Source organism: Molothrus aeneus, unplaced genomic scaffold (assembly GCF_037042795.1).
Source record: "Molothrus aeneus isolate 106 unplaced genomic scaffold, BPBGC_Maene_1.0 scaffold_40, whole genome shotgun sequence".
Lineage (NCBI taxonomy): Eukaryota > Metazoa > Chordata > Aves > Passeriformes > Icteridae > Molothrus > Molothrus aeneus.
In genome coordinates, this window is record NW_027099068.1 from 1,686,827 (window position 1) to 1,756,691 (window position 69,865).

The window sequence follows — 69,865 nt, forward strand, 5'->3', positions numbered from 1 at the left end:
CAGTCAAGAGATGCTGGACAAAGTGCAGCAACCAACCATACAATGCATGTCTATAGAAACCTATAGGATAGGAACTAATTATAAACTATGCTTAGAAGCACAATAAATGGCTTCTCCTTGATTCACGTTGAATTGTGCAGAGTCTTTTGTCTTTTCTCCACATACTCCTACTCTAAATCCTACTCTACAGTCCTACTCTACAATCCTACTCTAAGATGGCTATGGAGAAAATGGTCCTGATATGATTATAGCACTGTTTGCTTCTCCATCCTCCTCTTCACTGAGATGATGAGTGGTCTCAGGGTGGATGCAGCCTCAGCTGATGTTACAAATGGATGCTGTTCACAAAAAAACCCCAAAAACCAAAAACAAATACAAAAAAAAAAAAAAAAAGAAAACAAACAAATTAAAAAACAAACCAAACCAAAACAAACAAACAAACAAAAAACAAACAACAAAAATACAAAGAACAGTGAAGAGTGAACCATTACTTTCCAAGCTCAGTGCTTCACAGGCTCAATCGGGATTTCTCTGGGTCCTAAAAAGACCCAGAACGAGGAGCAATGGCACCATCTGCTACCCAGCAGTCATGTGCAGGACCCTGCCATCACAGGCAAACCTGGCCCAGAATCCCACTCATCCATTTATTCAGGTTTCTTTATCTTGTTGGGATCTTTGCCCTGCCAGTGCTCTAGAAATGGTGCTTTCTGTCCCTGGGTTATCTTCCTTTCAGGAAACTCCAATGACTCACATAGGTCCCTGTCTTTGAAAGACAGGCACTGTGCTAATTCCCACAGGGACAGAAAGCAGTGTCTGCCTTTCCATGCCCTGCCCCTCGTGTGCTGGATGGCACCTTCCTTCCCAGCAGGGCCAGCCCAGTGGCACTGGGTCCTGCAGTTCCCTCTCTGCCACACAAGCTGGCAGGAACCCTGGCGCAGTTCCTGTCTGCTTGAGCGTGCCAGGCAGCAGATGGGGCTGGGACAAGTCCCTCCCAGCTGTCCCTGTTTGTGTGCCAGAAACCTCCAAGGGTGGGCTGGGGGGCACAAACCAGGGCCCCTCAGAGGCTCACAGTGAGCCCCCACAGCCCCTCCTGCCACAGCCAAATCTCTGACTGCTCAGCTGGGACTGGCTTCCTTGGGTTCCTCCACCACCATTTCATGTCTCTGTACCCTGCATTGCTCTGCTTCAATTCTTTTGCCATTAGATAAAACTGAACACTCCACCAAATTAGAAAAGAGGGCAACAGAAACAGTCAGAGGACAGAGCACCTCTCTGCTCAGGAAATGCGGAGAAGAGGTGGAGTTATTCAGTTTTGTGAAGAACAGGCCCCAGGGAGACTTTATTGCCACTTTCCAAGACTTCAGAGTGGCTTTGAAGAAAGTGGGGGACATCTTTAACAGGGCCGGTTACAATAGGATATGGACAAATATTTTTAAACACAAAGGGCATCTAATCAGAGTAGGTCTAAGGAAGAACTTGTTTACTCGGAGCATGGTGCCACCCTGGCACAGCTTGCCCCAAGAGCTTGTAGGTGCCCCATCCCTACAACCATTCAGGCTCCGGTGGCAAAGGGCTCTGAGCAACCTGATCTCTTTAAAGATGTCCCTGCTCATTGCAGGACACTTGCACCACAGGACCTTTACAGGGCCCTGCCAGCCCAGCCCAGTCTAGGATTCCTCACCGTTTTCATTTGAAGAGCACCAAGAGTGGAGGTGAGGAGGAAAGGGGCTCATCTGATGCCTTGGACTTGAGTGGAGGAGGAGCCCGTCCCTCAGACCCTGTTTCACCTGCAGCCCCTTCACATTTTACCTGCAGGAGCTCCTTGGCAGACCAGCACCGCGCCTCGTCTCTCTGCAGGCAGCAGCTCAGGAAGTCACGCAGGCAAGATGAGAATAGGTTGGGCTGCTGCAGCTTTTGTCTTCCTCCTGTGGCTATCAGGACTTGAGGCTGGGGAAAAAGGAGACACCAGGCTACACCTGCTTCTTTCCTATCTGTAACTGCTCTCCTGGGTCCCATTGATTAAGTGCCACTCTGCAGTGGCAGTTTCTGCCCTGGCAGAGACCCAGAGATGACTTTCCTTTACCAACCAAAAACCCAAACTCCGATGCAGCCACAGCTTTTCCAACATCCCACAGATCTTGCCTTGGCAGCTGATTTCATTGACTGACCTAGTTAGTGGGAACTACATCACCACAAGCACATTTCCTTCCCTGAAGATTCATACCAGCTTGAGAGGCTTTTTGGAAGAAGGACTTTGCTATACTAACTCTACTATATCCAAGGGTTAGTACATGGAAAAGTATCTCTGCAGTGCTTCTTGGTCCCTTAAGAGCAGCTGCCATAAAACAAAACTAATCCAGCTTTTTGCTTTGTTCTTGAAAACAATGGGAATTGGAAGGAAAGAAAGGAAATCCACCAGGTGCTCCTCAGGTAAGGAAACAAACATTTGGAATCTCATCTTCAACACAGACACATTAAGATGCATGCACAAATGTACTGGGATGAAAACGCCTGCTTGGACACACAGGAGCCACCTGCAGCTCTGTCTCTCAGCAGCCTGAAAATTTCTGCTTTCCTTACATGGAAAAGAAAAACTTTTCATGGTCAAATCAGAAGGAGAGGTTCCATCCCTACGGTCACCCTCTACTCATTTGGCTGCTCAAGTCAATGCATTAATGGTAGGCCCATCCCAGAAAGTGCCAGGAAACAAATGGGAGGTTTTGGCAGGCTCTCCACATCACCAGGCTCTGGCTTGGTGACGTGCAGAATGTGGCTTGGGCTAGGAGAGAAACACGATCACTGAGTGTTTCAGCAGCACTGCACAAGAAGCAGAAGAGACTCTGTGGCCTTTACACCCTCATGCCCCAGTTTGAAGCATGTTTCCCAGTGAGAAGAAATTGCACAGTGGGGTAAGTTCCTCTCTAAAAACCAGTGCCCTAGCAACTTTCTTGTGTTTGGGCTTCTTTTCTTCATTTCTGGAAATGTAACACCAGTTCTAGAGGCTTGCCTTGTGGTTTTAGGGGCATCTTCACAGACAGACAAGTGGGAGCAACTTGAAACCCAAAGCAAATGTTCCCTGAGAAGAGCTGGGGAGTGTTTGCCTGTGGTGAGGCTTGAGCTGTCTGGCAATCCCTTTCCATGATGTGCAGAAACATCCAGCTGCTCCCCAGAGCTCAGTCCCTCTGGGCACGCCAGCCTCTGGAAACACCTGACGATTCCAGCCTTTCTCCTGCTCAAGAGCATCTAAACTAAGCTGAGCTCCAGTTTCTTCAGCAAGGCCAAGGATGCTCACTTCCATGCAGCTGACAGTGTCCATGGAGCTCAGCAGGTCTTTCTGATACTCCTCAGGCCAAGGAATTACAGTGTAGATTGGCAAGACATTGGCTGATCGTTATCCAGTGTGGTTCGTGTGGAACCAAGCTCTAACATGCTGACAAGTCAGAGGGAGAGAGCTCATTCTGCTTTTGCAAGATGGTATTTAGAAACATAGGACACCAACTTGGAACTATTCAAACCTCAACTTGCAGAATCCATCTCAAATAGACAAAAATATGAATGGCAAGAGGCTTTGGAGTCTCCATAAAAATGCCCACCACTGTAACGATAACTCTGTGCTTGTGGCACTGAAATAGATGGTGACCAAAGAGACTTTGCTATTATCCTCTTTAACCCAAAGGAGAATTTCAAATCCAGAAATGGCAATGCACTCCCCTTGTGTACAAATAATTCATGCGGCTTTCTTTCCTTTTCCCACATCACCAGAGGTGACAAAGAGGGTTTTATCCTGACTCTCAGCTGAGCTCAGCCACTGGCCATGGTGGGGAGCTGGAGTCCTCCCTGTCATTAGAACTGTGCAGGCCAGGGATGGCCCTGCTCCTGTGGTAAAGAAACACAGCACCGCTGTCAACTGCCCACGTTGGATCCCAGCCCAGGCACCTGCCTGCAAGCTCATCAACTTGTTAAAGTACCAAGAAACAGCCAAGGGTTTGGCAAACAATTCTAACTGCAGTCGGAGAAAAACACATCCTAAACTTATCCAGGCCACCCACACACATGACTGAACCATGTACAGATGACTTGAAAGCCTGAAAGTTTCGAAGACCCACAGCATTTGGAAAAGATGCTACAGAATGGAAGAGAAGAGCTGTGTTTAAAAAATGAGAAAGCAAGCAGAACTGCTTGGGCATTGCTTTGGTAGTAGGTTTTTTCTCTTTTTCTTTTTTGTTTACTTTTCTTTTTCCTTTTTTTCTTATGTTTTCTATAAAATTGAAACTGGGAAGGTCTAACCTCCATTTCTCAGAATATTTATCACATGTCTACCCTCTCCACTGAAAAATTCTTGTCCTTCAGAAACAGAGTTCCAACATTGTTCAAAAAACAAGTGAGAAATGTCAGGCATGGCTGGAGGCCAAAATGGCAGGTTTCTGAACTGGTTAGGTTTCTGAACTGCCACTTCCCTTTCTGATACAACCAAAGCTACAGCAGATGCTGATGTGTTGCAGGGGCATTTTTAGAAGGAGACCTTGGTGGAAGCGGTGCCAGCAGATGGCAATGGGATTTTGTCCAATGGCACACAGAACATGGGACAGGTGAGAAAGACAGTGGGATCAGTGAGTATCTGCACCTTACCAAGACAGGAGTTGCATTCCAGTAAGGAACTTCTCGTTCCACCATTTCGATGCCCACGATTCCCAAAGACCATATGTCCACTTTGGGGCCATATGGTTGACCTGTCACCACTTCAGGCGCCAGGCACCCAGGAGTGCCGGCCACGCAGCTCCACCTGCCCTGCTCAGGGGTGAGCTGAGCAAAGAGGCCAAAGTCAGCTGTGGAGAAAACAACAAACCATGAAAGCCAGCTCCAATTAGGAAACCAAGCAAAAGAATTCCCCACTCTCAGGCTAAGAATGTGCTGTTGAATCTCCTGGAGAAATGTGCACGCTCGATTTCCTTGGGGCTTTAGCCAAGGGAGTATGGAATTGGCCGCTTCCAAAAAAACCCAGGTTTCTTAACGCTGCTCACAGCAGTGGACTTTATGCCCCTGAAGCTTTAGATTGTAGCTCCCTCTGTCTGGAAGGGACACACACAGAGCAACACCACTCTTGACTGCTTGTGGTTCCTTATACCTCTGTGCACGTTGCAACTGTGCCTTCAGCTCGCAGCAGGGGTCCCTGCACTGCCACCAGCACCATTTCTGGGGAGCTGGCAGTCACTCCAAGCAGCCCCACACCCACATCCCTGGAATGCTGCACCTGACCAAGAATATACTCACCCAGCTTGACAGAGCCGTCGGTTTTGAGAAGGATGTTGCAGCTCTTCACATCTTGGTGGATGACACGGTTTGAGTGCAGAAAATGCAGTCCTTGCAGGCACTGAGCGAGAAAACAGAAACAGGAGGGCAAAAATGAGTGATGTGATTTCATCACACCAGAAAGGAAACAAAGAATCTAAAAGATTCCCTCTCCAGGGGAATGGAGAGTAATGGCAGAACAGTAATGGCCACTGAGAGGAAGAGCTTGCTGCTCCAACACTTGCAGAGCAGGACCTTTCTAAGGAAAGGCACATCAGCTTTTGAAAGAGCAACAGCACTTGCTGTTGTAGGCTGTGCCCTGCAAACCAGCCAGGATGACTCCTGCTGCAGTGGACGTGCTTTTTCCATGCAGAGGACAAAGGAGGGGTTTTGAAAGGAAAAGTCCCTCCCTTTGGTGTGAAGCAGATCACTTTTGGGTGGGAGGCTGCACGACAAAGATTTTCTTGCTGGCCTCAGCACAGGCTTGGAAGTATCACACCAGTCACTTTCCGGAAGCAAAGAGCATTTTGGCTGCACTACTATCCTTTTCAGCTGAGGACTGTGAGACATGAGTCTTTTTTCTTTGCTGATCATTTCAAATCCTGCCACCAGCACCTTTGCTTTTACAGGCAAGGAATGCAGTGAAGACAGACTCCAGGCAAACATTTAGAGAGGCAAAGTGGAGAACAGCAAATACAAATACAAGAGACAGAGCGAGAATACAGCAGCAGGAGATAAGAGTACTGGCACTGAGTACAGGGAGTGCAGGGGCACTGGCAGGCCTTTCACTTGAGATGCTTTTACTTGCCCATAGAATAGCAGCAACACAGAAACAAAGCTTGGCACAGGAAATCACTCCAGCTCTGAGCCCCTGTTTCCCAGACAATCCTGCCCAAGCCCTTGGAAACACATGGGATTGCTGACCTCCCGACTGATGGCTGCCATCTCATCTTCAGACAGGTAGGTCTTGCTGATGACATTGCTCAGAGTGCCTCCATCCATGTACTCCATAACCAGCCAGAGCTCCTCACCCACAAGGTAGCTGAAAGAAGGAAACAAGGGCGTGGAGATGAATGTACATGGCTAGGTTGCTGTGTGGAAAAGACAGGTTGATTCTGCTTTTCAGGTCCCTTTGAGACAAAGACAAAATAAAGGAATAGACATTCCCTCTTGTCTGTGCATTGTTTGCCATCTGTGCAGTCTCAAGGAGAAAGGCACGGCTGCGAAAAAGGAGATGTCTTAGATGGGCAGCAAGCAAAATGTGCAGTTTAGTAACAGCCCAGATAAAAAACCTGTCACACATGGTGTTTCTGGAAAAAAGCACCTAGTCTTCCTGGCATGCATAGCAATGGAAAACAGTGGCAACAATCCAAGGGAAATCCTTGTTAGTTTACCTGGACGTAAGAAGACACTTGAAAAAAATCAAGCTCCAAAACAAAGTGGTGGCTGTGAATATAGAGATCATTGATTTAGTAAGACACGACACATCCAGGTTTTTGAACAATTTTCAAATACCATGTGCCAGTGAAGACTCATGCAGACAAAATGCAATCTCTTCCCATCCACTGGAGATGAAAGGAGCAATAATAATTAGCCAATAATTACAGCTCTATTTTCTGCCAGTGACCAAAGTGGGATTTTACCTTGCATGTTTGCAATATGTGAACAAACGTTCATGGGACAAAAGCACAACTCACCTGTCTAAACAATTGACCAGGTTGGGATTCCTATTCACCTTCATGACCATGAGTTCATTGACTTTTAGTTCCTTCTTCCTCAGTCCTTGAAGACGTATTTTCTTTATGGCCACCTAAAATGACATTGAAAATCAGTAACTTGAGAGGTTGGTGGCACGAGACCACAAGGCACATGGAGCGAGTGATTTTGCAATGACACAGCTGAGCTGTGCCAAACTGCCTTGTGATTAGGCACTGCAGTAATTAGGAACTGACGTTCCAACAGCCCATTTCTCTGCTCCCTTGGGAGCCAGTTACAGGACACGTGGGGCCACTGACATTTTGCCTTGACCACTTGGTAACAGCGGTGTCTCGGTTATCACCCACAAAGCTCTGACCACACTCTCTGCTGCTTTGTTTGCGACTCAGAAGAAGCAATCCATGCCTTAAAACTCTGTGGATACATCTTGGGCTATGGGCAGGGCTTAGGGCTTTCAGGGACGCCTTGCAGATCTCTCCCTATGTGCAGTTCCCAAGTGCAGCAGGTGGCTAAGGAACTACCGGTAACTTTCAGATGTATTTATTGGCAGCCAGAAATGAGAATTCAGGACTCTGAAGCTGTGCCCCAAAGAGCAGTGAGGTGCTCGAAGGCACCACCTTTGTTTCAGCAATGGAGAGCGAGTGAGCGCGTCCTTCTCTGAAAGGAACCGCTGCCCTCTGTGCCTTCCTTCCGGCAGCTGAGGAGGACAAAGTCCCAAATGCATTTTGCGGGCTGGCACCAGTCTGTGCTTCTTGTGCCTTTTCAGCATAGCTCTGCCCAAAGCTCCAGCCACAGCTCACACCAGAAGGGAAAGCCCTCGAGTGCAGCAGAATCTGCAGGTGCTGTTGACATTTACCTCTCCTCCTGTGGCAGTGTCGAGTGCTTTACAAACATCTCCAAAAGTCCTAGAAACAAAACAGAAGCAGAGAAAGGAGAAGCCATTTAGATCTTGCAGTGAAAGCCAGCCCACACAGGAGATCTGTGCTGTAAATGCCTAAGACCTGCAGGACACTGGAAGCATGGAGATGTCTTTGACAATGCCTTCTGAGCACACTTAGAAATTCTGATCAGCACTGACAATCTAAGCCCAGTGCCTGAACACATTTGCAGCTTGTCTGACTTCACACTTGATACCTATTCCACCAGCAAAACACCTGATGCATAGTTTTGTAAAATTAACATTGCTTGGACTCACCCACTGCCAATATTTTCCAGTTCAATGTATTTTATAATAGGATTTTCCATCTTCGCCATTCTCCCTGAGGGAAACAAAATGCAAGATGTTCACTTTAAAGCAGAGATCCCAGCTTCTAGGAGATACAAAAGGCAGCCCCACTGTCTGGGGCTCTGAGCCCTCCCTTTGTGGACAGCTGGCTAAGAACAACAGGAACAGGAACTGGAACAACAAGAAAAGAACAGCAGGTCCACAGCACAAGTGGCTGGCACAGAGACTGATTTCTAGCATCCTTTGAAGTGAGAGACCTCTTGACACAGGGAAGCACAGGGAGATACATTCAGAGACTGAGACCAGAAGAGAATACCTACCAAGGCAAGTAAGTTTGTCATCTAGAAACATTAAGGAGAGCTGGAACTAACAGTGCCTTTGTTTTCTTGGGAATAAACACTGTGAGATTTAGAAAAGGTTTCCTACTTGCTAAGATTAAATGCACCTGGACATCTAGAATCAATTCCTCTGAACAGATGTCAAGTTCAGAACAGGAGGAATTATTGCCAAGTGTTCCCATCTTTTCCAGCTTGCAGCAGTTTGCCAGAAGAATGCCTCTGCGTTTGTAAACCAGAGCAGCTCATGCTAGAAGCAATCCCGACGGGGCTTTCAGCGTCAGGACCCTCACCCTTTATGAGCAGGCTGAGCTCAAAGACGCCCTTGCCCGTGCCCCGCGTGAAGAACCACGCCGCTTCTCTTCACCCCAACAGCGCGGATCAGTCGCTCCCATTGCACTCGCCCTCTCGGCACCGCACACGTCCCCATCTTCCCAACTCGGCACGGCGGGCATGGGCACAGAGGACAGCAGTGCTCCTCAGGCGCCCTGTGACACAGAGAGCTGCCCAGAGGAGATGCTGACCCTCTTGTGAGTCCAGGCCGTGCGACGCAGCAGCCGGCCCAGAGAAGGGGCTGCTGCCTCAGGCAGCTCCGCGCTGCAGCAGCCGGGCAGCAGCAGGACCCTCCCAGCCAAGGAAGGCTCAAGCCTCTGCACTCCCACCAGCCCTCAGGGGCAGGGCAGCGACCACAACAAGGCTGGCAAAGCCCAAGCATGAGCACTGACAAGCACTGACTGGAAGAAGCCAGAGTGAGCCTGAGCCCTGTACAAGCTGTTGCCCCCATTCAGGACACAACAGGATGGGCTTTGAGATCAGCCACACCGAGGCGCAGATCAGTGCCCTTTTTGTCCCAACAGGTGATGGTAGACACAGAATCCACTGGGCTCTCTTCTCAACCCTACCAGATCTTATCTGAGAGCACAGCACTGGCAGCTGTTAAGGGCAAGAAGCAGATTCATTGGGTTGTGCTGCAGAATCACAAAGGGCTTGATGTGTTCTCCTAGAGACTGATCTCAGCAGAGCTTCTGCCAGTGGCTAGGACTCAAGCAGTCACAGCCTTCTGCTGATCCAGGAACAATGCCTGCTTCTGCCTTCGGCAGAGAGGGAAGCCCAGGCAAACTCCAGCCAGTCTAAGCTGCCCTCAGAGGCAGCAGGAACACCCAGAGCTCTCTCTTGCTGCCTCGGAGCAACGCCAGCACTTCTGTGACACTAAACTGAGGAGAACCCTTTGGTACAGCTATGCTGACACGTGCACACAATACACTGTCCCTCAGATAAGAAAGATACCAGACGTACTCAGTTGCTCCAGGGAGTCACCCGCCATCTCCTGTTGCTGAGCAGCAGCTGGGTCAGCACGGGAGGTGAACCAAGTGCTCAGGCTCCACTTCTTCAGCTGGAGAGCAAAGACTCCTTGGGACGGCACTGCTGCTTCTGCAGCAGCTTCAGTGTCAGAGTCGGTGTAGATCTGAGACAAGAAATGAGTTTATGTCAGGAAGGTGTGGCAGAGATTGCCCTGAAATGCAAGAGAGATTGCCACTTGAAATTCAAGCCCTTAGGAAGCTGCTGTCAGCCACATGCAGAGCTCTTCAACTGGATTGCTTTGGATGTCCACTTGTGAAACCAAATGGTCAAAACCAAAGGCTGGTTTTACTCGAGGTCATAGCCAGTTTCTTGTTCTAAAGGATGACTGCAGCAACGACCGCTCCACTTCCTCCCAAAGACTCCTTTCCCCCTCCTAGGTCTGCAGATACATTTGCAGCTCCTCATTCTAATGTTCTACCTCCTGCCATGAAATTCTCTTTTTCTGCACCTTCCTCGGGACGTGCTCATCCTGCAGCATCTCTGGATGGTTCAGTTCCTGGGCCTCATGCCAGCCTCGGGGCTCTTGGTTGCCCGTCATTTGCTGGAACTCTCTGCAGGCTGCCAGGTAGGATGGCAACACTTCCACCTCAAGTCAAACAGAACAAAGCAGTCAGAGACTACAGCTTGTCCCCGTCAGCCAGGAGTCATCGACTGGGAAGAAAGTAGAGAAAAGGACAGGAGCAGATTCACAAGGGATACAGACAGCTTGTAGCTCGTATTCCAGATCTATGTGAGTGACCATGTTTACCTGCAAAAACACCTCAAGAAACAAGGTCACCTGGAAGAAGCCAGCAGGAGTTCATTCGGATGACTGCTGGCTAAATGGCCAAGGGAGTAATGCCACTGTCTAGAGCATCAGCTGAGATTCAGCAGACCAGGAAGTGCCCTTCAGAGCAGCTCTGACAGAGGCCTCATCAGGATGGCACTCAGAGGCATCACCCACCCCCTGCTGCTCTGCACTGGAAAGGCAAGGAGGGCAGAAACCACCCCTTGGGTGACTGCAGTGGCTATTGCTGTTTCACTCGCTTTTCTAGAGCCTTTTGTTCCTGAAGGAGGCGATTAATTTTCTCTTTGATGATTTTAATTTTTTCGTCTAGCCTCTGCTTCCTTGCCTTGATCCTAGCCTCAGTTTCCTGCAGCTGTGCCTGCATCTGTTCATCAATTTTCTGTAAACAACAACGGAAAGGACTCTCTTTCATGCGTGGAGTGGCTGCCATTCCTTCATTCACCTGTTTTTGTTGATTGCCCCTCTGCATAGGGAGATTCTTCTCCTCTTGGATGTCTTCATTCCTCCTCTTTGCTGCCATGATGTCACTCTGAGCTTCAGGCAGCTCTGCTTGTGGCTCTGCCTTGATGTTCTGTACACACAAAAGCAGAGCAAGTGACTGAGAGCTGCCATCAAGATCAACTTTTCCCTCTTTTAGCCTCAAAATCACATTTATTCAGCCCCTTCTTTCTGCTTCTCTACCCAGCTCTGCTTCCACTGTAACCATCCTGTCCTGGTGCTGGTCTCTGCAGATTCCAAGGCTCTGTCCTTTCAGTGCCTGTGGGACTTCCTGGCCTCCTCAGTCCCAGGAGCTCTGGTTTATGCCCCTCTTCCTGCCCTTCCCTCTGTCCCCTGGCCAGTCAGGCTTACCTGGCCATTCTCCTCTGGCTCTTCCACCTGCTGCCCGAGCTGCTCTTCCTGCTCTCGGGCAGGGAACAGCTCTCCCTGAATCTGGCACGGCATCTCAGATAAGGCAGTCTGCTCCTGCTCTTTCTCTAGAAGCACCTGCACAGAAAGCAAGAGAAGATGGGTTTCAACTTCCCGTACGACCTTTGTGGGCCAAGACTCAAAGACTGCTGGGCTCACACGCTCCCAAAGCACTGTGCTGCTGCTCTGCTGGGTCCTTCTCTGCTCGTGGGGAGGCACAGATTCCAAAGTGACCCTGGCCCTACAATCAGGGGCCATCTGGGACTGAAGCTCCAGCAGCCTCTCAGGCAGCTGACAGGGAAGGTGTGGCATTTCTCAAGGGTCTGGTGAGGGCCTCCCTCTGCTTCTGCCATGTCCTGTTTGTCTTTCAGTGGTGACTGACACCCCGCCCTGTCCCATAGCTCCATCCTGGCCCTGCAGGTGGCTTCCTGGGTGAGCTCACTCCTTGTGAGAGACACTTCTGGAGTTCACATTCCCTTCAGGCCTGCACCAGCATTCCTCCTTCCTGACATCTACACTCTTCTTAGAAAATGGGGTCATTCAGGAGATAGGGATGCATGCAAAGATCTCTGATGGAAGTCAGAGAACCTCTATGGCCATCTCAGTATATGGAGGAGGACCAAGGTGTTTCTTCTCCCTCTTTTGTCAACTGAGAATTCTGACCAGCAGTAACAGAGTTTCTCATAAGGCCCCATTAACAAATGCACTTACACAGCCCTGGGGATGCCAGCGAAGGAAACCATGTGTCATGTAATGCATGTATGGGCAAAGTCACCAGATCCCAGCTACAGCATGGGATAGTTCCACTCCCTTAGGACATGCAAAAATTTAAAGGATAAAAAGAAGGCTTCAGGTCAGAAAAGGCTGGAGTAGGAAAACATGAGGGGAAAAAACAACCATCTCTAGAGGGGGAAACATCTCTGCCTGCTCAGGATCAGTCAATGGAACTTGTCTCTACTCCTGTCCTGAAGGGATGCCTTGCGGTGAGCTTTGCATCTTCCACTGCTTTGGAGCAGAGCCAGGAAGATTCAAATAGACAGATAGACAGACAGATCTCATTTTTATAATCTCTCTTTACTGTGCTGTGGTATTTACATTCTTTGAACACAGAGAGATATAATTCTCTCTCCTAGGTTTTTTAAGGGGAGGTAGTGAGAAACTTAGAGAAGAAGAGAAAACAATTATTATGTCTACTTGCTGTTCTTGTTGTTTAGTACATGTAGAATGTGTTCTAGTGATTGTTTACTAAAAGTGATTTGTTAATTGGATTTTAGTGATAGTTGTTTAGCTTGATTAGTTAATTAGATAAAAGCTGTGTCGTGACTGTCTGGAGACAGTCACAAGTTTTTCTTTAGTAGCTTTTTAGTATAGTATCTCTTTAGTATAGTTTTAATATAGTACTAGTGTGATATAACATAGCTTAAGAAAGCATTTGTTTAACCTTCTAAATCATAGAGTCAAAGCACATTATTCGCCACGTGGGGGTCACCCTGAATCAATACTGTCCTTTCTGTCGCTACACACATCAACACACTCGGTAGCAGTGCCCCGATCTGCAGCCATCCTGAACTTGCTCTCCTGTTGCTTCAGTAACCCACACTCTTGGGGAATCTGGAGCGTGTGGGTCCTTCTGGAATGCAATCAGACCCAGAGCGTTGCACTGGGAACTGCACTCTGTGCATCTGTGCTCGGGCAAGTTCTTCTCTTGGACTCGAGCACACTGATGGTGCTAAAGTGGCTGGAATCAGAAATGCAGCCCAGCCCCTCCCAGCTCCTCTAATCTCTGAGCACCAGCTGGAATGCAAGGGCATTGATTTCCTGCTCAATTCCCAAATACAACACACACTGATTCCCTGGGCTGCCAAAAGACACGGGAGCCGTTAACCTGAAAGTGATGTGTTTCTGCCAGTGCTGGAAAAGGGCAGGAAAGATTGAGAAAAAGCTCCCTTGCTCCCTGGAGAAGGAGAAATGACACAAGGCTTCTCCTTCTAGCAAGCAAACAAACAAATAAACAAACAAAATATGAAAGTGTTACCTACTCCAGTGTCTAAAGCACTTGGATGCAGTGAAGGGATGTTTGGCAGGGAAACAGCCCTTGTGCTGAGCATTGGATCTGTGGATCTAAGGCAGGGATCTATGGAAGTCTGCCTGAAGGTCCCTCATGAGCCCCCATTGTCCAGGCTAAAGCTCCCTCAGCACCTCCTCGCTGGCCTTGTGCTGCACCCCTTGCCCAGCTCCCCTGTCCTTCTGTGCACGCGCTGCAGCCCCTCAAGGACTTTCTGCTTCCCAGGGCCCACAGCTGCACCCAGCACTGCAGCGGTGGCCGCAGCGCTGCCAGCACAGGCCACGCTCCCTGCCCTGCTCCTGCTGCCCCCCTGCTGCTGACACGGCCACCGTGCCCTGGCCCTTCTTGGCCCCCTGGCCACACGCTGCCTCATCTTCAGCGGCTCAAGGCCGCCAGCCCTGCGTCCTTTTGGCCCACGCAGCTCCCCAGCCACAAAGGTGCCCATTTCACTTCAGATACAGCAGGCATCATTGCAAGGTGTACATCCTGGTTTTAGCATTACAAGACAGCAGTCAAGGACTTGCAGCTTTGCTCCCACTCCAGGCTCCAATGCAGTTTTCAAAGCAAACTACACAATAGAAGGTATCAACAGACACATGCAGCGTCTGGTTTTTGCCTCAGAAGAAGGGTTCAGAACTACTCACTTTGTTTCTTTTGCCACACTAGACAAGAATGCCCCCCCCCCCAGCTTCATGGACAACACAGTCATCTCCTTGCAGCTTATCAAAGACCAAGAAACAGGCAGACTCAGAGCACCTATCTGCTCTGCTACTGGCTGCTCTGCCTGAAGAGGCAGAAGAGCAACCTGACAACAAAGGCACCAAAATCCCTGACTTCAAGCAGCAGCTCTACATTCCCAGCGTGCCTCTGAAATAGTCCCAAGTAAGCACACCCAAGAAGTTTGTGGGGACAAAGCACCACAAAGAGCTTGTGTGGTCAGATCAACATTTTTTTGTGCCTGCAGCTACTTGGCCAGTCTGTGCAGGGGTACAGGTCCCTCCACGCCACAGTGTCCCCTGTGTATCTGACAAGGCTGAGCACAGTGCCTTTGACATGCTCCCTGCTCTGGGATCAGGGAGCATTCATGCTCCAGGCTGGCCCCTATCAAAATGCCAGGAAGCTGCTGCCTAAGCATGACAGATCAAAGCCCATTGTCCAGCTGCCAGAGGCTGGGGGCAATCACCAGGTCCTGGCAGGACTCCAGCACTCAGCATCCTCAGCCAGCAACAGCAAGTGCCGGCTGGTCAGAAACTTGCAGCTCTGCCTTGCACCAAAGACAGCAGCACACACAACTGGCACTTACTGGCTCAGAATGGTCAGGCTGTGGTGTGACCACAGCTGGAGGCTGGCGCTCATCCACCTCATTTGCCTCCTCTTTGGCCTCCTCTCCATGAGCAGAGGGAGCCAGAGGAGAGACTGCTGTTGGTTCTGTGATCTGTGGACAGACAGCAGTGTGAGGGACAGAAAGTTACCTACAATTTATAACCTTATTTCTATTCAGCACTTTATTCTACTCAGCTCTATTTCTACAACCAGCTGTACTAAGGACAAATCAGAAACTTTGATAACAATGGGATTCTAAGTCACTGCGACTGAATTTAAATGGGCTAATTCAACAGAATTGCTAATAGTTCTGAATTAGACATTGTGCCCTGGCTGCTATCAAGAAGCAACATTCTCTCTGCAAAATGAGCTTTTCATTCCTTGAAAGTTCTGAAATGGAAAATCAGGAAAAAGCCAGCGATGCCTTTGTTATTGCTGCTGCAGACATGGAAATGGATTTTCTTTCAGCCTACCCAGCTGGCCCTCTACACTCTGCTGCCACAGGCCAAGCTCACAGCTTGCTCTACAATTCTTAAGCACCAGGAACATGAAATGTTCCTTTCTCACTCACCTCAGGATCAGCACCTCTGAATACATGGATCATGTGATCTGGAGTGGGCAAGGGAAAATGAACAAGTGCTGTGAGAAAACTGCCTGGGCTGCTGAATCCCACAGAAGAGAAGAAGTCAACCCAAACAGAGAGTATTTTTCTTTATCAACATCCCTTCACGTGACATACTTCTTTCACACAGCCAGCAAGAGATCAGGACAATAATCTTGGTTGTGCCTACACCAGTAAATGAATACAAACGTGATCAAGGAAATGCAAATTGTTCTTCAACACTCAATGCTTCTGTTCTGTTCAACGGATAAAGCAGCTCTTGTTCTCTTGTCTTTCAGGTACTTTTTTAAAAAACAGAAGTTGCATGCACTAATTCCCATTAAGTTGCTGAAAACAGTCACCCAGAAAAGCTTCCCCAAAATCCCCCTGAGCTGTGGCAGTTCTACTGTGAAACAGCACAGCAGCAGCTCCAGGGCTCAGGAGCAGACACTCATGGCTTTAGAGTTTGCACTTCACTGCAAAGGGAATCACTATTTTAGCACTCAGTCAAGGGTCAAAATAGACAGTCAAATCCTTTCATTACAAAATTTAGAATAAAAGAAGCTTTCCCTCAGTTCTGGGGAGAACTACAAAGTCTTTAGAAGGCCTTCTGAGAAGGCCTCCCAGTCTGCATTTTGGAAGTTGTCCTGCTTGATCCAGCAAACTGAGGAAATGACAGACTCTGCTGCCACAGACTCTCCCGTGGAGGGAACGGAAGCCCTGCAGGTTCCCTTGCAAATGCTGCCCCTGTGGCTACAGGCACCCCCTTTTTAGCTGAACGCCCTGACAGGAGCTTTACCAAACCACTGGCATCCTAATGCTCCTTCTCTTTCAAAATCAACCCAGTCACTAAGACAGAGCAGGAAGACATGCAAAAGCCAGGTTAGCTTACACCCTAACCTAAATAGAGTTGAAACCTCTTCTTACTTGCCAGGCTAGTCATGAAATAGGCGGAATAAACAGTGCCATACATGGTGCAAACTGCAGCAGCGAGTTGCTCAATCATTGTAGCACTGTTGTTCAAGTTTACCCCAACACTACAAAAGCCAAGACTCCTGTCAGTGTGCAGCTACACACTGACAAAGGCCACAATCAGGAGGATGCTCCTGATCTCAGCAAGCCCTAGGGCTGCTCTGGCACTGAGGCCTTCCGTGCAACAAGGCAACCTTCTGATGTCACCACGACGATGTGGCAACCATGCCCTGATATCACAAAGCAAAGTATGACAAAGCAAAGCATCACAAAGCATGTTAGTCTGTGAATTTATGCAAAGCAGTAACCAACCTTCCCTACAGCAAACACAAAATGGCCTTGGAAGTTCTCCTCTGACACAAAGCAGCACAAACTCCCCCCATGGGCCAAACCCTGTTGTTCAAGGGATCCAAGAGGAACTCCAAGAGTGCCCCAAGCACCTACAGCCTGTACCCCAAGTGAGCATTCAGATGGGACCCAAGCAAAGGAAACCAGACCAAGAAAATGGCCCAAAGCATTGTACAGAACCAGGAGAGAAAGCACTATTGGCATAGCAGCTGAAGTAATTCCTAACAAATCACCCCATATATCTGCATGTTTATTGGATGTTCCCAGGGCTGCTGTGTATGTACATCTCTTCCTCTGCTCTGCCTTTCTTCCCCTTTGGCAGCAGTGGACCTGGCAGCATCTGCCCGCCAGCAGCAGCTGCTCCAAGCTGGGAACGCGGCTGGCGGTGCTGATTTCCAGAGGCTCCTGTGTCCCAGGGAAGCCAAGGCAGGAGCAGTTGAACGGCGCTGGCGCTGATGCTGCTCTGTGCCAGAGAGCCCCGGCTGGGCAGGGCACGGTGCCCACTGCGCTGCGGGCTCCTTCTCCTGCCAGAGCTGGGCACACCTGGGAGCAAGGCATGGCAACCTTTGGGCAAACCAAGGGGTTTCTGGGGCTGCACTGCTCTGCACACACCCAGCTCACCTGCAGCACAGAACCTTGGTCCCCCAAAAGGTAAACAAGATGGAAACAGCTGGGAAAGATCTCATTTCAACCATTCTTTATGCTTCAATAGAAATGACCAAAATGAAAGTTACCGAGCAGGGCCCGATCCACACTGCCAGCTCAGTGTGAGAAAAGAGGCATTACTTTATTTCAGTGCTGGGTGCGTGGGGAATCGCTTCCCTGAAACATGCACACCCACGTGTGTGTATCCATGGAACTAAGACATTCCTTTCATTACTTTTATTCATTTCTTTGCTCAAACTCACAGGCTAAACATTCTCACAAAGTATTTGACATGTTTAAATCACTTCCCCAAAATTACTGACATTTAGAGTAGTGGTCTCTTGAGGGTCTCTGGTGGTCATGTGGTGAACATCCCATTCCTCAAATTCTCCTTCCATGGTTAAGATCCTTCTTCTCCTTGAATGCATTGCAGCTACCTCCTCAGTAGGCCCACTGTCTTTATTCTCAAGGCTAAGATATCCACTTGCACACATTAACCACTGGGTTGAGGGAAGGTATGACTCAGCACCACCTGTTAAAGCTTAACAAATTCACAATTTGTTGCCGGTAAACACTTCCCCAACGTCTCTTGTTCCTTCTCTGGGAATCAAACACAAGCATTTTGTGAGCACTGAGCCCAAGGCCGCCTCCAACCCTCCTGTCACCCACCAGCCCTTCTCTCTTCACAAACAGCAGGTCCAGCAGTGCCTTCCCTCACCGGCTCAGTCACCAGCTGTGTCAGAAGTTCTCTGTCACACACTCCAGGAACATCCTGGACTGTTTGCTCTCCGCTGCACTCTGTTGCCAGCAGACATCCCCACCCTGTTCCACAGCCCTTGCAGAACCCTGCACCTACTATCCCCGGGCACCTGGGAAGGGGAGGCAGTCACGGAAGAGATGCACCAGCTGCACTGGGCAGGAACCAAAACCCTCTCGCGGCACAGCTGCTGGCCTGTGTCTGGCACAGCTCCGGCTGCCCCACTCCTCATGGGCTTTTGGCTGGAAATGCAATTGCACTTTCTGCCTCATGTAGAAATACCAGGGCTGCACAAACAACGGCCAGCAGGCCACATCCCAAAGGCACTGCAGCATGGAGTTGAGAAGGAAGAAGACCCTTCCCCAATTCCTAACCATACCAAAAAATACCACCATAATTGAGACTTTTAATCTTCTGAATGTAGAGTTGATTCACAGGGTGACAAGGGAATCTTCCAATGGAGTTGAAGTTTGGTAGAGTTTTTATTCTGAGTCCTACTCAGACTGTTGATTTGAAAATTTATTTTAAAATATTTTTTAAAAGGCTGTGCAGTCATATGGTTTTGGTCTAATACCAAAATGGCTAGATAAAATATACTGGCATTTTAATTACATACAAACTGATTAGTCTGTAAAAGCTTTCCTGCAGAATAGCCACTAAACAAGAAATGAAAATCTGTGGACTGTTGACTTTGCAAAATTCTACTACATTTACCAGACAATGAGGCATTTTTATTTAGATCATAGAGCAAATTAATTCCTATGGATAACTTGATTTGGATAAACCTGTTGATTTCAAATTAAAATTGCCAGCATGTACTAAGTGGAAATCTGAATACTCACTTCTATGAGATCTGAATTATTAGATAGTCATTGTTCACCATAATAACAAAAATTAACATTCTGGCTATTTTTTTTTTACTTATCGTCAGCTCTTCAACACTCTTTGTAACATCAGAGTTTGTAGCAAGGTGAACCATGGGTTGGTGGAGCATTGCAGAAGGCTCCTGTGTCAGCACTAAATGTTCACATTTACCATGGCATCACTTCTTGCCTTTAATTCCAAGCTACAGCTCAGTTCCTGCAGTATAGATTCACACTTGTAGTCTGTATTTGTAGCTGGTTCTTACTTCCCTGTCCAGAAAAAAATCATGCTTGGATCTCAAATCAAAATGAAACAAGGAGAGAGTCAGGTTCTGGATAGGTATAGCAAGAACTAAGAGATTCTTTTTGCAAATATGTTGAAAAGTTGTTTGTAGATACTGCAAAAATGGCAGATTAAAGACTTGCACTCTAACTTGCAAGCTGAGGTTTGCCTGTTATTTCTGGACTGATTTCTTGAGGCCAGACACTGAACCTAATCAGTAAGAAAATCAAAACCACAGGAGTAGTTTGGAGAATATGGTAAATTATTCTGTCATGATGCTTTTTGCCTAAAAGTTCTGGCCATCATCCGATTGGAGTAATTAGAGGAGATCGAAGCCATCATTCTGTGCCTGTGCACACAGTTCCTTCCCAGGAGCAATCCATGAAGCAACGCTGACGAATCCACACCAGCAGCTGTTGCCACACAGTCATGAAGCAGAGAATATGTATTTCTGCTACACTTGGACAGCTGAAGATGCCTCTGCTGAGCTAATTTTAGTGACTGCTCACCACAGATGAGACCTTGTGGTCAGTCTCCAACAAGTCAGGGCAGTTAATATTCTGCCTAAGTGAAGTAAGTCTAGCAATACATAGGCCATGGAGCCTGAGGAAAGCCAGCAGCTGTGGGAGATTTAATTTGTTTCCGTATCTTTCTTTTTACTAATTTATTGCAGTCAATTATTTAAAGAATGGAAACTTTTGGCATACCATTGGCTGGAAGGTTGGTCAATCTTCCATTCATGACTCCTCTGAAAGCATCACCCCAGTGTTTTTATCAGTAACTCTTCCATTATTATGGCTCACACAGCATTTCCTGCAGCTCTTCCTGGAGTCAGGGAAAGGCACCAGGAGGAGGGGGAGAAAGCTGTGTGCAGAGACTGTGTCAGATAAAGAGACATTTGTTTCCTCTTATTTGACTGAATGGCTGCAGGAACCTCGCTAGCACTGCTAGCACTGCTGGCAAGGCGGCCTTTTGCAGGGCTGGGCAGAGTTTGGGGCCCAGGATCCCTCCTCTCCGTGGGACACCAGGGTAAGCAGCCCCTGTGCCAGCCAGGAGCAGAGGTTCTGTGACTCTGCCCTGGGCAGAGGGACCTGCCACTGTCCTGAGCTCCTGCCGCGGGTCCTCTGGGGCAGCTCCTGCTCTGCAGGGATGATGGGCGCAGCTGGGGGGTGGCTGCAATGGAGGGTGGCTTCCAGTGTGCTCTGTTGGTCTGCCACACTGGAGCCAACAGAGCTTCTGGAAGGAGCCTCCTCTTGTGAGCTGCTGGAGCTGGAGCTGGCGCTGGCCACAGAGCCGCTGCTCTCATCCCTGACAGGACCAGAGCACAGCAGCCTCTGGGCCTCCTTGCTGCACAATGACAGTGAGGAGGCCATGGACCAGAGGTTCAGTATGAATGACTCAGTTTCCTGATAAACTGTGCTAAGAAAACCCTGCATCCCTCCTGCCAGATCTAAGACACTCCAAGAAATCTGTTGGCACATTGGGAACTCAGAATTGTTTGCATTTTGAACAATTGTCTTATGAGTGCTTTTGATTGTTTTTGTCATTTTGTGTTGATTCAGTTGATCCTTCAGAGAAGCTTTCCTAATAATATAAAACACGGGGAATTGTGGAGACCCTGGGGGGGCATTCCCTGGTCTAGAGAGACACGAGAAGCTTCCCTCAAAAAGCTGTTAGAGCCCATTGGCTCCTTCCCCTGTTCCTGTGTCTGCTCCTGTGTTCCTGAGCCACACCTTCCCTATTCCCTGATTGGCCCCCTTATCTTTGTACTGCCCCGAGATCAGGGTCAGCCCCAGGCCCCTGTGGAGACAAAGTGAGACCCTCTGTGTGTGGGTGCTGGGACCTGAACATCTCCCTGCACAGCTGAATAAAACATCTGTGTAGATGATGCAAAGGTCCTTTTTGCTTCTTTACCCTGGACTATGCTAGCAGCAATTCAGATTGCTACAGAGGTGAAGCTGCAGTACTGGCACCAAGATTTTGGCAACTTGACCATAGGCACAGAGGGTGTGCAGGATGCTGCTCTATGAATTCTTTAACCAGCCATCTCTGGTGCTGGCATATTCCCTCCAGCTTCTGGTGCAGCCAGGGCCACCTTTGGTCCAGTAGATGACATTGTTATTTGAAAAATTCGGCGCACACCTTGGGCAGGAGGCCATCCACAGGCTCTGGTCCTGCAGGCCCCTGATCAGCTGGGGACAGTGCTCCCCGTGGGGAAGATGGAGCAGCCATCTCAGGGTCTTGGGGGCTGTTTTCAGCAAGGTGGCCAGGCTCTCTCCCTGCTGGACTCTAGCAATTGTTTGGGGGAGCTGATGGCAAATTGTATGTAGTCCTGTTCATCCTACTCAGAAAACCTGACAGCTTCTATCATTCTTCTGCAGAGTGGGCACGCTGGATTTCTCTTTGCCCACTGCAGGATGCAGCCCAGGCAGAACTGGTGGTGACAGGGCAGAGAAAAATTCACATCCTTCTTAGTGACCTGGCAGATGGGGCAGCTCCATTCTGTCCCCATGGCCATGTCTGTCTGTCACAGCAGGAGGGAGGAGCTGAGGACCATGAGCTGCTCTCATTTGCAATCTTGCTTGGCGAGAGCCCAAGCTCAGCCAGAGGGGTCCAGGCTCTGTCAGTGCCCAAACATAAGCAGAAAGGGATGTTGTATCACAATCCATTCCTTGGTGAAGGAGGTCCATAGCAGCCTCAAGAGGCACCTCAGACACTCAACAGTCAAGGCAGTGACATATGGACAGGACACAGATGGCAGTTCATGGCTGGGAGAGCATTCGTAGACATATCCAAGGACAAATTTCCCAGGAACTCTCCACAGCTCTGGGATCTGCCCATCGGCTCTGTCAGAGGCTTCAGCAGAACAACCAGAGTCCTAAAAAGCACCTTCCAGACACTTTTCCTATCATCCTGCCTGAGTAGCCAGGTTGCTTGCTGCAAAACACTCTTTTTCTCCTCTTCCCCAATGCCTGTGGACACTTGCAGCCAAAATAAAAAGCTCCTGGCCCTCTGTGTGATGTGATAATACAGTTTTTATATTTCCATCCTGGGATGAAAGAAAGCTGTGCTGTGGGTCAGGAGAGGCCAGGACCCACTTGGCCTTCCTGCAAGCTGAGGCGGTCCCAGCAGACATCCTGCTGCTTTTTTGGGGAATGTGTGAGGTGGAGTGGAGGGGGTGACAGAGAGGCCGAGATTGTAGAGTGGAAACTCAGCTCCAGAGTGGCAGTGCAGACTCTCCCTGCTGAATGCCTGCTGGGGCTGACAAAGAAGGAAAATGCCCCAATAACAGCCCGGTGGCACTGTGTCTCAGGGACAGGTACAGGGAGGTGACAAGAAACAGCAGCATGGCCCGGTCTCACAGCTTCTAGGAAGCAGTGACAGAGGGGCCTCATGGGCCAGAGATTTCAGAAAGGCTGTCTTCTTAAATGGCCACTCTGAAACCCCTCTCTTTGCCTCTTGGGTTTGTGAATGCTTTTGACAGCCACAGCATCCTGGGGCAACGCGTTCCCCGATTTCATGAAATACTCCTTGAAAAGCTCCTCCCATTGTTCAACTGAGCTGCCAGCCTGGTCATTTCAGAGGCTGCTGCCTTGGTGGAGAGAAAAATCAATCTTCTGCCTTTCAGGGAGCTGAAGGAGAAGGGACTCTTCAGCATCCAACACCTGGCTGGGTCCCATTCAGAGGTCCTGCTTTGTAGACTTCGTGAGGTTTGCTTGGCACTTACCAGCGAGGTGAGAACATTGCTCTGAATTGTCCCCCCTACTTCATACACAGTGTGTAGAGTAGGGATGAGCTTGTTCATCTCCATGTGTGCTCAGGGTCTGCCTTCATTTCTGGTTTTAGACCTGAGATTTCCAATGTCTCCCAGCTATCTGCAGGATCTGTGGGCACATGCAGCTGTATTTACTGGCAGGTCGGGTATCTGACAGTCATCTTTGAGTGTGGTGCCTTTATAATGCAATGTGCAAATGCAGAAACTGAGACACTAATGCTGTTATTTGCCAGAGTCCCAATCTCTGCCCAAGTTGTAATTCAACACTGCAAATGAGTCTGTAGACCTGAGCCTGTGTTTTCTGTTTCCTGGCTGAGTGCTTCAACTGCTGGTGTTGCTTTTTTGAACAGGAGCACCTGACTCTTTTATCTTTATCACTTGTGCCTTTATGATCTGAAAGCAGCTCTTGCTTTAATTTTCCAGTAAAAGGGCCTAAAATCAAAGCTGTGGACATTTTAGAAGGGTCAAGTAGAACACTTAATGAAATTTTTATTTTAGGCCTGCAGTGAGCAGGTCTGAGGCCAGAAATTGGTGCCAGAGTAAGTGCCTTTCTGTGCTTGTGCTCTCCTGCTCTCCCTGTACTTGTATGTTCCTCTGGACACAGTGGGATGTGTTGTCATTTCCTGGGACTTCTGTTGAAGGCAACTGGTTTTCTTTCCAATGTGATTCTTATGTTTCCCCTCATGATTTCCCCAGGTGACCAACCTCCGTTCCAAGGTGTCCTACTCTGCCATTGTCACTCTGGGAGAGCTCTTTGTGACCTTGAAGAAGGACATGGACTCTGAGGTGGATGAGGTTGCTCGGGTCCTTCTCCAGATGGTGTCCAACTCCCCAGAATTTGTTCAGAAAGCAGCCAGTCAGACCCTGGGGATCATGGTGGAGAATGTGACTCCTGCACGAGCAATGACTGCTCTCATGGACATGGGAGTCAAGTAGGTTCTTCTTCTTTTAGTGATGTTCTTCACCTTCGTGTGCGTGGGAGGGAGAAGGGATGATACAGAGAATGGGAATGGTGGGAGGGAAGGGTCCTGTATCCTGCATCTTGTGTGGACTCAGTGACTTGATTCTCCAACCAACCTCACTTCTTTCCTCTTGTCACCTATTTCTGCCCTCCTGCAGCCTATTAGTTCTCAGAATCACAGAACTGTAGAATATGAGGAGTTGGAAGGGGCCCATCAGGACCATTGAGTCCAGCTCCTGGCCTTGCCCAGAACAGCCCAAGGGTCACACCAAGTGCCTGAGATTGTTGTCCAAATGCTTCTTCACCCTGTCAGGCTTGGTGCTGTGACCACTGCCCTGGGGAGCCTGTTCCAGTGCCCAACCACTCTGGGTGAAAAACCCTTTTTCCTGATATCCAAACTAAAGCTCCTCTGACTCAGCTTCCTGCTGCTTCCTGGAGTTCTCCCAGCCTGTCAGATTTTCCTAGATGTGGTGATCAGTGGGGAAGTGAAAGTGCCTGCAAAGGCCAAGGATAGAGCCTTGTGCTTTTGTGGGAAGAGGGACAATTGCAATTGCAGCTGTGAGCAGTGTTTGGTATTTCACAGCACTAACCACAGAGGCCCTGGGAAAACCAGGTCTCCTCATGATGCCATTAACTTGAGAAATGAGGAGGGTCCTTGCTGGGGCGTGGAGCACATGGGGGACAATCTGCTGGGTGTGGCCCAGCCTGCACAGCAGGTGCAGCTCCTGCCAAAGGAGCCTTGTATGACTGTCCTGGCCTTAGAGCTCTACTTTCTATTCAAACTGATGTTTCATGTTAGCCTTGAGATGATGAATCACTTTACAGGCACCTTCACAGGCTGACTGCCATGGGACAATTGAAGCAAATGCTGCCTTAAATGTTGGTGCTGGGCCTGATAGTTCCCAAGAGACACTCTCTAGAACAGGACAACCTGGCTAAACTGCCTGCCACCCTTTCCTCAGCTTTGGAATTGGGTAAAACATTCAGATGGATCCATTGCCAAGCCCCACAGAAGAAACAGGCTGCATTGCTGGATATTCTGCAACTTCACAGCCCACAAGGTGTTTTCCCTGCATTTGTTGTTTTCCAAAGTTCTGCAGATTTGAGGATAAATGGGTGGAAAGAGCCTCAATCCTGCTGCAGCTCTGTGTACTGGGTGCCCTCTGATGGGTCAGCATCAATTGTCCTTAATCTCTAAATTATTCATATGTCATCTATTTCTTTAATCTTTCTCCGAGTAAATACTGTGAAAGAAATTGAGTATCAGACAGTGCAGGGAGACTGAATTCCTCCCTCTTCCGTGCAGGCAGGCCTTGTGTACAATGCTAACTTTGTGTTTACCTGAGGACAGAACCTTCTGCAGGTGTCTGAAGGCTCAGGGAGAGCCCAGGCTCCTTCCCCCAGCAAGGGCAGGGAGCAGGCTCTGGCCAAGGCCTGTGCTGCTGCTGCTCCTGGTCCCTGTGGCCCAGGGTTTGCTCTCTCCTCCCCAGCAGGGGCCACGCCCCGGTGCGGCAGTGTGCGGCCCAACTCCTCCTGTCCCTGATGCAGAGAATTGGAGTCACCAAGCTCGCAGGCACAGCCTGGGCTGAGAGGCTGGCACACGTGGCAGGGAAGCTTGCTCAGGACTGTCACAAGGATGTGGGATCTCAGCACATCGTTCCTGATGTCCGGAGATGCCAGGAGAACCCTTGGGGGTCTCGAAAATCCTGGAATGTTGCCAGAAGTGCTTGGTGGCTTGATTTTGATCCATCCACAGAAATAACAAGAGTTTGAGGACAAGAGAATCACTTTAGAGTAAAAGGTGTAAAAGGGACACATTTAGAGGGTGAAATTTAGACTTTAAGGTTTTTGGTACAGGGGGGTTATGGAGACAAGATGGAGGGATCAGGGCGTGTCTCGTCCTTTTTTCTTCTTCTTGTCCTCCATCTCTTGTGGTGATGTTGGCAGTTGGGGATTGGTTTATGGTGAAGGTGCACTTGCTAACATGGGTGAAAAGCATTGGGAAATAAAGGTAAATATTATGTACGTAGATATTAGTATAAAAAGACATGACCGCCCCGTGGGTGGTCAGAGAGTGCCTGTGACTGCTTGCAGATCAGACCTCTGTTGAGCAGACAGAAAATTTTGTAGATAAGAAATAATAAACAACCTGAAGATCGAAAAGCTGAAGAGTCCAGACTCGTCCTTTAAAACGCGTGCCACCCAAGAACCACACTACCCGTGTCGGGGCAGAGACAGACAGCCGAACCCGACACAAGGACACAAGGTAATGATCTTCATTTCACCTCCTAAAACAGGAAAACCCTTTCTGTCTGGCTCTAAAGGTGAAACCACACAAGAATGGAAATTAAAGGGAATATGAAGTTACCTCACAGTGTGAATAAAGGTCACAGAATCATGGAATATGCTGAGTTGGAAGGGACCCATCAGGGTCATGGAGTCCATCCCCTGGCCATGTGCAGTGACCCCAAGAGTCACTCCATGTGCTTGAGAGCATTGTCCAAACACTTCTTGAGCTCTGTCAGCCTTGGTGCTGTGACCACCGCTCTGGGCTGCCTGGGCAAATGGCTGTACTGGGAAACCTGAGGTTGGCCAGCAAAAAGGAGCATTGCCAACTTTTTCCTGTGGCTTGAAGGATTCTTTACTGAGATCAAAAGAGCTCAGATCAGCCAGTCCAACAGTCTTGTTTGGCCTTAGGTGCACAACACAAAGCCAAAGAGTTGGCTAATGTTCATCACTGAAGGATCCCAAACATCCATTTCTCATTAACTTCAGACTTGCCTAGAAATATTTCAGGGGTCTTTAGCCAACATATTCAGTCTTTCTAAACTTGTTCTGCAGATTTCTAGAATGCTGTTATCTGTGGCTCAGTGAGCTCCACATTTCTTCTTGAAGAAAGCTGTGGTTTCCTAGTGGCAAAATCAACCCAAACTACCTAAATCCCCTTCCTTTGGTGATGAAATTCCCATGAATAGCTGCCAAGAACACCAGAGCAACTCGCTGCCCCTGTGCATACACATAGTATAAAATAATCAAGAGGATGCATGAGGTGTTTTGTCCTGGCTTCCCTGCCAGTTAAAGAAAGGCAAATTATTGTGCAATGGCAGCAAGACACTGCTAATAGGCTCTGACAACAAAGCAGATGTGTTTTGCTTGTTCCCTGGGATCCTTTGATGCCACAGAAGCACACCCCCAGTTTCAGAGTGAAATGGTATTTTTCTGTTGCTCCACATTCTCCTCCTGCCTCTTGTGTTCAGCTGGCAGCACTGTGCAGTGTCAAGTGAGGTAAATCTCCCTCTTTGCTGAGTAGGTAATGCCTTCTCCTGCAGGGATTGCACCTGATGAGTTTAAGGTATCAGCCTCTTCTGTTAACACTCTTCCTGTGTTTGTTCACTTTTTTTTTATTTCCTTCCTTCCTTCCTTCCTTAGGCATTATGGACAGGAGATGGTGAAGATGTTGCTCACTCATCAACAATTTAAAATGCTTCTGGAACAATCTCTTTCCCCCCGTGACCTGGAAGATATTCTGACAAGAATTAAGAAGAAAGTAAGTGCTTGGCAGGAGAAATGTCTCCTTTGTGCAAGTATTGCCACTGCTAATATGAGATCAAACATACCCAATCTGTCTTTAGCTCATTCCTCTTCTGCTGAATCATTTTGCTCCTGGGAATGAGCTGTTGATCCTCAGCCTGTTCATCAGCAGGCCACAAAGGAACTGATATTATTAGGGAAAAAGTGGGGTTTTGAATATTTTCAATATTGGTCACAAAGAGGGAAGGGAAAGAGGAGAAAATGGGTTTACATTTAAGAGTAACCCCCACCATGCTTTCCCTACTCTGCCCCCTGTAAAGCAATTAAGTGAGAATTGTGCTTCTGAAGATAACAGAGTCTTTGCAAAGGACACTGGAAGTAGTAGTGCCAAGAAAATTTCCAAATTTACAAAAGATGTCCAAGTCAATCCTAGTTACTACAATGACTGTCTGTCTTTTGGGAATGCTGCCCTGCTGTCAAGCCCTGTGGAGCTGGAAGAAGCTTGGTGAATTCAGCAGCATCCAGTGGAAAATCCTTTGTTTGTTTGATGGGGGGGATTTTATTTTTTTATCAACATTACAGAAGGGAGCCTGCCTTTGTGCAGGCACAGGGACAGTGAGTGTTGAACCAAATCAACTTCCAACACAATGGGCCAACCCCCAAAGAGTCCAGTTTGTTCTGCTGCTTCCTTCATGAACACTCGTTGCCTGCCAGTTTGCATTATTCCCATTTATGCTCAAGACTAAGGAATTTGGGATTTTAGACTGCTGCTCAGTCTGGTAGCACCCATAACCTGCCTTGGGCTGTTGAAAACAAAGAGTTGGCATCACTCAATCTCTGCTCTGTTTCCATCTGTAAGTTAGGAAATGTTTCCCTAGGCCTTGGTAGCAGTGATCCTGGTTCTAACTTGTGTTTTCAACAGGGAATTTCCTGTTTTATATTCTAAAGATGGATGGGGTTTCTCTATGTCTTTGTAGGGCATGGCAAACCAGAAGGCTGAAGGCCCATCTGTCAAGGAGCCAGTGAAGGAGAGGAACGATGGCTCAAAGAAGCCCCAGGCCACATTGTCTTCTAGCAAACGGTACTGAGCACTTTTGTCAGATGAGACAAAGCACATGACAAGCTTTACATGTCTCTTCCTCAGGAAAATCTTCCTGGAAGACATGACCAGTGCCACAGATTGTTTCCTTTCCCTACAAATGCTCTAGGATAAAAAATGTCTACTTCTGCATTGTGCTGAACACAACTTCTCTGGAGGGGTTTCCACAAAAATGGAGAGACAAAAAGACACCCGTTGGTTGCAGCTCAGACGATGCAGTGCAGTGGCAAGGGCAGTGCTGTGGAGGCTGGGAGAGGGCCAAGTTTCTGCTGCCTGACTTGGGACAAGTAAATTCAACCAGGGCTTTTTTTCCATCTGAGTGGAGTCTTTTTCAGATGGGTGTTTTGATGAGAAATCTCAGTCTAGAAGCAAGATGCCATTCCACAAAGATGCAGTTCTCATCCATGTGGTTTGGCCTAGCTGAATCATGGTTTTCTTACCCTCAAACAGTACCAAGTTTGAGTAGTAAGGAGCAAGGCAATTTCTGAACAACTTCAGTCAACAGGTGTCTGAATGTGGACTTTTTGTCTTGATATTCCTGTCCTTCATGTAACTTGCTTGATGGACAGCATGTGTGGTGTATTTCTCCCTGTGCTGCAATCAGCATTTAAGACAGGAATTTGCTCCTTGCTGTCTCTTCATGCCACTGGCAGAACTACTTGTACCTGTTCTCCTCTGATAGCAGAGGGGATTTGTTTAGCTCTGTCCTGCTCAGCAGTGGCAGGAAAGTGGCCACATGCCTCAGTAGCACAGCTAGCATCTTCCTGTGCTCATGGAAGAGACAGGTTGATCAGGAGAATTGTTCCCAGTGGGGTTGTTAAGCTGTGCATCTAGTCTCTAGGGAAGCAAATGAAATGTGAGTGTAGTTCTGGCATGTCAGGCTTCTGTTTTTATCTCTGTTACTGATTTTCTGAATCCTTCAAATATGGTCCTGTTTACCTGTTCAGATGCATCTGAGCTGCTTTTCCAGATTGTCATGCCTGGTTGTAGAGACACTTCTCCAGAGTGATGAGTTTCCTTATTGTAAGACACACACCTCCCATATGAGGAGGCATTTAAACTTGGAAGTAGTGTCTCTCTTTCTCCACAAAGCAATGTGACCTGTGTGCCCTGGCAGCCATCTGAAGATAGATCAGATGCATCTCATCCTTGGTTTTCCTGAGTGAGCAGTGCTGAGAATGTCACTTGCAGATTGTCTGCCATAATGATTGTCATGAGGTCCACGTTGTTCTTCAGAGCCTCATGATTTTCCAGCTTGAAATCACATAATTGGGAAAGCTGCTCAAGATGTTTTGCTCACAATTAACTGAAGGTATTTTCTGTGGCTGCAGCTCTCTCCATAGAGAGGAGCAGGCACAACTTTCCCAGGCATTGTCCTGGGGAAGGCTGTGAGAAGATCAGAGAAAAGAATGAGAAACAATTCTTATCTGCACTTGCTGCACCTCTTGTTGTGAACATGTGGAATGTGTTATGGAGATTTGTTTACCAAAGGGTAATTTCTTAATTGGCCACTGGTGGAGCAGCGGCCAGAAAATGAGTGAATGCCCAGGCTAGGAGAGAAGTCCAGCCGGCCTCCAGCCAATTGGGCACTGCCCAGACTCGAAATCCGGGCCCTGTGCCCAAGCGATGTTAAGCTTGAGGGCAGTCGGTCGCAGGTGAAAATACTCCAAAGCTGCAGGCGTGGGAGAAAGGGCGACTCAGAGCTTCGTGGGGAAGAAGGTTTTATTGGAAGGGGTAGTGATGGGTCGGGGAGCTGAAGTCTGAGCCCTGAGGCAGGGAAAAGCCTCAGGTTTTATAGGGAAAGGGCGGGGCTGGGAATAACAAATCAGAAGAGGGGTATAAAAGATACATCGAAGACTGACAACCATAAACAGCCAACAGGAGATGGTTGCGGGTGGGGCCTTGGCCCCTGAACCAATCACCCAACACCCCGGCCAGAAGCTTCTGGAAAAAGAGGCAGGGGTGCCGGGTGACAGGCAGGCGGCCAGGGGAGGGAAACAAACAAGATACATTGGGGGAACCATGGAAACGTGGGAGGGGCACTGTAATTGACAAGAACTGGAACTTGGGCAGAACCACTAATACATCAACGGGGGAAAACTGAACAAACATCGAACAAACCACAACATCTCCCCCTTTTTTGTTTAAAAAGAAAAAGAACGACAACTAAACCGAGGTCTGGGTCTGCTCTACATCACAGGGGTCTGGGCAGAAGTCCTGAGAACTAGAATGCTCCGAGGAAGCGGAGTCCCAGTCTTTGTCCATCTGTCCTTGGACTTCCACGTGGCGGATTTCAGGGGCACTGATGGTTTGTGCAATGAGTCTCTTTACCAGCCCCCAGACAATAGAGCAGGCTATCAAAACGACAAATAAAACTAAAAGGATAGTAAAAACAGTTTTTAGGATGGAGCCCGCCCAGCCCAACAGTCCCCATCTTTGGAACAGGTCCCCCAGCCAGTCCGATGTTTGGTGCTTAATATCCTGCACTAGGCCTCTCATCTTGGCGATGGATACCCTCGCGTCCTCGGCCCGTGATGTCAGGTTCATGCAGCAGAGGCCCTCAAATTCCTCACAGTGATGGTTATGTAAGAGCAGCAAGAAATCGATTGCTGCCCTATTTTGGAGGGTCGCCTTCCTCGTAGTTTCCTCGTCTGCTAGGAGGTCCGACAGCGTAGCTGACGTTAAATTGGCTTGCTTCGCAACCCAACACTCTAGGTGGGCCAATTCACCCAGAGACTTGGCGATGGACACCCATGGCAAAAACAGGGTGACAGCCACACTTTTGGGTTTGGACCAATGAATAATTTCAGAGTCGCAATCTGGGTCGAGATCTTTGAGATCTCTTTTAGTACGGGTCGAATTAGATTGCGCTCTTTTTGCTTTCCAATCTTGAATTTGCATGTTGTTGGGTGTAAGCAGCGTCAGCTGCCCAATGGTACAAGGGCCTCCGACCAGGCGAGAGGGGATGCCTGCCCATGCTCGGTCCCCGCAAATGAAAAAGATCCCCCGGGGTAGAGACAGCGGCTGCCCAGCGTAGGTGGATGGGTAATAGATGTGAAAGGTTGAATTGCACCACAAGCTGGCAGTGTATTCCTCTTTGAACTGCCTCATGTGTTCAAACCATTTGTCCCCGGGGGAGGGAGAATAAACAAACTGAAAACAAAAGGAGGCGTTGGCGGAGCCGAGCAACTCAAGCTGGGACGGTTCGGTGCTCATGGGAGCTAAGTTCTTAATTGCGTCCCTCCACACGAACCTGGGGTCAACTGACGAGGGGATGGGTTTGGCAGCTAAAGCAGTAAGGGGAGGGCCAATAGGATAGGGAATTTGAATGGGAGGGAGAGGGATCCCCACAAGGCAGGTCGACATGGGGTCCTCTGCTGATGCCAGGTTGAGACAAATGTGCTCTTGGCCGAGGGCGTTCGCGAGGGTTCGCCACACGTTGGCCTTCGGCTGGGGGATGATCCAAGGGTCTGCTGACGGTATGGTTGACCACATGAGGATGACTGTCAGGATGATGAAATGATGGGCCAGGTCCATGTGGATATGAAAGTAACTAAAACGAACAAGAGGGAGAAACGTAAGAAAAAACTTAAACATGGTTCTGCCCAAGGCAGGGGGGGATACAGGTTAATGGTGGCCCCCATCCCCTTAGGGTTTCCGCCGCCGCCGCCAACACGCCTCGGTGACCTGCCCCACGTTTTCTGCCCCTGGAGTCTTCCCAGGGCGGAAGGGCTTGACCCATTTGGCTGGGATCCACCTCGGACCTGAGGGGGTGGACACACAAGCGTATCCCCTTCCCCAAGTCACGAGGTCGAAAGGCCCTTCCGTTTTCCAGGTCTCCGGATCCTTAATGAGGACAGGAGGCCTGGCCCTGAGCTGCAGCTGCTCGTGTCGCCCGAAGTGTCGCACTATGGGCGGGTTCAGGTTCTCATACGAACAATTTAAAAAGTTGATAGTATAAAGCGCCCTCGCGAGACGGATATGGGGAGACTGCACACTGGTGATGGTGTTTTGGATTCAATTGACCAATCTGGTCTGTCTGTATCTGACTGTCTGTAAGGGTGATGAGTTTCAGTATAGTATAGTATAGTATAGTACAGTATAGTATAGTACAGTACAATAAAGTGATTGATCAGCCTCAGCCTTCTGGAATCATGGAGCCAATGCTAATTATTTCCTCGACAGGGATGCCATGCTATGATAATTATCACCACCAGGTCCTCATTTGGTTTTATTTTCCAGGGTGAAATCTCTCTCTGATGGCCACCTCCTACACCGTGCAAAAGCCCAGGTCACATCACCTCCAGCTGTGGAAGAAACGGAGCTGCTCCAGAAGCTTTACCATCTCCTGGAAGCCAAGGGGTTTCAGACAAGGATGGAAGGAGTGGAACTCCTCCAAGACCTGTGCAGAACAAACCCCCAGCTCATCTCCACTAACATTGTCCAAGTATGTAGGGTATCTTCACTGCTCCTTTCCTTTAGCTCCTTTCCTAAGCCTGTAGCAGCAAAGTTAATTCAGTGTGTCTTGGCACTCTGTCCTGGCTGTTTGGGACATGCTGGTCCCTCTTACCCAGACAAATGTAATTCAGGTCCAGGCTTCAGGACAAGTTATTTCAGTCCAGCTGTATTTGTCTGGCAGGTGCCTATTGATGCTGTTCATCAGATGATGGCAGAATTTTCTGCTGGTGTAACTGCTGCTCTCTCCTACTCCCAGTTGGGTGAAGTGAAGGGAATCCAGCCTCTGAAAGCATGGCAATTGTTCTCTAGACCAAAAATGGGTTTGCATAGGGAAGAGAAGTATCAGGCTGGGTTGGTTTAGACCCAGTTGTTTTTTCAAAAACAACGCTTCTATGAACTCCATCTTGTCTTACACAGGACCAGCTCTGGCTACTCATTTCCATCCTTGTTCCTATTCCTCTTGGTAAAGACAATGCTCACCCTTCTTGGGAGTCTTTTTTTCTCTTTGGAAAAGGAGGAAAACAGCGAAGGACTCATCTCTGCCTTCTCCTCCCAGTAGCTGCGTTTTCCCTTTTTCCAGGAAAAGGTGCCTGACAATGAGGCTGTCAAGGGACTGAACCTGCTCTTATGAGAGCTGTACAGCACATGACATTTCAGAAGTCCACCTGTTACTTAGAGAAATGGTCTGGATCCTGGAAGAGTTGATCAGAGCCCTGCTCTTCTCCAGACACAGGCTCTGAGACAAACAAAAGAAAACTTCTATCTCCTCCAGCCATAGTTTTGGCAAAGTCATAACTGCCCTCAGTACTTGAGGCAACTGTATAGAAAACCGGGCATTGTAAACATCTGCTTCCATTCAAAGCAAAGGTACTCTTTAGCATTAATAAATGGAATTGATTTAATGATTTAGAGATGGAGAGAAATGCCATAGGAACTATTCTGTCCCCAGCCAAACCTCCTAAAAACAGAAGAAAATCTTTCAACCAGCATGAGGTTGGGCCACCATTCCAGTGAGTGGCCCACAGGAAAACAGTGAAATTGTGCAAGCGAGTGCTGGCCTGAAAGAAAGGATCACTTTCATCTTTGACATTGCTGACTGCTACAGCCACTCTTCAAACAAGGACATTTGAATCCAGCTTTCACATTGCTTGTTCTCTTCACAGATTTTTGATTATTTTGTCCTGAGAATATCTGACAGCCACAAGAAAGTGAAGCAGAGGGCGCTGGGCGTGCTGGCTGAAATCACAGGAGCCCTGAAAGATGCCCTGAACCCGGTGATCATTGGTTTGGTGGAAGGAATAACAAAGAACCTGAATTCAAAGGATGCCAGGGTTCGTGGGGCAGCTGTGAAAGCACTGGAAGAATCCATTGCTCATTTGGGTAAGGCTGAGCCCTGGCAGGGACTCTCCTCAACTTCGTCTCTGTCTCTCCTGCACAAGAGAGCGCTGAGTGCCTTGACAGCTGCTCTTGTCTGTGGAACACTCCAGCTGACACCCACCAGAAGCTGTGCAGCTGCAGTCCTTATGCACCATCCCCAACAGGCTGGAATGTGATCAGCATTTCCCAACAGTCCCAGGAGCCCTTGGCTCTGTGCTGCTTGTCTGAAGAGCAAGTCCTGGGCTACAGCTTTGCTGCAGTTCAGAGGCAAAGGGGGTTTGGAGTTTGCTTAGGCCCTGTCTGACTTCCCAAATGAACAGCTTTGCTGTTAGCATGAAGGGACACTGACCCATCAGAGCTTCTGCAGAGCAGCCACCTGCAAGGCTCTACATTAGAGGCATCAGCTGCCTATTTTCCACTTTTCTTCTTTGTCTTCTATTTTCAAAGGGGAACTTATGATTTACCAAGTTCATTTCTTTAGAACAAATGGGTATAAACCCAGCTGTCAATGATGCCTTGTTCCACATGTTGTTTTGCATGGGGCAAGATGGCCACAGCAATTAACTACATAGGCAAGGGCTGCTCTAAATTCCTCTGCCACACAGATTTATGTCATCTGCACAGAATGAGAATGCTGCACTGGGGAAATATGCCTGGAAAAAGGAGTGTTGAAGAGGCAGGTCTTCAAGGGGAGTTTGCACTTTCTCCTCCCCAGTTGCTCTGTGAACTCAGGAACTGCCTGACTCAGTGCCTTTCTGTGACCCAAGTATGGGCTTCTTCCTTTTTGCTCTGGGATGCAAAACCTTTTCACTGCTTCCATGTGACTGAACTCTTGAGGTCCCTGATGTGAAATGTTTTAAAACAGCTCCTGCTACAGCAGACAAGTTTGCATTTACAAATGTGAAAGGAGAGCTTTTCTTTTGGAATTTAAAACCCTGCCAAGGAGGCTGGAAGGAATGAAGAAAAGGATTCAAAACCCAGCAGAAATGTACTTGATTTTATAAAATGGGGTTGGCCCTGCCCTTTGCCTCCCCACTGTCCTTTCTCCTATGACCTGAGAAAAGTGAGCAGAACCGTGTGTTTCCCTTGTAGATCAAGTGTCACTGCTGAAAGAGTTCAGCTACCAATGGAATCACCTGAGTGGCCAAGCTCTGCTGGATGTCACCGAGCATATCACAGGTATGGCCTCCCCTTCTAAGCCAAGAGCTCTGCCCAGGGAGTATTGACAGGGAATGCCTGTGAACAGGCAGCAGAGCAGCTCCTCCACATCAGGAGGTGCTGAGCTTGTCCCTGCTGCCCAATAGCCCAGGCAGGTGGATTTGGCAGGTTTGCCCTGGCTGCTGCAGAGCTGGGCAGCATCTGAGATGGGGGCAGCGCTCGGCCTCGGGGCTGAGCTCTCACTGGGGCATCTCAGAACCACCTCCAGCAAAGGGAGGGGCTACAAATACCCCAGCTGGCTGCTCTCTGGGAGGCTCAGGGACATCTGTGATCTTTGAGGGGAAATGGTGGCAAATGCTCTTTCCGGGCATCAGTTTGTTTTGTCCTCATGGAATTCTTGTTTTTCTCTTGGAAAGTTTTGAGGCTGAACCGTGCAGAGCCTGGGGGTCACAGCTTAGGTCAAAACTCAACAGAGGTATCAGAGGCACGGGTTTAGTGCAAGGCAGCCTCTGGGGCACAGGGACAGAAGCAGAGGGCCGAGGCTCCCTGCCTGTGCTGTCCAAGTGGCCTCGGACTGAGCCTTTCAGGGTGTGCAAACAGTGTCTGCCTGTGCCAGCGCTGTCCAAAATGCTACAAATGCAGCTGATAATTGATTCCTCAGAGGAGCTTGCTATGTCAGCAATAGCCAAGGAATGGAAAAAGGATAATCTCAATATATAGAAGAGAAGATGATTGATAGCCTTGCTTTACCTGGGGCTAAATCCACTGCTAATGATGCCAGCATCTTTGAATGCAAGGTTTAATACACTTTGTGTCTTCATTAGGAATCTCAAAAGGGCACGTTCAGCAATTGGGAACGTCAAAGGCCCTTTAAAGAGCATTTGAATAAAGTAGATCTCCAGCAATAGGGAATTTAGTTTAGCAGTTCTTTTGATCTCTTTTTCAAATAAAGCAATTAACCATAAATTAGGAGTACTTTAGGAAAAGCAGATGTCCTCTCTGAGATTTAGTAGGAACAGACAGCTGTTCCTCACGTTCAGTAGTCACCAATGTCTTTAATTGCACTTAAACTCAAATGAATTCCCATTTTAAAATGGGTACCATAACCCTTTCCTGCTTAGCAGAATTGGTTTTGGGTACTTGCAGGAGCTCTTTCAATGTTGATGACTGCTGGTGGATTAACAGCATCGAGAAAATGAAGTCTCTTCCACTGCAGAATATTAAATGGCTGCCAGATAACATTTTGTCTGATCAGAAAATAAGAATGGTCTCCAGAGCATTTCAGGTTTTGATCTCTCAGCCAAATCTGCCATGCAAGAAGCCTGTTGGTAGTAACTTTTTGTCTGTGTTTGATACAGTTCAGTTCAGAAAATGGGCAGAGAGATTTCAGAGACAATATGAGAAAACACTCGTGTTTTGGTTACATTTCAGTCCCCTGTGTAGCATTTTTCTTTCTCTATGCCCCTATTTCAGTGGACATTATAAGAAAAAATGCCATTAACATTGGGAGGGGAAGTGGCATTAAAATGTGGAGATGCCCAAATGCCACAGCAATGGGGTCTGGGTAATTCTCTAAGACACCCTGAGGTTTGAAACAGCTCTTTGTAGGAAGCCCCAAAAGCATTCTGCCAAAGACACCAGCTGGTCCCTGATGTTTCTCATCCAGCTGTCAGGCAGCAGCTATCTCTGGTGGGCTGGAGTTTTGAGGTGTGTTCTAATCCTGCCCTTTGCTGTGTGCCACTGAGCAAAGGGAAGAGCCAGATTAGGCATTTGGCTCTTGACATCAAAGGTACAAAAATAGAATCTTCCCTTTTATTAGAAATCTCTCCATTTCCTCTCTATGCTGCATTTCCAAATCTTCAGGGTGGGTTTAGAAAACTTCTTAATGGAAATAGATGGCAGTTGGACATTTCATTCATTGTTCATGCAGAAAGAGATTGTGAAATAATTTAGTAAAGGTAGGAAGTCTGCCACAGGGACAAGGCTCTGGTTGGAGCAATTAGTCCTGAGGGGTTGGTGGCTCTGTTTCCAGGATGATCAGCTGCTTTGCCCGTTTCTGGATCAAGGGGCTCTGTGTGCTGTTTTGCTGATCTTGGCCAGAGAGGCTTGCCAGAAGCAAAAGCAGAGGTAGATCTTGTTTGCATTGAGGTTGTGGCTAAGGAGCTGTGTCTCTGTCCCGTCAGTGCTTGTGCAGTGGGTCCATGCCAGGAGCCCTGCAGTCGTCCAGCGCGACGCCCTGCCCGTGCTCTGGTCCTTCCTGGAGAACAAGGCGCTGCCCGTGCGGAGCGCCAATGTCCGCACCGTGGCCACCAAGCTCGCCTCTGCCCTCTACAAGGTGATGGGCACCCAGCTGAAGAAATGTGCTGCCAGCAAGCCTCCACACGTGCGGGAAAACCTCTCCAAAATGCTGGGCTGGTGAGGGTGAGATGTTCTCCAGAAAGCTGAGGAAGCGCTGAGTTGGACACCTCTGGATTTGCCTTTTCAGCTGTGCCAAAAATGACCAAATCCAGAGGAAGGGTTTGCATCTGCCCCTGCTCTCTCCATTGCCCTTCCTGGTCATGGCATGGGGGTCTGGAGCAGCTCCAGATGGAGGACAAGGTGAAGGGAACCATGGCTCAGCCTCACACAGAGGTGAGGGGGGAGCTGGGCCAGTCTCTGTTGGGAGGAAGGGTCTTGTGGCAGCGCAGAGAGGCTGTGCACATTGCCAGGGAACAGCTGTGCCCTGCATGTGCCCCTGCAAGGAGCTGTGCTGCTGCCAGTGCCCCTGGAGCTGCAGGGCTGCTGAGCTGTGGGGCAGGCAGAGGAGCAGGAGGGTGCATGTGCAGCTGAGCCATTCCTGGAGAGCACAGGGCTCTGGGCTCCCTGCTGTCCCAGGGCAGCCCAGAGGCCAGGCTGTGCCTGTGCTAGCTCTGGGCAAGTGGCTCAGGGTTTTGCCCTGGCCTGCCTCAAGTGTCTGCCAGCAGGAGCATGTTTCCCTGTGCAGCTGTTTAGACATTTCCAGGAAATGTGTCCCATGAAATATGGAGCTGCAGCTGCTTTAGGTTTGCATGGTGGCCTCTGTTAAACTTTGTGTCTCCATTTTGCAGATCTGGCTGGTTACAGTCTTACCGAGAAGTTTTCTCGGGACACTTCCGATGTTCCCTCACCCACAAAGTCCTCGCCTCCCGTCCAGAAGAGCTCTCTTTCCTCCAAGCTCAGGAAGAAGCTGCCACCTGTATGAAGAGTGTTTGTAGAACAGGATTGATGCCTTAGGCTTCATAGTTACAGCTGTACATATGTTCTGATCTTTAGATGTAGTTTTGAATTAATGTGTTTTGATTCTGTCTTCAAAAATTGCTGACATATTTTTAATTGTATATATTTTCTTTTGATGATGAAAAAAGTAAATAAATAAATAAATAAAATTTAAATAAACCAAAAGGAGTATGTGAGACCAGGACCTGCTAGCCTAGAGATTATGGGAGTGCAGCTCACTCAATGTGCCAGTGTCTCACCACATCCTTTCCTCATTGGGCCTCTCCTCTTCCTCTTTGGCCGTGTTTTCTTTGTGTCATTTGTGCTGCTCTTTGTTACTTGGCATTACAACAGGGTCCCCTGTTGACCTGTTTGGGGGACAATGGATCCAAAAGATCCTGTCTAGTCAAAGGTTTTCTACCTAGGTGTGTTCTGGGCTCACCAAAGGCCTGAGCAAAGAAACCAAGTGTGCCCAAATGCCAAAGCTTTGCTCCTTTGCAATCTCCCACAGATCTGGCTCACAGGTGTCTTCAATCACAATTCCATAGGTAAGAAGAGGTCATGTCTTTCCCTGGGAAATGATGCATGGCTTTGGCAGAGTCACCTGTATGTATATTTACCCAGGACAGCAGTCCAGCTGTGTTGTTTGCACCTTGTTTGCAGAAGGATGCGTGCACTGGGAGGCCAATAACAAGTGACAAGGGTTCCTCCAATCTGTACTGCAGCCTGGGTGCCATTCAGCCCAGAGCCTGGGGATCATTTGTTCCCATGGACCAGTGCTTGCCGGTGTAATGAATTCCTGCACAGCTGGAAGAAGCAATTCTGGATTCAGCTCCAGCTCTTGGTGGGCTGCATGGTCATTGACAATGCTGCCCTTCCAGAAATTATTCTGCAGTTTCCTTTCATAATCATTTGAAGCTTTTAAACTTCACATTTCATTTCAATGTGCTTTGCCTTAGGGAAAAACACTTCTGGGCCCAGTGCAAACTGTAACCTTTTGACAGCAAAGTCCTCATGGTTGCCAGCTTCTGATGTCACACAATGTCACCTGGCTGCAGGTGTTTGCTTTGCTCTGGCTCTAGTCCTGGCCTAGTAAAGCCCAGGCAGGGTGGCATGTTGCAGGGAAAACGGGTCCATTACCTTATGGGGTTGCCATCAGCAGCAGAGTGAATGTGCCCTTTGGGGATTTCTCTGGAGACAAAATTAGGGACCTACTCCATGCCACAATATTCTCTTAGATCTTTCTGAAATATCCTAGAAAAGGCTGTGAAACTTCACATCTCCTTGCACACCCACTGTTTGAACAGGGGCATTTTTGTTCCTCCTCAAAGCCATTGCTCTTGCACACCAGAAACATGAACATCCACCAGCAGGAATGATGCATGGTCCTGTTGCTGCTGCTGCTTCAGAGCACTGAGCAGTGCAGACCTGGGTATTACCAATATGAGCACTTAATTAGCATTTCATGCTCCTTCAAGCTGTCCAGATCTCAGGGCTTTTTGTCTCAAAGCAGCCACTGCACCATCTCTAGGGAAGAACAGGAAATGGGAACCAGCGACTGCCAGCCTTGCAGGGGTGTAGGGGAGAACCTGAAGTGTCTGCATCCAAAGATGAATGGGAAGAGTGTAATTGCCAAAGCAAACGCTTCATTAGCATAGCAGGACCAGTTCTTGACTGCATGCTTGCATGAAGATCATTTGGGATCTCCTTTTTCTATCTCATGCAGAAAAGGAGCTCTTAATAATACCACGCTACTTAAACCAGATTGGGATGTAGCTCTGTAGTGGTTCACAATGAAGCAGACTGCCTGCTTTGTCACTGCCAGCCCTGGTGAGCCTGCGAGGGACTGTAGTGTATCCCATGCCTGTTTTGCCTCCAAGAAAAGCTTGGTTTTCCATATTAGTGTGGAATAAGTACAAGAGTAATAAAATGGACAATTAAACTGGCCACTTTGGAGGATATGCTCATGCTTTCGCATGTCAGTCCTGTACCTCATGCTCCCAAGGCTTGTTACTCCTCATGAAATATTTTAACAAAATATCTCAGCTCTCTTGTTACATTTGAATAAAATTGCATCAGATCATCAAGAATTCTGCTGTCAGGAACAAGACAAGAGCCTTGCGACACTCACTTGCAGCTGTCCTGGATTTCTGCAGGCCTTTGTGAAAAGCTGCTGCAGACAGAGTGTTTGGAGTTGGTTTGGGCCTTTCTGGGAGATCTGTGGAGCAGTGTGCAGGGCTCTCCTGGCAGAAAACTGTTTGTCCAAGCCCAGGGACATGGTGCCGGCAGAAGCGGAGCGGCCCCGCTCCCAGCCCGAGAGTCTGTGAGCTGAGCCACGCCGGGGAGAAAAGACAGCGAGGGGCTCCAGCCCAGCTGCTTCCCCTGCCCTGACCGTTCCATGGAGCTCTGCCATGGGAGAAAGTCGACGCCGCACGAGCCACCGAGCTTCCATCAGCTGCTGGAACTGATCCGTGACAGCTCCTGTTCTTGCCGAGAGAGAACCTGGCGCCTTCTTGTAACGCGTGTCATGGGGGGATTCTGTTTGTTAATAAACTGCTGGGGTTTTTCCCACTTTCATCTATTAGTAACAATTTCCTATTGCTGGAAAGGGATCGTTGGAACACTTTAGAGGAGATGACTTATTGCACAATATCCTGTTTTAAGTTGTCTCAAACTGTGTGAGACAGATGGCTTCACACAGGAGCATCCCCAAGGCTGCTGAGGGGAAGGCACAGAGGAAGACAAACCCAGTATTTCTGAGGGAAACTCCTTGACACCAAACCAACCTGAGTTGTCAAACAGCAGACCTGACGTTTCGAGTCATGGCCCAAAGGGGAAACCTTTCAGTGTTTTTGGTCCAGGCTGGGTTGTGCTCGAGGCAAAGGTGTGTCAGTGTGTTGGATAATACTCTTTTCTTGACCTGGAGATGGGGACACTGAGAGGTGTTTTAAAAACCTTTATTCCATTTTCAGTCTCATGAGAAGGGTGAGACAATACAGATGTTATAACTCACGCCATCACAATCAGAAGCCGACTATTTCCTAATTACAATACATTATAAGTGTTTCTTGGTCTATCAGACTTTTGCCACAGCATGTTGTAGATGCCTTAAAGCCAATTATTTAAAACTACCCCTTGTGGGTCCCTCTACAATGCATCTTTCACAGCTCTATTTTTCCAAAGTCTTATTTGCAAGGCCATCTTTTGAAACTTTTTTTCCAGCTCCATTCCTCTCTCAACAATATCTGTCCTATTCCATGGCATTTTTAAGTTAGCATTTCTTGTCTCAAGGTTTATAAACAGATTCATACTGTGTGGGCCTTCTATTAGGCCCTGAAAACTTTCTACAAATCCATTTCCCACATCAGTGCACTTGGCTCCTTCTCTGCTCATTGTGCCTGGCAAGCACAGGAGCCCAGAGCTCCTGCAGAACCCATCACAGCACTCAGTGGGAACAAACTTGTGTCCAGTCCTCACCTGGAGCTGTGGTGCCCAGCATTCCACCTCATTGGAATGAGGAACTGTTCCTGCTCTTTCAGAAGGAGCTAAGGAGGTTTGGCCTTCAGATCAGCTCCTTCCCAGCTCTTGATTTGCTGCCCTGGGGGAGCTGCTGCTTGTGGCAGCACTTGTTTCACAGCTGACAGCCCTGCTCTGCTGGCCTGCAGCCATTGCAGGAGCTTTTGCTGGTGACATTGAATGTTTCAGATCTTCTTAAGGAAAACTCAGGGCAGAACTTGTCAAAAGAGCATTGCCTGGATGATGTTTTTAACATTAGATCTTTCCTTCACCAGTGTTGATGTCCATGGGCCTGTGACCCCGAGTGGGTGCTGCCTCCTGAAATCCCAAACGGGGCAGGATGTCTCCCAGCTCCAACCTGCCTGCTCCAGGGGCAGTGTGCTCCGCTGGTGACGGGCACTGGCAGGGGCTGTCCCTGCAGGTCTGTGCAGCAGCAGGGCACCCCGCCAGCACGCCATCCCCACCTGGGGCAGGGGCACGGCTCTGGACAACCCGGGGACATTCTGCTGAGGAGGTGTCCCTGCAGGGGATGGGGTCCCAGGAGCTGAGTGATGTTGTCCTTCTCCCCTGTTTATACACAACTGCAATGGGGTCCACGATGGGGAGGGGATTCCTGACCAATGGGGGGGGTCCTGGTGTGGTTACACCCATCAACATGGGGGGAAGGGGGGAGACGAGTGCAATGGAGGGCACAGAAAAGGGAGGAGGAGAGGTGGGGAGGTGGCCACTTTGGGGTGTAAGGGTGGGAAAACTTGGAAATGGAGGCAACAAAATGGTGGGGCTGGATACGTTGCTGGCACTGTTTTGTGGGGAATCAACAGGAGGGGGAAGTGGGTAAAGGGGCACAGGAGGGAGGATGAGGGGAAGGTCCAGGGCAGCAGACGCTTTGCTGTCCAGGCAAAGGGAGAGAGGGGATCGGGAGGCGTCAGGGGATCGATAGCAACCCTGGGCCAAGTGACAACGACTGCCAGCCCACTGCCCCTCAGGTGAGGAAGGGTTTTGGGTACATGGGGACAGGAAGAAGGGGAAGTGGTTTTGAACTGGGGACCAAAAACTTTTCCTGAATTTTCCCCCAATTGTTTAACTGAATCATAAATCGAATGAAAATAAGGATAAATGGAAAAGAGGATAAAACCTCCCCACTTTAAAATTTCCCTCCATTTGTAAAACAAATAACTTGATCCCAACCACATCCAAAACTCAAGCAATAAAACCGATTCCCTCATAACATTCACAAAGTATTTGGAAAGAAAATGAACAAAAGCTTTCCAATTTCCCTTAGAAAAACAAATTCTCCAATCAACAAGGGCACCCACAACCTTGGAATAGATGTGTCTTTGAGGAGGACTCAGCTTAGGGTGACTAAGGTTGTTGCCCATCCTCAGACTTTGTTCCCACACCCAGCAGAAAAAGGAAAATGAAAAAACAGAAGACCCTCATATATATATATATATATATATATAACTTACAGTTGCTCTTTCGGCCATTGCCCATCGGGTCAATGAAAATCTGCTGGGCAGGTGCTCAGCCCCTCAATTGGCCTCCGCTACTCCGGGAGCTCTTCGGCCTCTTCAGTCTTCGGAGGGTCCCGGTCGCCCTTCGGACAGCCCCCACTAAAACGTGAGGGCTTCTCCTGGGGAAAGCGGCTGCGCCAACAGCGACTTTTGTCCTGCAGTGGGAGGCTGCAGGAGACACTTCTTCAGGGATCTCTTTGCAGAGGCCGCACGTTGGGTGCCACAGGTTGTGGCAGGTGGTGCTCAGAGCGCTGCAACCTTCCCGAAGAAACTTCTTGAAGAAGACACCTCGGGGCACAGGCAATGTCTGTGCTCATGCCGAGTGATTTCAGCTCTTCTGTGATCCCGGCAACGCAGGAGGAGAGACGGGGTCTTGGTGTGGGGTTCCAAGGAGAACCTTTCCTGAGCTTCATCCTCAAAAGGGTCCAGGGACAAAAAGCCACTCAGGCAGGGAAAGCAGGGCTTTATATTGGGATCTCGAAGGGCAGGACAGAACACTAGAGTGAATGGGATCAGGGCACAGGGGCAGAGCAAAGGGGAAGGACCAAGGCGTTGCAAGGGATCAACATAAAGCAACAAAGGATTTTGGGGGTGATCTTTTTGCTCTCCCTAACCAGAGGTTATGGCTTAGGGGTTGGTCCTCCAGGGGAGTACAGCAGGCTTTTCCTTGGCCAGTTCTCCAGCCTCCACACAAAGTACCTTAAAAATCTTGAGTATCTCAAAGTATTAATGAGCCCCACTGAGTGTCAGTACAAAGCCCTCAAGGGACTCCTTAAAGCAGATAATTGGGGCCATGATTGCACAAACCTCTCCCAGAGTCTGTATCAAAAGGGAAACACCAGGTACCTTAAAATAACTGAAACAGTACCCTGAGGCATGAATGAGCCCCACTGAGTGTTGTTACTGACAAAGCCTCTCCAGGGACTAATTACAGCAGATAATTGGGGCCATGATTGCACAAACATCTCAGAGACTCCAAGGCAAAAGCAAAACCCAAAGTCCTTTGAAAAACCTGCAGTCCCTGGGAGCATTCAGGAGCTCCCAGGGCCATTGCTGAGCAAGGCTCCCCTGGGACTCCTTCCAGCAGATCCTTGAGGCCACTGGGATGTGGGCTAGGGGGGGATGCTGAGGGCAGGACAAGGGGCTGACAGTGCCCAGCCTGGCTGGGGCTGTGCCAGGAGGCCCCAGGGCCTCAGGACAAGGTGTCTCCTCCCAGCCCTTGGTGGCACAGACCCTGCTGTGCCCCAGGGCACCCAGACTTGGCTTCCCTTTCTCCCCACCTGTCATCACTGCCTCCAGTTCTCTGCTCTGCCTGGGGCCTGAGGACACTTTCTCAGTCCTATCCCTCAGTGGGACCCATTAAAAGTCAAAGAAACTTTGGAGTTGGATTGTGACTCGGAGTTCTGGAGAGGTTTCTTCAGCTCCCTCTCAGGGACTGATGTTCAGGGCCTGAGCACAAAGCCCCAGAGGCTCATTCAAGTCCTGGTGCTGTGTCTGTGCTGCTGAGCTGGGCCGGGCTCCTGGCCCAGAGGCAGCTCCTGGCAAGGGCAGCAGAGCTGCAGAGAGACAGCTCTGGCCAGGAGCAGCTCCTGTGCACAGCCCAGCAGGGCTGGGGCACTGCCTGCAGCCAGCCCGGGCACAGCATAGAGGCACAGAGAGCTTCAATCACTCAGGGCTGGGAAGGGGCTGAGAAGTGCCTGGGGCACAATCACTGCCAGCCCTTGGCACAGCAACCTCTGGCTGCAGGACAATGCAGCTGCAGCTCCTGCAGTGATCTCCTGAAGCTGCAACATCCCAGTGCCTGCAGACCCTGTGAGTACCACTCTGAGTATTTCTGGTGCGGGGGAGGTGAAATGCTCATGACGCTCTGATGTACTGAGGGGCTCTGATCAGTCACAGAATATTCCCAAGACAAGGATTTTGATAAAAATGAGGAAATTTCCTAAGACTTTGTATTCAGTTTCCTACTATTGGAGAATGGCAGGGAGTGGGGGATAAATATTAAAGGATGATTATGGATTTTGACAAGTGCCTGAGACACCGGAACTGTTACTTTTAGTGATCAATAGGTTCACAGGAGATCCCTAATATGCTTTCAGCCACTCCTCTGTCCATGGCCAGACCAGCATCACCTTTGCTGGACCCATGAGATTCAGTCTGAGCTGTCCTTTCTCCAAGCTGCAAACAGAACCTGCCCCCAGCCCATGCCCTGCAAACAGGCTGTAGGGGCACAGGGAGTGCACAGAGATTTGGGGTCTGTGAGTGCTGGCAGGGGGAGATCAGGCACAGGGAAACACCTGCAGGAGGAAAATCTCCAGAAAGCAGAGAGAAGATCAGGGAATGAGAGAAAACAAAACCCAGCAATGCTGTGGCAGGCTAAGATTAGAGATGTGCACAGGATCCCCTGCAGTGCAGCCCCTCCCTCTGAACAAGCCCCCTCCCTCCTGTGCCCCAGCCAAGCCTCTGCCCTCAGGGCCGGGGCTCCAAGGCGTGCAGCCCTCCTGTGCAGGCAGAGCTGCAGCAGAGCCGTGGGGCAGCTCTGCAGCCCCGGGCCCAGGTCCCTCTGCAGAGCACAGGGCTGGGAGCAGCTGCCCGGCCCTGGGGGCTCTGGAGGGGGCACAGCTGGCTCAGGGTGACGCTGTCCCCAGTGCCCGGCTCTGGGCAATGCTGTCAGGGCAGCCAGGGAAGGAGCTGCATCTCCCTTCATCCAATGCCATCAGAAGGACACTTGGGAGTCTCCCTGAGATTTCAGTCCAAGCTGGGAGCTTCAATCCAGGGTGCAAACCTGTCCTACAGCATCTCTGAGTCATGAGATTGATGGGGAAAGGCAGAGGTGTTCTGACTCTGAAAATGCTGCTGGGTTGGTGAAATGAGCAATGTGAGTCCTTGGCTACAAATGTGCAGTTGGGCTGGGGTGGATCCATCTGCTCTCAGCAGTACCTGGTGACATTTTAGGGGAAGCATGGGAAGGTGATCACCCTCCACCTGAGACAGGTTAAAGCCCAGAGAAACTCTGAACAGGTCACAATGACAGACCATCTCTCCTCAGTCTCCACTCATCACTCTGCCTCACAGAACTTGCTCTGTTCTCCCCGAGTGCAGCAGAAATGCTGAGGGTTTCTGATATCCAAAAATACCAGAAGACATGTGGGGAAGCTTATAAGAAAAACCCCAGAACTCTTGAACACAAAAGGATGTCTCTGTGTGTGTTTTGGGGAGAGTGTATGGGAAATGGCTTTGATTTTGGTTACAGGGATCTCCTCTAACTCTTCACTGTCCTTTCTCCATGAACAGGTGCCCATGTGCAGCCCCAGCAAATGTCCAACAGCAGCTCCATCAGGCACTTCCTCCTGCTGGCATTGGCAGACACGCGGCAGCTGCAGCTCCTGCACTTCTGCCTCTTGCTGGGCATCTCCCTGGCTGCCCTCCTGGCCAACGGCCTCATCATCAGCGCCGTAGCCTGCGGCCACCACCTGCACACGCCCATGTTCTTCTTCCTGCTCAGCCTGGCCCTCAGCGACCTGGGCTCCATCTGCACCACTGTCCCCAAAGCCATGCACAATTCCCTCCGGGACACCAGCACCATCTCCTACTCAGCTTGTGCTGCTCAGCTCTTTTTCTTTCTGTTCTTTATCACAGCAGGGTATTCACTGCTGACCATCATGTGCTACGGCTGCTACGTGTCCATCTGCAAACCCCTGCACTACGGGACCCTCCTGGGCAGCAGAGCTTGTGCCCACATGGCAGCAGCTGCCTGGGCCAAGAGCTTTCTCAATGCTCTCATGGACACAGCCAATACATTTTCCCTGTGCCATGGCAATGCCGTGGGCCAGTTCTTCTGTGAGGTGCCACAGATCCTCAGGCTCTCCTGCTCACACTCCAACACTCTCAGGGAAGTTGGACTCATCACAGTTAGTGCCTCTTTGGTATTTGGTTGTTTTGTGTTCATTGCTTTCTCCTATGTGCAGATCTTCAGGGCTGTGCTGAGGATCCCCTCTGAGCAGGGACAGCACAAAGCCTTTTCCACCTGCCTCCCTCACCTGGCCGTGCTCTCCCTGTTTGTCAGCACTGGCATATTTGCTCCGTTGAAGCCCCCCTCCATGTCCTCCCCATCCCTGGACCTGGCCCTGTCAGTTCTGTACTCAGTGGTGCCTCCAGCCCTGAACCCCCTCATCTACAGCCTGAGGAACCAGGAGCTCAAGGCTGCAGTGTGGAGACTGATGACTGGATGCTTTCAGGAACATTAATCTGCTTGCCAATTTCTGAAAATCACTTGTAATAAAACTCATCTTTAATACTTCTTGTTGGTTTCAATTTGGCTGTTCTTTTTCTTTGTTTTAGTTTTTTTCATATTGTCCACAAAGAAATGTCATTGTTTGTGCCGTTTCTCATTTTGTTTCTCTCTGTCTTCCCTGTGGTCCCAGACTGTGTCAATGAGCTCTTGGTGCCTTTAAAGGACCTAAAGCATCTCCCAGCAGAGTTTTCTGCAGAGATGCCCTTTTGATGCCTTCTCTGGAGCTGCAGCAGCAATGTCTGTGTGCAGAGCTGGGGCAGATCAGGGCTGGCCCAGCAGCTGTGCCCAGCAGCAGCAGCAGCAGCACTTGGTGTTGCCAGTGCTGCTGCCGTGGCCCTGCCCCGCTGCCCTGGTGGCCCTGGTGTTGCTGCAGGGCCTGAGTGCTCTCGGGGCCGGGCACAGCCCTGGGGGTGGCAGTGCCGGGGCTGCAGCAGGGACAGGCCATGGGCACTGCTGGGGCAGCGCTGACGCCTCAGGCCAGGCCCTGGGGGCTCCAGGCTCCTTGCCCAGGCTCTCTCAAGAACACGGCCAGGCCAATGCTCAGCACAGAAATCCCGGTGAGCAGCCCCAGGCTGGCCGTGGGCAGGCTGGGGGCAAACAGCATGGCTGGGACTCTGCAAGGGCCCTGGGGCAGACGGGAAGGAGCAGCAGAGCAGGGGCTGATCCATCCCCAGTGCGCTGCACAGCCCAGGGCAGTGTCCCAGAGCGTCCTCATGCAGCTGCCAACAACATCCCCCCTCTGCAGCCCTGGCCTCTCCCCCAGCTCACACAGGTGCCCCATCCTTGCAGGCACAGACACGGCAGCACTGGCTCAGCAGCCCCTGTTTGCATTGCACACAGCAGGGGGAGCACCCCCATGCTGTTGCTGTGGGGACATGAACCTGAGGGAGCACAAATGCCATCAGCCCTGGGGCCAGCAAGGGCTGGGGGACACCAGGGAAACCCCTCAGCTTTGTCCTGGCCTCTGCACTCAGCCAGAAAGTTTGTTCCCATCAGCTGGGAGTTTCCTGTGCCACTGCAGACGCTGTTGCTCAGAGCCAGGGCTGCCTGGCAGCCACCCCCAAACTGCCCTGAGCATTTCCTTTGCTGCACCTTTGCTTTCTTTAGTCTTTCCTTGTGCAAATTTCCTCCCATTGCCCACCCCTGTTCCCTCCCCTGCAAAACGCCCATCCCTGGTTGCCCTTTCCTCTCTGGCCCCACTCCCCATTGCAGTTCCTGACTTGGCCCCATGGGAACGTCCCTTGGGGAGCAGGATCATCCTACAAGTGCTGCAGGAATTGTCTGCAGGCCCCTGCAGTGCCTGCTGCTGCTCCCTTGCCAGAGGCACCCCAGGCCAGGGGGGCACATCTGGGCTGCTGTGTCTGCCTCTGGGGCTCCCTGTTCTGGGCAGTGAGGAGGAGCTGCACAGGCTCTGCACGACTGACAGGATGGGCTCTGGGGCTGCCAGGAGAAGCTGAGGGACCTGGGCTGCTGGAGCTCCTCAAGAGGAGGCCCAGGGCTCATCCTGCAGCTGCTCCAAGGGTTCTTTCAGAGAATCCCAGAATCAGCAAGGCTGGAACAGGCCATGGAGATCATCAAGTCCAACCTGTGCCCTGACACTGCCTTGTCTCCCCTGGGCCTCCTCTTCTCCAGGATAAACAAGCCCAGCTCCCTCAGCTGCTCCTCAAAGCTCTTGTGTTCCAGACCCCTCCCCAGCCTTGTTGCCCTTCTCTGGACACGCTCCAGCCCCTCCATGTCCTTCCTAAATTGGGGGCCCAGAACTGCAAACAGCACTCGCGGTGCTGCCCAAGCAGTGCTGAGCACAGGGGAACAATCCCTGCCCTGCTCCTGCTGGCCACACCATTCCTGAGCCAGGCCAGGAGCCATTGGCCTTCTTGGCCACCTGGGCACACGGCTGGCTCATGTCCAGCCTGCTGTCCATCTGTCCCTGCAGGTCCCTTTCTGCCTGGCTGCTCTCCAGCCCCTCTGGCACCTTGTGGAGGAAGGGAAGGGAAGGGAAGGGAAGGGAAGGGAAGGGAAGGGAAGGGAAGGGAAGGGAAGGGAAGGGAAGGGAAGGGAAGGGAAGGGAAGGGAAGGGAAGGGAAGGGAAGGGAAGGGTCCAGATCCAGTCCTTCCTGAAATGTGGGTTTTGCTGGCACTGCCAGTTCCAAGATCTGGATATTTCCCTATTCTGGCATAGCTCAAATGAAGAAATTTTCTGGCAAAGAGAGAAAAATCTGGCAATTTTCCTTTGCTGGCTCTGTCACCACCCAGATCTGGTGTTTGCCAGCACTGCCAGTGTCCAGATCCAGCAATTTCCTGGTGCCGGCACAGCCCAAGTGCAGCAATTGCTGACACAGAAAGCCAAAACCAAGCAAATACCTGGTACCTATAGCAACCCAATCACGTGTTTGCTGACACCGCCAGTGCCCAGATCCGGAATTTTTTAGATGCCTGCACAGCATAATTCCAGCAATTTGCTGACACAGAAAGTTCATATTTGGCAATTTCCCAGTGGCAGCACATTCCTCACCAAGACCTGCTGTGTGCTGGCACTCCCAGTGCCCACATCTGGCAATTTCCCTCTTCTGGCACAACTCAAATCCAGCAATTATCTGGCAAAGAAAGCCCAAACCCGGCACCGCCCAGATCTGGTGTGTTGGGGTTGGTTTAAAAGAAGGACACCTTGGCTTAAGGCCATGGGAAAACCCTCTTTAGTTGGGGTGAGAAGGAGCTCCCGCCCGTGATCCTCTTGTTCAGTTATGCAGATTGTTGCTAGAAAGTTCTGAGTTCCCTTTGCTACCATTGGTTACTTTTTACTGCAAAAATTGTAATATTCTTAATCGTTCCTTCCTCTTGGATCCTTCCCTCAGATCCCACCATAACCCCTCCCCATATATAAATGTATAAATATCCCTGCTAGACCCTGGAGCCAGGCTTTTTTCTGCTTCGCTCTCTGTACTGTGCACGCCGCCCTGTTTGTTGTGTTTGCCTTCATTAAAGTTCTGTTTCCAGACAAGCAGATGGAAGCAGTCTCTGTCTGTAAAGTGGCCAGAGCAGGTTCTCAGGGAAACCACTGGTCAACGGTCCAGACAAGGACCAGAAGGTTTCACTGGTGTTTGCTGGCACTGCCAGTGCCCAGATCTGGAAACTTCCCTGTTCCGGCACCGCCCATGTCCAGCAATTTGCTGGCACAGAAATCCAAAACCCGTGGCAGCATCCTGCTACTGGGTCTGGCACCACCCACATCTTGTGTTTCCTGCACCAGAACCCAGATTTGGAAATTTCCCGATGCCAGCAGAGCCCAAATCCATCAGATTTCTGTCGCTGGCAACGACACCACCCAGATCTGGTGTTTGCTGGCAGCGCCAGTGCCCAGATCTGAAAACTTCCTGGTGCTGGCACAGCCCAAGTCCAGTGATTTGCTGGCACAGAAAGCCAAAATCTGGAAAGTTGCAGGTTCTGGCTCCAGCACCATCCAGATCTGGTGTTTGCTGGGACTGACAGTGCCCAGATATGGAAATATCCTGGTGCCTTCACAGCCCAGGTCTAGCAATTTGGTTTTAGCTAGCTGGGGCAGAGAAGTTCCTTTGGACTGTGACTTTCCTTTTTCTTGGAACTGTTTAAATCTGCTCTGGACTGAAAACCCAGAAAAACACCGGCAGCTCACACCTGTGGCCCACCGAGCTCTGGGACACTGCATTCCAGCACCAAAGAGACTTAGAAGAGACCGAGTGAGCCAACTACAAGCCACAAAAAGGACTTTCTGAATTTGCCATCTCTTCAGCACTGTCAGAGGTTTCATTTAATATTATTCATTTTTCATCCTTGTGAATACTTTACTTGTTAAATAAACTGGGTTTTTTCACTTTTCTCGAGGGAAGTCTTTTCCTGAACTAGTAGGGGAAGGGGCCACTTGAACTTGCTTTCTAGATGGACCCTTTTGGAGGTTTCCTCCCAAAATTTGCCCTAAACCAGCACAAAGAGTCACAATGAAAACTTCACCAGTGGCACAACTCCCCAGCCCACCAGGAAAAGAAAGGACATGTAAAGTTCTCCAAACATTTGTCCTGCTTTGCTGCAAAAGTCGGGCTGCACACATTGTGCAGTGTGGAAAGCCAAGAGAAGCTGCAGCTGGTGGCAAATCTTGTGACAGAAGCTCGACCTTGTTCTCCAGGAGAGGCTTGTGAGAAGAGCAGACAGGAGAAGATTCCTGGAATACTGAAACAGCTTTCCAGAAGTGAAATGAAAATGAAAGAAACAATCCAAGATGTTTTCCTCTATTTATTTCTATGCTCCCCTTTTCCATGTTGCATCCCAGTAATTCCAGATGCACCTCACCTCTAAGATCGGTGACTTAGCAAGTTTTAGACACTCTAAAATACCATGAGCCACACACAGTTTACCTTCCCCTGTTTTTACGGGAAAGCAACACTGGAGCTGTAAGTGCAGTGCTGGGGTCAGGTAGGAATCCTACACCAAGGGAAGGTGGCCCGACAGTGTTTGCCCCTCAGCAAGGACAATGCAGAGCAGCAAGCGAGGGGATTGCTGTGCCAGTGTGCAGGAGTCAGGGCTCTGCATCTGGGCTCACCGCTGCAAAGTTCCCGTGTTTGGACAGACTCAGGGGCTGTGCCCGGGGCGCGCGGGGCTCAAACGTGGGGCTCGTGGGGCGAGTGGGGAACGGACACGGGGACGAACGGCCCCGGTGCTTCAGTTGCAGCGGCGGCAGCAGCAGCGGCGGCAGCAAGCAGCGGAAGCGGAAGCAAAAGCAGATACACTAGAAAAATCTTTCTCTTTCTCTATTTCTTTCTCTTTCTCTTTCTCTCCCTTTCCCGCGGTCGGGCACCCTTCTCCCGGGGTCCCTTGCCCGGCGTCCCTCTCCTCTCCCCGCCTCCCTCTCCCCTGCCGGGCCGGGCCATGCCCCCGGCCCGGCCCCGGCCCCGGGCGGGGCTGCCCCGTGCCCGGCCCCGGCCGTCCCGCCGCGCTCTCGCCTCCGCCCGGCTCTGGCCGTACTGGCGGTGGCGCTGCTGGGCGGGCATCAGTTCCTGGTGCGGGGGCGGCATCGCCGCCCTTCGGCTCCGCCTGGCCCGAGCCCGGCCCCGGACCCGAGGCAGGGTCCAGTCCCGACCCCGACACCGACACCGACCCCGGCCCCGGCCCCGGCCCCGGCTCCTCCCGGGGTCTGCGGAGGACACAGGCGGCGCGGCCGCTCCCGCCGCCTCCGCTGCGGCTTCCCCGGCCCGAGCTCCGCCGCTCGGCAGCGCGGCCGCCGGCCCCGAGCCTCCCGTGCCGCGTTCCAAAGAGCGAACGCCTGGGCATGGCCGGCCCGGGGCGGCTGAGGGGCGCTCGGGGGCCGTTGCTGGCCCCGGGCCGAGCGCTGACAGCCGCGTCCCGCCCGCAGGGAAGGCGCACCAGGCCCTGCAGGAGCGGCCCCGGCGGGGTTCGCTGCTGGGGCGCGGGCCAGGAACAGCCATGGAGCGGAGAGCCCCGAGAGTGCCCAAGCTGGCCTGCGTGGAGGAGGAGGAGGAAGAAAGCCCTGGAGCTGCCCCAGCACGGGAGACTGAAGAGGTGGTGCCGTTCCATCCACCGCAGGAGGGTGAGTGGCAGAGCTGGGCTGCAGGGCTGGAGCCTGCAGCCAACTTGGCCCCATGCCATGCCATGCCATGCCATGCCATGCCATGCCATGCCATGCCATGCCATGCCATGCCATGCCATGCCATGCCATGCCATGCCATCCCCTGGGGAAATGCCCACGGACAGGACGGAAGAGGGGCCAGGCAGATACCCCACAGTGGCCGTGCTCCATCCCCCTGGAGCATCCCGGGGCTCTCCCTGCCTGGGAGCGCAGGGCTGGGCTGTGTTCTCCGGCCTCTCCCGCAGCCCCTCAGGTCTGGCTGCGCTCGCTCTTTGCCAGATGCAGCCCTGGAGTTCACACAAGAGCAGGAACGCACCCGTGGCCGCTTCCGAAGAACAGCGCAGGTACCGGCAGCCACCCCCAGCTGGGCTGGGCCTGCTGTCCCTGCTCAGCCCAGCACCATGTGTGGAGCACTCATTGCAACATCCCCGGCTTCTTGCCCTTCTCCTGCAGCTGGTTGGCGACTTCATCAGGAGCATTCGTCAGGAAGAGAGCAGCACCATGGGCACTGGGCTCAGAGCTCACTCGGAGCTCCTCAATCATGAGACCAGTGCCGCCCTGCTGGATTTGCTCGTGGAGAAGGGGGCTGCCAGGCCAGAGCAAGTGAGCAGCCTGGGGCCAGGCTTCAGTTCCCCCATGAGTCCCGTGGCTTCCCCAGCCACGGCTGCTGGTCCCTGGGAGCCTTTGAGGCCATGGCAGTGCCCTGGCAAGGGAAGCATTCTCTGGGGACTCTGGGGACATTGCTCCCTCTGGCAGCTTTCCAAGTCTCCCCGTGCCTTCTCCAGGTGCCCGCCATGGTGAGGTACATTCACCGATGGCTCAAGGCCAGTGATTCTGCCGAGCACAGGCTGGACAAGGCCCTGCTGAATGTCACCAAAGCACACCCGGATGACACAGTCCTGACGCTGCTGCGTGTGGCCCCGTCCTGTGACAGGTATGGGGCCCACCTGCCCAGAGGGCTCAGGCCTCCCCAGCTCATCACCCTGTACCGCCTGTCCCAGGTGTCTGACCAACAGAGAGTTCCAGGGCCCTCTGGCTGCTGCCTTTCCCAGCCCTGGCACATCAGCCCCCGAGCCTGCTGCCAATGCTCCCTTGCTGCCCCTCAGGGCTCTGTCCCCACAGGGCTGGGCTGCCTGGCTGCTGCTGGCGAGTGGCAATGGGCAGAGGCAGAGCCGGCGGTCAGCCCGGGCCCCTAGGGATGCCCAGGCCATGGTGCTGTGTCTGAGACCCCCCTGAGACAGAGCTCTAACCCCACAGAGCTGCCATCTCCATGTGGAAGACCATCATGTGCTCGTCCAGGACTGCAGAGCCAGTGCAGCTGATACTCCTGGATGTGCTGGGGAGCTGGCCAGAGCGCAGCACGTGCACCTCTGATGGGGACAAAACGGGTGTCTTTGGCCTGGCTGTGAGTTTCTGTAACTGGCCTTTGCTGGCCCCAAGGCCGCCTCTCCAGCAGCTCTCCATCCTCCTTCCCCCACTGCATCTCCCTGCCTCAGGCGCTGGCCTGAAACCTGGCCCAGGGGCAGCTTCAGGCCCACCAGGGCCCATGCTCGCCCTGCCAAGGTCTCTCTGGGCCTCTCCCTGCCCTGTTCGGGCCCTGCCACACGGACACCTCGGCACTGAGCGCTGTCTCGGGGGGCTTTGTCCCTTGCAGGCAACCGTGGTGATGTGGAAGATCCTCCAGGAGCCCCCTGTCCCATGTGTAGTAGAGCTGTATTTCCCCCACCTATTTGTGCATCTGCTCTTCCAAGTGTTCTTCAGCACAGAAGAGATGCCAGAGGAGGTCGAAACCTTCTGGAAGGGATGCCAGGAAGAGCACGGCCTTGCCACCAGCCCCAACAGGTGCTCCATGCCAGTCCTCCTGTCCCTGCCACGTGGCCCGCAAAGGAGCCAGTGCTGCCAGTGTGACCTGGGCTTTGCTGTGCACACAGGTTTGCAGTGCAGACCCTGAAGTCCCTGCTCTGCCTTCTCCAGTGTGAGCACGTGGTGGTGTCAATGGAAGGCGAGCGTGGCTGGGACACGCTGCTCTGCGTTGATACCCACCACTGTGCCGTGGCTCTGCTGGCCGGGTGAGACCCCCCTTGTCCCCATTGCTCCCAGCATTTGTGCCCTGTGCCTGGGCTGTCCCACACGGTCCCCATGGGCCAAAGGGACGAGGGACAGCCAAGCAGGCTGGAAAAAGGCTGGGAAAGGAGGGTGCCCAGGAGTGGCCACATCTCAAAGGGCCCAGGTCCCCTGGAAGGGTGGTGGGGGAAGACAAGAACCATGTGAGTCAGTGCTGGGAGAGGCTTCCCCCCCTGGCTCAGGGTCTTAGTGCCATTTTCCACCTTCCAGGGAGATGTGCCATGCATCCAGGCCCTTGTGTATAAGGATCTTAGACTGCCTCCTTGAGATGCTCAGCAAAAAGAGGCCATACTGGGATTTCCTTGCTCTGGCATTCCTTGCAGAGGTGAGCCTGAAGGCCAGCATGAGCTGGCTGAGCTGCCTCCCAGCTCTCTGCCCTCTCGTTGCCGCAGCCGCCTGGGACGGTGCCCGCGCCCTGTGCTGCTGCCTGGGCCCAGCCCTGTGCGGCTCTGGGCTCCTGCCGGCCGGCTCCCCCGTCACTGGCCTGTGCCTTTCAGGGCCTCGAGTGCCTGGACTTGAGGGAATGCAGGGACAGCATCATGGATGTCTTGCCAAGGCACCTGCGGAGGGAGCGCGCAGACACTGGCAGCCAGCATCTCAGGGACCATTCCCCGCTGGTGAGAAGGGGGCAGTGGCTGAAGCCGTGCAGGCAGCGTGGGGCTGGGCAACGCAGTTGCTTGGCCCTGCCTGGGCTTTGGGCACTGGGGCAGCTGCTCCCAGCTCTCATCCCTCCCGCTTCAGCTGCCCGAGTGCTTCAGGACAGGCCTTTGGCCTCTGGGCCCTGCGGCAGCAGGGTGGCCTTTCACAAACTTGCCTTCCGCACAGGCTGAAAGAAGGCGGAGCCTGACTGAAAGGCTCATGGGGCTCCTGCTCTGGATGACCACCAGGATACTGGGCTATCTCTTCCTGGATGATGGTGCCAGGATACCCAGCCCCGTGGCCCTGGACCTGGCTAAGCTGTTCCTGCCACTCTTTGACAACGTAAGGCTCTGTGCCCCCGGCCACGGCCACTGGCTGCTGCCCGGACACTCGGTGCCCTGTGGAGATGCAGGCCTGTGCCAAATGTGGGCCAGAATCAGCTGATGCTGAGCTCTTGCTGCCTTCCTGTTCTACAGGGTGATTGCCAAGTGCAGCAGCTCTCCATGATTCTCTTTCACACCTTGATGTCTGCTGTAGAAGAAGAAGGAAAAAAGCCCCTGATGACACAAGTGTGTCAGAGCCTGCTCCCACTCTTCTTCCACTGCCATGATGAGAATCTGCGTGTGGCAGAGGTGAGGACTCGTGGGCTGCTGCTGTCCCCCTGGCAGGGGGCTCGGCTGCCTCCTGCCCTGCGCCTGCTGGACTGCAGCCTCCTCCAGGCTGCAGCTCCTGTGCCCTGGGCTCTGGGGCCATCTCCGCGTCTCTGCTGCTCTCCAGACTTCTCGGGGAACGCTGCTTTGTGCGGTCAAGTTCCTGAAAAGGAAAGATCTTGAAAAAACTGTGAAGAAAGAGAAACTCTCAAAGTTCACTGAGCTCCTGGTAAGGATGGACTGCAAGCCCCAGCCTCAGGCTGGAGAAGGCCCCTGAGGGCGGTGCTCAGTGTGCGGGGCGGTCAGCTGTGCCCCTGCCCGCTGCTGCAGCCAGAGGCCGCGCGGGCTCTGCTCCAGGCTCCCGTGGGCCCGAGCCGGGTGCCCATGGAGCCCCGACCCGGCGGGGCTGCGGGCCGGCACCTCAGCTCCCCAGGCAGCAGCCGGCCCGCTGCCCCCTCCCCTCGGGAGCCCTTGGCCAGCGGCTGCTGGCCGCGCCTCAGGACTGTGCGGGCAGGGGAGGCCGGGGCTGGGCGCAGGCAGCGCCCGGCCCAGGGGCTGAGCCCGCGCCAACCCTTCCCTCCTGCCGCTCTCTGCAGCTGGCAGAGGACAGGAGCCGAGCGGCCGAGCACGTGCGCCGGGCCCTGTGCTACCTGGAGAGCCCACAGGAGCCCCTGCGAGAGGCGGCCATCAGGTTCATGGGTGAGCCACGAGCCCGGGCTCCCTCCCCGGCCCGCCGCAGCTCGGCCCCGGCCCCGCCTGCTGCCCCGGCAGCGCCAGCCGGGCCCGGCGCCGTGGAGCCCCGCCTGGCCTGGGCATTGCTGCTGCCACCCTCTGGCAGCCGTGCCCTGGGGCAGCAGCGTGCGGCAAGGGCCGGGCTGAGCCCTGCCGGGCCAGCAGCCCGTGTGGCCACAGCGCCGGCAGCGCCGCCGGCAGGGAGCTGTGCCGCTGGCGCCGTGACAGGCTCTGTGTTCACAGGCATGGCCGGGCGGTGCCTGAGGGGGCAGCAGCGAGAGCTGCAGCTGATCTGCAGAGGTGAGTGAGGGCAGCAGGCTGGCAGCGCGGGCTGCCGGGGGGAGAGCTGCAAGCCCTGCCCCGGCTGTGGAGGGCTCTGCTCCCGTGGCCAGAGCGCACTGAGCTTTCAGGGCCACGTGGGCCATTGGTGGCCAGCAGCTTCGGCCTGATCCCCTTGCTCCCTGCTCCCTCCTGCCCATGGCAAGAGCCGGCTGCGATGGCCCTTGCAGGGGGCTCTCCTGGGCTCCCCGCAGATCCGGCTCTGACCTTGCCTCTGTTCCTCTTTCTTGCAGCCCTGGAACGCCGGACGAAGGACAGGAGCAGTGCCGTGTCACAGCTGGCACTTGAAACACTGCATGTCCTCCTGGCAATACAGCGTGGGCGATATTCCACCATGCAGAGGCTGCAAGATCAGCTGCGCAGGGCATGGAGGACTCGGCCTCGCCTGTCGGGGCTCGGCTGCCTGCTCTGCCGGATGACTGAGGAGGAGAGCTGATCTGGGAGGCTGTCTTTGTTGGGGCAACCTGAGCCAGGGGTAATTTTCTTTTTCTTCAAGATTTTTCTTTTCTTCTTTTCCATTTTTTGTCTATATTGTAAGTAAATAAATTCTAGAGTATATTATAATTATATATTATTATATATTATAGATTACTGTAAATACCTCAATTCTAGAATGTGTTATGATATACAGACTGCCAGGAGCTTTTCTTTGCTGCCCAGGGTGTGTGTGCAGGGCAAGAGGCAGGAAAGGGTGAAAAGGGTGCTTGTGCTCAGCAGCACAGCAGGCTGAGGGGTGGTGGGGCCCTGAAGGGGGAAAGGGTGCTTGTGCTCAGCCAGCTGCCCAGGCGTGCAGTGGGCAAGGGGAAATGGCCAGAAGCCCCTTGGCCTGTGGTGCTTCTGCTGAAGCCTTTGTGGTGCCGCCAGAGCGGCTGGGCAGGGCCGGAGCTGTGGGGATCCCTGCCAGAGCGGTGCCTGGAGATGGCCACAAGCCCTGTGCCAGGCAGGAAGCACCATCCGTGTCCTCCTGCCCGTGTGCTGCTGCCTGCCTTGCTGAGGGCTCCCAGGTGCCTCTGGATGGGGCTGCTCTGGAGCTGCTGCCGGGCAGCTTGGCTGGGCTGGGGCAGAGCCTGAGGGGCTGGGGCGCTGGCGAGCCCTGAGCAATTGGCTGTCAGAGGCCATAAGCAGCCCTTGTTTGCTTTGGGATCACCGTGATTTTGGGGGGCAGTGCAGGGGGGAAGAAAGAGTGGGCTTCCATCAGCCATGGCTGGGTTTTTCCCCGCCATGTAGGAGTTGGGCCTTCCTCAAGGCCCTGACAGAGATAAGAGTTTTTACTGTTTTTCTTGTTTTCCCTTTTTGTCTCTAATCTCTTTTCAAGAATGTGTTGTTTGTTTTTCCAGAGGAAGTGATCAAGGTGGTCCAGTGTGGATGGGGAGGTGCTTGGGAGCAGCTGTGGTGTGGATGGGCCGTGCTCTTGGAGAAGGCTGTGGACATGGTTTGGGAGCAGCTTTTCTTCCAGCCGTGGGTGGCGTGAGGTGGGTTCCTGTGTGCTTGGCAGGGTGGGATCAGAGCTTTTGGGAGATGGCAGCGAGCACAGGAGCATCCTGCTCTGGGCAGCTGCTGAGGGCTGGATGTGCCGTGGCTGGCTGCAGGCTGGGCGCATGTCCTGCCCTCCTGCTCTGCTGCCAAAGGCAGCAGGGATGGGCAGCTCTGGGCACAGCTCTGGGCACAGCCAGCATGGCCTGGGCACTGCAGGCCTTGGCACAAGGGGACAGGAGCCCTCAGCTGATGGGCGGTTTCTGCTTTCTCTCCTTGCAGCCGGGCTCTGCGGCTGCTGAGGCTGCTCTGGGCTCTGCCAGGGCTCTGCTGGGCTCAGCCCTGGGCCCAGCTGGGCTGGCTCTGCCCTCACATTGCTCTGACAGCTCTGCATCAGATGAGCCCGTTGCGAGCACAGCGCCTGAGCTTTCTGCTTTGGCAGGTGAGTGAGACTCTGCTGCAGGCCCAGAGATTGCAGCTGGGGACACACATCCAACTGGCAAGGACCCAAACTCTCCACAGTCCCAGCTGAACGCCTGGATCTGCACAGGGTGTTTTGTCTGTCCCATTCTTCCTTCTTGATTGGCTGGAATTGTGCAATTGCACTTTCTTCCTCCTCTAGAAGTGCCACGAGTGGGCCAAAGCTGGTGAGTGGGCAGTGCTCCTGAGGCAGTGCAGTCTGGAGCTGATGGATGGAGAATTGCCCTTCTGCACTGCCAAACCAGAGCAAAAAGCTGTCAGTGGGACTTTGTGACTCTAAGAAATCCCTGGCAGTTTCAAAGGGAATGTGCAGCTCATCACAGGAAGGTCATCTGCTCAAGGATTTGAGCTTTGACAGAGTTTAGATTCCCAATCCTGCTTGGAGCTGGCAGGGCACAAAGCAACTTCTTCTTCCTTCACACCAATTTCACCACAATTCAAAATTGCAGTATTGGAAACAAACCCCAAAATCTTTTTTAAAAAGGTTACTGAGGCCAGTAAGATGGATCCATGCCATTACCACATTTACAAAATAAATACCTGAGTTCTCTTTTTAAGAAAGATCCGTTACCTCTTAATCCAAAGTTATGCACTATTTTTCTTTACACACTTGGGTTTTGTTTTTATCTTTCACATTCTCTTCTGTGTTTTTATTAATTTCTTTTTCTTTCTTTTTTTTTTTTTAACAGAAAACATGTCCTACAAAAGGAATGTCCTTTGCTCCTGGTTCCCGTGTGGAGCAGCTCCCTTCCTGCTGGCTGAGCTGCTCAGGCAGAGCCCAGCAGCTCCTGGCCCTGCAGGGCTGAGCCTTTTCCCCATTGCTGGGCACAGACTGATGGAGCAGCACTGCTGAACACGGGCACACAGAGGGACCAGCAGCAGCTGCCTTTGGCCACCTGAGGCTCCAAGGCCCAACCTCTGAGCAGCCAGGGCTGGAAGAGACTGGCAGCATCTGATCCCTGACTCTGGGCCAGGGCTGCACAAATGACCCCACAGCAGCAGCAGCAGCAGCAGCAGCAGATGGAGCTGACTTTCAGCACAGCCCCTGCCCCTGTTCCCTCCCGTGTGCAGCGGTGTCACAGCAGCCTGAGGCACCTGGGAGCCCCCAGTGCCAGCAGGGACTTGAGATGGCAGCCCTGGGCTCCTGGAGGCTGTGCAAGGAACGGAGCTGGGCACTCCCTGTCCATGGGGAGCTTGCAGATGGAAAAGGCTGCTGTGCCCAGGCAGCTCCAAGGGCACAGAAAGGAGGCTCTGGAGCACTGGATCTGGGCCAGTGCCACAGTCCTGGGCAGCAGCCAGCCAGCCCTGGGGGAACAGAGGGCACAGCAAGAGGGACAGAACCAGCCAAGGGCAGAGACTGGGAAGAGCCAGGCCCGCGAGCAGGAACAGCTGCTCCGTTGCACTCTTGGAGAAAGTTCTTGGCTGGTTCCAAGCACTGAAAGGCGTGAAGGGCAGAGAGGAGGCCACAGCAACCAATGCTCCTGTTTGCACAGCCTCCCCTCTGCGTGTCCCAGAAGGAATTGGATGGACTGTGTTCTTCTCTCCGAGTCGTCTCGTTCAGCATGAGCAGCTCAGCACCAGGAGCTGAAGGAGCTGAAGCCTCAGGCCACAGGAGCTGGGCAAGAGGGAACTTTTGGAGCAAAGTAATGCTGCTAAAATAGCCCCAGCTGAATGCAGTGGATAGAATCATGGAATCACAGAATCCTTTCTGTTGGAAAAGCCCTCTGAGCTCACCCAGTGCAGCCGCTCACCCAGCAGTGCCAAGCCCAGCACTAAAGCACGTCCCTGAAGTGCCAAGGCCTGGACACCAGCCCTGAGTGAGGCCTGGACAGCAGGCCCTGAGCCAAAGGTGGCCTCTGGATGAACCTTCCAAGCAAAGGTTATCTTTGTATCTGCTCCCTAATGAAATATGCATGGTCATTAGCACTGTGATAGATGCAGCCACTCCTTATTGAACCATGTATTGAGCTTTCTGTATTTAGAAGCCAGACAAGGCCATGAAATCTGACATCTGGCCTTGTTTGGGGCTGTATGGTCAAAGTCAGCTCCCTTGGTTCCTCCTTGAGCCCTGGCCAGGCTTTGGGAGGGGCCCAAGAGGAGGATGAAACCAGATGTTGCCACACTAGCAGTGCTGTCAGTTTGTTCATTCAGCACTGTCAGAGCTGGGCCCTCTCCCAGCGGGGTTGGAGCCTCAGCTGGGGCTGGAGGCACCTGCAGGAATTGCCAGTGCCCAGGAGTGGCTCTGCAGCCCTTGGCTGTGACAGCTTCCCCAGCTGCTGTGTGCATCTGGGGCATGGTAAAGGCTGAGGGTAAATGCTGCTGGATCTTTCTTAATCACTGCAGGCAATCTTTGGTGGGGATGATTGGGTGCATTGCTGAGCTGCTCCTTTTGTGATTCTTTGCTGCTCTGAACTGCAGGAAATGACACTGATTCCTTCAGTTGGAGTCTGTGTCTTTGGTGCTGACTTTGCCCACTGGTGAAACCAAACTGGCACAGTCTGGCCAGATCCCAGCAAAATGTCACTTGTTCAGTGTCAATGTGAGGAATCAGTGCCATCAGAAATTCCCAGATGGGAAGCCCTTCCCTGGAGTTCCCTGGCTCTGGAGTGGGCTGAGGTCGGAGCCCCGTGGGAGCAGTGGGGCAGTCGGGTAAAAGAAGCTGCAGCCCTGGATGTCTTCAAATGCATCCAAAAGTTGCATATGGAAAAGGAAAAGACCTTGTGTGTTTGGGCAGACAAAGATGAATTTGTTGACAGTACATAGGAAACAGCACCTTCAGAAGGAACAATTATTGTTGGAATGCTCCCACGTGGAGCAACAGAAGAAGGTTTTTTTCTTGAGCTCAGATGCATTTGTGCAAGTGAAATATTGATATATTGTATCATTATATACTTATTTATAGTATAAGACATTAATATACATATTTATATATGTATTTATATATTTTTAATATGTATCTATATTTCGATATGTCTATATCAATATCTACATAAAAATAGGAATAATGTGAAATAGTGCTGACATTACTAACTTGGTAGATTTGGCTGCTCAGGGGTGTAACACTAAATACCCTACAGAACAGGATTGGCCAGGACCCTAATGTCAGTGGTCAACTTTGTGAGATTGTATAGAATGGAGAAAGGAGGAAGGGTGGAAATTGGCGATTTTTACAGGGTGTGCTGATATTGTGATGCAGAGTGCTTTGTCTGTTCCTGTGAAAAATACAGTGATTAAGCCTGCAGGGTTTTTCATGTACTGGACTATGCACAAGCTGCAGGATTGGTTGCACGGGTGAAGGGGTTGTTAAAAGAGCAGTTGGAAAAATGAGGAGATGGGAACCTTTGCCCATGGAGAACCCATCTCCCAGATGTGCCCCATGCCCTCAACAATGGCCCACGGGGGAAATGGGAACCCCCTGGCTGTGCACGGCTGCCCCCAGTTTGCAAATCCAACCATGGGCAGTGAGACTTGGGCTGCCTGGGAAATTGTTCTGGCTGTGATGGCCCCTGGCAGGGCCAGCCCAGAGGCTGCAGGGCTGGGCCTTCATGCATTGGAATTAATTAGGATAAATTCAAAGCAAATGAGAGCTATCAATTCTGCAACAGGAATTCAGATTCCTCCAGGACACTTTGCTTTGGTAACTGCTCCCTTGGAGCTTGGCCTTGCAAAGTGTTCCTGTCATGGCAGGAGGAATTGATGCAGAATATCCAGGAGAAATTACAGTAATTCTGTTAAACAATAGTGAACAAGATTGGATTATTCAACCCCATGACAGGGTAGCACAATTATCAATATTGCAATTTTAAGAACAACTGTGAAAAAAGGAGATCCAACTCCAGTCACCACCGTTTGTGGAGATAAAGGGTTTGGATCCAGCAGCCCTAATATTGGAGCCAGAGTGTGGGTCCGGAGGCCAAAAGGCCCTCCCGAGGCAGCTGAAGGAGCAGCTCCTGGGAAAGACAACTCTGAGTCCTGAAACCTGGGCATGAACAATGGGAATGTGTCCCTGCAGCCAAGGATTGTGTGTGAGAACAAGTAGATCTGACAGGATATTGTTTTACACATCCTGCCAGACCAGATCTGCCTGTTTGCCCCAAGGGCCCCTTTGGGAAATGCTCTGATCCACAGGGCTCCATGTGAAGGCTGCTGTGACACTGAGGGACTTGCACAGGAATTGCATCCAGGAGCCTGGGTGCCCCTCAGGGGCTGGGACCCGGCCCCTTCCAGCCAGAGGGGAAAGGGCCCCCCCAAGCCTTGTTGGCCCCAGACAACATGGTAAAGCTGAATAGCAAAGGGCCTGGGGGCATTATTCTGGAATTAAAAAGGTGCCAGCTCCATGGACAACAGAATTCTTGTTCCTAATGTGAATGAGATTGAGAAAAAAGAATGAAGAACGGTGTCACTAAAGTACTACTGATGTCTGTAAGGTGTCCTTGATAGTCAGCCAGAATCTTTGTCTGCCACAAACACCTCTAGTGTTTCACCAAGGGGTTAGTCATCAAAATGTAATGATGAGTTATGAAAATGTAAAGATCAGGGTAGGCAAAGTGCTGCATGTCACCAACTGCTGGGTGTGTTCTCAGCTGGAGTTGGCAGGAATGGGGCTCCCTTGGAGGGCCCACCCTGTGGGGTGGCCAGAACTCTGTCCATGGGCTCTGACTCATCACTGTCAGGGAAGGGACAGTTAAAGAGAACACAGGAATACAATGATCACTTGGACAGGATTCCCTAAGATTTGCCTTCAGGAGAAACCAAAGCCTGTTCTAGTTCCAGAGGCCACAGTGTGAGAGGATTTCTGTGCTTTTGCATCACTGCCAATGTCAGTAGAACTTGGGCTGCTGGAGCTGCTCGGTGTCAGTGTCACACCACTCTTGCCTGCAGGGCCACCATTTTGGGTCCTTCAGGATCAACCACAAGGAAGAGTTGGGGCCCAGAGAACATTTTCCCCCCAAGGAGTGCCTTGGCTTTCAGCAAGCAAAAGATTCTGGTTCACCCTGTGGCCCATGCGTGCTGCCCCATCGTGTGGAGTTGACATGAATAAGCTGAATGGATGATTAGAAGAAGTAGCAAATGATGCTGTTAAAATGTCCAATAGCACATCCTGTGAGCTCCAACAAACACAACTGGGGACTCCACAGAACCCCATGGCCTTGGATGATCTGCCTGCTGGCCAAGGAGGAGCCTGGGCTCTCATGGGACAGGAATGTTGCACTGCTCTCAGGGATGGGTTTGAAGGCCAACAGTCAGCAATCACCTTGACACAAAGAGCAGTAGAAGAGTGGCAGAAAGAAGAAAATTCTTCTTGCTGGGATTGGCTTCATGGCTGCCAAAGTGGAGGCTGCTGTGACATGCATTTGTGGCAGTGCCTGTCATCATTGCAGCCTGTGCACTTGGTGTGCACTCTGACATTCCATGTTAGAGTTGTTGTGATGCTTTGTGCTGGGAAGTGGAGTATTGGGACTTGTCTTAAAAGAGGCAGTCTCTAGAACAGAGAGGCATTTGATAAATAAGAGAGAATACCAGCAACTATTTAGGCATGTTTTAAAAGGAAGGTGAATAGCTCAGAGTAATGCAATTAAATAGCACTTAATTGAAGCACAAGAGGAGAGCCTTTATGCCTAATATCTCAATCTAAACTGTGTTATTGAAAGAATGGTTAGGAAGGTTGTAGCTCATTGTAGGTCCCAGGACTGGTCAAAGTCCCAAGGCCTGAACAGGCCCTGAGGCAAAGTTCACCTCTAGATGAACCTTCCAACCAAATGTTGTATTTGTATCCACTCCTTAAGGAAGCATTATTAACAACATGATCAGTGCATGTGTTCCTTGATAAAACATGGATTTATCTTTCTGTATTGAGAAATCAGACCAGGCCCCATCTGGCCTTTTTTGTGGCTGAAGGATCAAAGTCAACTCCCTTGGTTCCTCCTTGAGCCCTGGCCAGGCTTTGGGAGGAACCAATGAGGAGAATGAAACCAGATGTTGCCACAGGAGCAGTGATGTCAGCTTGTTTGTTTAACAGTGGAAAAGCTGTGTCCTCTCCCAGTGGGCTTGGAGCCTCCTTGCCTGCAGAGGTGGAGGCACCTGCAGGAATTCCCAGTGTCTGGGAGTGGCTCTGCAGTCCTTGGCTTCCCCAGCTGATGTGTGGGTCTGGGTGATGGTAAAATCTGAGGGGAACTGCTGATGGATCTTTCTTTAATCACTGCAGGCAATCTTTGGTAGTCATGACTGGATGGATTGCTGAGCTTCTTTTGTAATTCTTTGCTAATGATGATGTGCTTTGCTGAGCTTATCCTTTTGTAATTCTTGGAAGCTGTGCATGCTATAAATGACACAATTCCTTAGGCTGGTGTCTGTGTCTTTGGTAGTGACCCTGCCCACTGGTGAAACAGGGCCCCCTCTTGCCTAAGCGTCACCTGGGAAGGCAAAAGCCCTCGCTCCAAAATTCCCCCCTTCCTCCTTGTTTCCCCCCTTCATACCCTGAGCATGATGTCCTGTGCTCTGGGCTATGCCTGGGGTCAGTTGGGGTCACCTGTCCTGGCTGTGTCCCTGCCAAGCTCCCCCGCAGCCCCAGCCCCTCCCCAGCGTGGCTGGACGAGGGGCAGGACAGGCCTTGGCTGTGCTGCAGCTCAGCAAGAACAAAACCATCTCTGCGTGCTCAGCCCTGTGCTCAGCACCCGGCCCAGCAGTGTCTCAGTGCCAGGGGCTGTGCCCTCAGTGCCTGCCAGGGGTTTCCATGGCAACTGCCAGGCCAGGTGACCCAGGTGTCCCCCCCCAGTGCCGGTTGCCATGGAAACAGTGCCCAGCCCTGCCCCTTTCTGTCTGGCTGACCTGGCCTTTGGCCCTGGCAGTGCCCTTGGCTGCTGGTTCCTGGTGCCTGAGCGGCCAGCGCGGCACAGGGCAGGTGGCCATGGCACAGCCCCCAGCAAGGGATCCCCTCTGGCTCTGGGCACTGACAGCAGCCCTGAGCAAGGGGCCCAGGGCAGCTTTCCATGGCCACCAAGCATCACAACGGGTCTGGGCATTGGTTGCCATGGCACCTGGTGGCACCAACGAGTGTCACTGCAATTGTACCTGGAACAGCCCTGGCACTGCTTTGTCCTGAGGATTGCCATGGCAGCTGAGGGCAGCAACAGCTGGGGCTCTGCAAGGGCCCTGGGGCAGACAGGAAGGAGCAGCAGAGCAGGGGCTGATCCATCCCCAGTGCGCTGCACAGCCCAGGGCAGTGTCCCAGAGCGTCCTCATGCAGCTGCCAACAACATCCCCCCTCTGCAGCCCTGGCCTCTCCCCCAGCTCACACAGGTGCCCCATCCTTGCAGGCACAGACACGGCAGCACTGGCTCAGCAGCCCCTGTTTGCATTGCCCACAGCAGGGGGAGCACCCCCATGCTGTTGCTGTGGGGACATGAACCTGAGGGAGCACAAATGCCATCAGCCCTGGGGCCAGCAAGGGCTGGGGGACACCAGGGAAACCCCTCAGGTTTGTCCTGGCCTCTGCAGTCAGCCAGAAAGTTTGTTCCCATCAGCTGGGAGTTTCCTGTGCCACTGCAGACGCTGTTGCTCAGAGCCAGGGCTGCCTGGCAGCCACCCCCAAACTGCCCTGAGCATTTCCTTTGCTTCACCTTTGCTTTCTTTAGTCTTTCCTTGTGCAAATTTCCTCCCATTGCCCACCCCTGTTCCCTCCCCTGCAAACAGCCCATCCCTGTTTGCCCTTTCCTCTCTGGCCCCACTGCCCATTGCAGTTCCTGACTTGGCCCCATGGGAACGTCCCTTGGGCAGCAGGATCATCCTACAAGTGCTGCAGGAATTGTCTGCAGGCTCCTGCAGTGCCTGCTGCTGCTCCCTTGCCAGAGGCACCCCAGGCCAGGGGGGCACATCTGGGCTGCTGTGTCTGCCTCTGGGGCTCCCTGTTCTGGGCAGTGAGGAGGAGCTGCACAGGCTCTGCACGACTGACAGGATGGGCTTTGGGGCTGCCAGGAGAAGCTGAGGGACCTGGGCTGCTGGAGCTCCTCAAGAGGAGGCCCAGGGCTCATCCTGCAGCTGCTCCAAGGGTTCTTTCAGAGAATCCCAGAATCAGCAAGGCTGGAACAGGCCATGGAGATCATCAAGTCCAACCTGTACCCTGACACGGCCTTGTCTCCCCTGGGCCTCCTCTTCTCCAGGATAAACAACCCCAGCTCCCTCAGCTGCTCCTCAAAGCTCTTGTGTTCCAGACCCCTCCCCAGCCTTGTTGCCCTTCTCTGGACACGCTCCAGCCCCTCCATGTCCTTCCTAAACTGGGGGCCCAGAACTGCAAACAGCACTCGAGGTGCTGCCCAAGCAGTGCTGAGCACAGGGGAACAATCCCTGCCCTGCTCCTGCTGGCCACACCATTCCTGAGCCAGGCCAGGAGCCATTGGCCTTCTTGGCCACCTGGGCACACGGCTGGCTCATGTCCAGCCTGCTGTCCATCTGTCCCTGCAGGTCCCTTTCTGCCTGGCTGCTCTCCAGCCCCTCTGTCCCCAGCCTGTAGAGCTGCAGGGGTTGTTGTGGCCAAAGTGCAGGACCCGGCACTTGGACTTGTTCAACCTCACCTTGTTGGATTTGGGCCCTGGATCCAGCCTGTCCAGGGCCCTGTGCAGAGCCCTCCTACCCTCCAGCAGATCCACACTCACACCCAGCTTGGTGTCATCTGCAAATTTGGTGATTTTCTATTCTTTTTCACACATGTGATAATCATTTCCCCAAAATCATTAACATATTTCCCCTCCCCTTAACCCATGTGTTCTTCTGTCCTGGGCATCTCTCTGCTGGTCCCTGGTGTTCGTGGAGCCCAATGTTCCCGTGGGCCTGGCTGAGCTGGCAGGACACTGAGGCTGCTGAACTTCCAGTTCTCCTTCTCACAGAATGGGCATTGAGTGGTCTCCACAGGCCTGGGGTTGTGGAGAACAAGCTCCAGGTGTCAGCTCAGCTGGTGGAGACAATTTATCATCTGGTAACATGAGGTCACAGAGTGGGCTGTGACATCACAGAGTGGATCATGTGAGGTCATCGAGCAGCTGTGGCATCATAGACTGCATCTGTGACATCACAGAGCCAGCTGTGACATCACAGGGCAGAGGCCGGATATCACAGGGCAGACTATGACATCACAGACTCTGGTGTGACATCAGAGAGCAGCTCTGTGACATCAGAGAATGGTCTGTGACATCAGAGAGCAGCTCTGTGACATCAAAGAATGGTCTGTGACATCCCAGAGGAGCTGTGTAACATTAGAGAATGGGCTGTGACATCACAGAGGAGGCTGTGACATCCCAGAGGGGCTGTGTGACATCCCAGCAGGGCTGTGTCAGGTCACTGGGTTGCTCACTCTGCCCCAGCTCCCCCTCACTGTTTCTCCCAACAAGTCCAATGCTGTCCATGCCCAGCAGGGTCCCTGTCCCC

The 69,865-nt window shown here is 51.6% G+C and overlaps 3 protein-coding genes across 3 annotated transcripts; 2 read left to right on the forward strand and 1 right to left on the reverse strand.

Moving 5' to 3' along the window:
- Positions 1-245: 245 nt before the first annotated feature.
- On the reverse strand, positions 246-16,858 carry LOC136570863 (serine/threonine-protein kinase PAK 3-like). The gene is given in 11 exon segments (XM_066571267.1): positions 246-338; positions 1,810-1,947; positions 4,630-4,826; positions 5,272-5,371; positions 6,214-6,331; positions 6,987-7,099; positions 10,950-11,285; positions 11,564-11,698; positions 14,989-15,120; positions 15,580-15,617; positions 16,537-16,858. Coding segments are annotated over 11 exon segments (1,722 nt in total).
- A 104-nt stretch (positions 16,859-16,962) lies between these two features.
- Positions 16,963-28,832, forward strand: LOC136570864 (TOG array regulator of axonemal microtubules protein 2-like). The gene is made up of 5 exons (XM_066571268.1): positions 16,963-17,039; positions 23,106-23,211; positions 23,949-24,184; positions 25,704-25,851; positions 28,722-28,832. The coding sequence occupies exons 1-5, from the start codon at positions 16,963-16,965 to the stop codon at positions 28,830-28,832; spliced, it is 678 nt and encodes a 225-aa protein (XP_066427365.1).
- Positions 28,833-47,762: 18,930 nt separating this feature from the next.
- On the forward strand, positions 47,763-48,347 carry LOC136570865 (olfactory receptor 14J1-like). The gene has a single exon (XM_066571270.1). It carries the CDS (start codon positions 47,763-47,765, stop codon positions 48,345-48,347), a length of 585 nt encoding a protein of 194 aa, XP_066427367.1.
- The last annotated feature ends 21,518 nt before the right edge of the window (positions 48,348-69,865 follow it).

What these genes read in the sequence shown, in the direction of transcription:
- LOC136570865 (XM_066571270.1), top strand. Translation starts at nt 47,763, where the DNA reads ATGTGCTACGGCTGCTACGTGTCCATCTGCAAACCCCTGCACTACGGG.
- LOC136570864 (XM_066571268.1), top strand. Translation starts at nt 16,963, where the DNA reads ATGGGCCAAACCCTGTTGTTCAAGGGATCCAAGAGGAACTCCAAGAGT. An exon ending in ACCTACAGCCTGTACCCCAA is followed by an intron (nt 17,040 to 23,105) that starts GTGAGCATTCAG and finishes TCTGCCTTTCAG; the next exon opens with GGAGCTGAAGGAGAAGGGAC. An exon ending in CTCATGGACATGGGAGTCAA is followed by an intron (nt 24,185 to 25,703) that starts GTAGGTTCTTCT and finishes TCTCCTCCCCAG; the next exon opens with CAGGGGCCACGCCCCGGTGC.